This window comes from Nothobranchius furzeri, chromosome 16 (assembly GCF_043380555.1).
Source record: "Nothobranchius furzeri strain GRZ-AD chromosome 16, NfurGRZ-RIMD1, whole genome shotgun sequence".
Taxonomy (NCBI): Eukaryota; Metazoa; Chordata; class Actinopteri; order Cyprinodontiformes; family Nothobranchiidae; genus Nothobranchius; species Nothobranchius furzeri.
In genome coordinates this window covers 37,011,092-37,077,461 of record NC_091756.1, presented here as the reverse complement: position 1 = coordinate 37,077,461, position 66,370 = coordinate 37,011,092, and the positions used below count along the sequence as shown (strand labels likewise).

The 66,370-nt window shown below is 41.6% G+C and overlaps 2 protein-coding genes across 2 annotated transcripts; one reads left to right on the top strand and one right to left on the bottom strand.

Moving 5' to 3' along the window:
• Positions 1–6,077: 6,077 nt before the first annotated feature.
• fra10ac1 (FRA10A associated CGG repeat 1) lies at positions 6,078–35,725 on the bottom strand. The gene is made up of 14 exons (XM_015963149.3): positions 35,581–35,725; positions 34,866–34,948; positions 33,215–33,307; positions 32,402–32,447; positions 32,211–32,287; positions 31,923–32,006; positions 31,693–31,777; positions 29,449–29,494; positions 10,800–10,913; positions 9,627–9,669; positions 9,403–9,530; positions 9,193–9,243; positions 7,220–7,304; positions 6,078–6,236 (listed from the first exon to the last, which is right to left on the bottom strand). The coding sequence occupies exons 1-14, from the start codon at positions 35,596–35,598 to the stop codon at positions 6,194–6,196; spliced, it is 996 nt and encodes a 331-aa protein (XP_015818635.3). The 5' UTR covers positions 35,599–35,725; the 3' UTR covers positions 6,078–6,193.
• Positions 35,726–36,575: 850 nt separating this feature from the next.
• Positions 36,576–57,693, top strand: lgi1b (leucine-rich, glioma inactivated 1b). The gene is made up of 10 exons (XM_015963151.3): positions 36,576–37,280; positions 37,356–37,427; positions 37,911–37,982; positions 40,400–40,471; positions 46,536–46,607; positions 47,061–47,230; positions 47,318–47,482; positions 51,039–51,259; positions 52,216–52,462; positions 52,749–57,693. Exons 1-10 carry the CDS (start codon positions 37,096–37,098, stop codon positions 53,096–53,098), a joined length of 1,626 nt encoding a protein of 541 aa, XP_015818637.1. The 5' UTR covers positions 36,576–37,095; the 3' UTR covers positions 53,099–57,693.
• The last annotated feature ends 8,677 nt before the right edge of the window (positions 57,694–66,370 follow it).

Here is a 66,370-nt window from a genome sequence, read left to right as displayed (position 1 = left end):
TTGCACAATGCACTTAGCCGCTGTTTCTGTTTTAGCAGCGGCAGGGCGAAACAAAATGAAGGAATGCCAGCCTGAGGCAGAATAAAAAGTTTTTAAAAGTTGAAATATGTGAACTTCATATTTATAGCACTTGAATTAAAATTTGACCATTTAGAAAAGTGTGTTACAATTATGAATAGATTCTATCTTACCCATTGTAGATAACTCCAGGAATGGGATTTTACATCTTACATGACTGATGAGCTAACCACTAGTCTGACTCTGAACACAGCTAAGACCAAAGAGAATCCTGTCATAAAACAGCTCTAATCTATAAAATGTCACATTCCTTACAAATCTGCATTACTTGGTTCTTTTTTTAACCACAGAAAAGAAACACAGAATGAATGCACAGAAGATCCTTACAAATCTGTTTTTCATAGTTAAGATGTGCCATCTAGGCTTATTTTTCCACCATTTTCTTGTGGAAAAGTAATTTAAGAACCTTTTCACCCTCCTTAATTTTTGCATTGCACAATTATTGCAGCAAAAATGCAGGATTTAACTCAAGAATGCAGATTTTCCTGCTGCCGGTGATATTTGTGCTTGTACATAAAAATAGACTTTCATGTTAATAATCATGTGATGCAGCATTGGCGTGTAAAGGCTTATAAAATAATGTTACAGGAATTGTTGCTAGAGTTGGATGTTGGAGCTGTTTTGGGATGTGAGCACTCTGCTTTGGGCTTGGTTGTTTTTGACCTAGCCGTTAGCACATCAGTCTAGTAGGAGTTAGACTCCGTTTCTCCAAACAGAAGCGATTTAGAAAGCTTTATAAAATGGATGAGATAGAAATCACTCACCCACCTTGCACAGAAATATGCTCAGTGGGAACAAAGGCAAAAAATTCACTTAGTGTTGTGTTGGCAATGAAAAAACGAGTAGTGGTGCTTAACCAATTGCATAAGAGCATTGATCAATGGTGCGAAGGTTTATAAATGCTAATATATCAGTATACCTTTTTTGATGGAGTATTTTGTACTTGAACTGTCTCCATGAGCGGAGATCTTGAGGTTAGCTTTCAGAGGGGACGTTCTGAATCTGAACAGGTGAAGAAGATGTGAAACTTTACAACCGGCTTTGGTGAACACCTTCAAGCTGCTTTTATTGTGTAGCGTTAACCGCAGCAGTTAGCTCCAACTAACTCATGTTGACCTTCACTCATTCTTCTCATTAAACCACTTAAACATAGCTTGTCACATAGGAATACATTTTAAATGTACACTTGTTTGTAACCGAAGCATAATTCAAAGACTGTGAGAGCAACTTTTGACTCGTCTAAGAGGTGAGAGTCAAAACGGTTCAGTAGCTCTACCTCCACTCTAAGAAGCTTTAACAGGATTTGATTGACTGCCAGTGTTTAAGATCCACACAGCTTTAGACTTTAAATACCCTTCTTACAGAGGAGGTAAACGAGGCTAACTGGGTCTTATCATATGTATGTGCAGACAGCCAGAGTTGGTGAAGATGCGACTGTTGATTCATTGATCTTGTGAAGGAACAGCCAAAGTTCTCCGCTCCTCTCTCTGACCCACTTCAGTGTGAATCAATATGTTTCTTTGTCTCGAGCATTCCACTCATGCAACCCTTGAGCAGCATGGGCCGTACCTTCTGTCAGATGGGGTAAAAGCAACTTCCTGTTAAGCAACGCAGTCTTCACTAATCAATGGGACATCAACCAAAGGCTTTTAATCCAATCAGCAAGGCTTTGGGCATACGTGGAAGCTTCTTGTCTGCTGCCTGAGGTGAAGAGAGAAGCTGTTGTAATCGCTGGAGTCAAAACTGCACAGAAACTTTTAGCTCAAGTTCATTTTTAGCGATCCTTCCAGGAATTAACAGCAATGAAAAAAGTTCTGCAGCTTCTTCTTTGGATCCACAAAGTATTGGACTGTACGCTTGCTTCTCCTCATAAGGATTGTCACTGAGACACTAGAAATCTTGTCGTTTGATGTATGAAACAACTGTATGTCTAAGTCACAAGATGTAATACCTGTAAGCAAAAGTAGGAAGTCATGGAGGTGTAAAAATAAAGACTTTTTTTTCTCATTATGGAACAAGTCTCATATGCACACAGAGAAAGGGTGGTGCTTTTATCTGGAATGTTGCGCTCACGCACACGAGGAGTTGGACAGACACCGAGTATGAACTCAAAGTATCTTGGGGGCTTAGCTGCGACAGCGCTCCTTCTTAGTCATATATCGTGCAGGATCTGGGAGACTCCAAAGCTGGATGAGCCTCCGGGGAAAGAGGATCAGTGGACTGATTCTCATCCCTGCCCCATTCGGTCCTGTTCGGCGCCGCTCCCGGTCCTGATTTTTGGCATATTCTGCATGCAGTGAGCTGAAGGTTGTGGGATAACGTGTCCCTTTTTTATTAGGTTTAGGGAAAGCCAAACAGACCTAAAAGTGTTAGAGCTGCTTGGAAATTGAGGTGGGTTTCAGGCACTTTGCAAACAGATGGCTGTTACATCAGGTTGTAGTGTACATCAGGCTGCCAGAAGAGAAGAACACTGAGCTAGAGCTTATTATTAGGCCTGCGTCTCACTGGGATGATGCTGTTGGAAATTAAAATTAAAACACATGTAAAGGAGTTCCTAAATTGTTTCAAAATGTTTATAAACATTCAGTTTTCCTATGAGTCGTACTGCTTCATGGGATGACCGGGATCTGGAACGCTTCTCAAAGAAGTTTCTAAGAGTCAGAAAGTTCAACAAGTGTGACGAAAAAGAATGAAAGAAACTTTGGGAGGGCTTGGTGACTAAATTGCAAAAAAAAAAAAAAAAAAAAAAAAAAAAGAGAGGGAGAGAGAGAGAGAGAGGCATAATGTGGACACGTTGCTAAATAAAATAAATAAAATGTGCAGTACAGCCCCCATAGATCCTAGCTCGATCTTATTACAGGAAGAGAAAATGTGCATTTTTCTATATATTAAGAGAATATCCGTGGAAATAAGTATTTTATTATGACAGCCTCCACAAAACTCCATGGCTGTGCACATTTCCAGGAGAGGGGTAGAGATTCATCTGATTGGCTGTGTCTGATTTATTATCTTTGTAATATTGATACACTTTCAGATTAGTGGACAGCTCTGCTCTGAGGACACGTGAAGTCAAAACAAAACTAGATGTAACACATGAAGAATGCAGAAACTGAAGTCTCACCAGTGAGACTGGGAGTGTTGGCCACAGAACAAAAATGATCTACTGCTGATTCCTCATAGCAAACACCCTCAGATGTTTGTGTGTTTGTTGTGGTAGTAGAAAGTGACCCACTGAAGCTTAGCCAGGTGGTTTTAAATTTATGGCTGCTCAGTGTACATCCACCAGGAAGCTTAGAGTCCCAGATCTGGCTGGGCACAAAACTTTAAATCGTTTTGTGTGATGTGAGATGAAGACATATCTCCCTAGAAATGTGTTGGGGCTTGTGCACACATGTGAAGGCAAGGCTTTTCTATAAGAAAGCAGATGTTGACAATTAAGGTGATTGATTGCCTGTCCAGGGACTGAAATGTCCCAGGTCTTTACTCCAAAACAACACAATTTTACTGCCACAGCCACCTGTTGGCTTGTGTTGCAGTAAATCATGCAGAGAAAGTGGGAGTGAAAGCAAAGCAGGAAGAGGGGACATAAGATCGTGTCTTTATTTAAGGCAGGCTCTATAATCTCTAACCAGTCTTACATGCTGGTTTCCATTTTTACATGTCAGCAAACGCAGCGCTTCAATCTGCCTCCAGACTCAGGGAAGTCTCAAGCTATGGCTTGTTTTTCAAACACAAATTAAGTGAGAATTTAAATATTTTCTTCGTTATACCACTTATTTCTACTTTAATCAGTATAAGCTTTAGAAAGATGACCAGAGATTATAGTTAATAAATGAAATGAGGTCCTAGTTTGAAAAGTTATAAACTACTGAATTTTGAATTAACGGCATAAAACTTGCAAAGAAAAAAAAATTAAATGTAATGATTTGTTTTTTTAAACTAATGTCTATTCATAAAATAAATACCTAAAATGTACAGAAAACACTAATATTTATTAATTTAAAAAAACTAATATTTGTCAGCATAACTCCAAAATCAACAAGCCACATGCCAAAGACATTTAAAATATTATTCAAAATGTCTTGAATACCTTGTTTTTGTGGTTTAACCATGCTGAGGACATCAAATATTTGAATCTTCAGAATACTCAACTGTAGTCATCTGTTGGATGAGTCTGTGGCTCTGGATCTTTGGAACAAGATTTAAAACAAGTTTTGCCTGAACTTTCTCCAGAATAGTTATCCCAACAGGTCTGAAGCCATGATGATGGAGAACTGAGAAACCAGGTATTAAATGTTTGCATGATTAGTCCGTTATTTAAAACAAGGAAGCAAGAGAGATCTCTACACTTCCAATAACCTCTGGTTTATCTGATTGGTCAGCTCTAAAGGCCTGGATTTTGTGCCACCATTTAACTGCAGTTCTTTTTATATGTTTTGTTGTGATATTTTTAAATGGGTCTAAAGTGTAAAATAGAGTTATTTAAATGTGTTTTACTTGTTTTCCTGGATGGATGATCTGCAGAAAACAGTTCTGATAAGCAACAGAACAGCTTCCAATCACTGTTAGGTCAGAAACTGTCACACTGGTAATAAAAACCAGTTCAAGATGTTCGATTTTTTACAAGTTACAACATTTAGGGTAGCAGAGATAACAGGTCCATAAGCTAACCCCAGTCCCTCTCCAGACTTTCCAGCTCCTTCTAGGACTCAAAAGTTTTTGCCGGCTTGAGTTCTGGTTCTGACCCAGTCTCCTCCAAGTGGAATGTGCCCAAAACTTTCCAGAGGAGTGCTTCTAACTGAATGCCCCACCCAGCTCTGCTGATGGTACGCCCCAGCTTATATCTAAGGTTGAAGTGGCCACCCTACTGAGGAAGCTCATTTCAGCCAGTTTGATTGAGAATCTAGTTTTTGAAGTCAAAATCCAAATGTCATGACCATGGGTAAGGGTTGAAGCGTCAACAAACCAGAAAATCAAGAGTCAGTAACAGAGTGGAGCAATGCCCTCATTAGTGCAGACTACGCCCTGATCCATCCACTCTGCCGTCACTCATGAACACCACATACTTGAACTCAAGTCCAAAATTGAATTAAAAACAAAACACACAAAGATACACATCATAAAATACATAAAACTAAGACTCTGATGCTGTGTTAAAAGCCAAAGCATAAAAATGGGTTCTGAAGAGAGATTTAAAACAAGGCAGAGAAGATGACAGCCTCCTGGTCCATTGTCTTCACCAGGGCAAAAGCCACAGTTTCGTCTCAATCTGGACATGAAAGCGGCTTGTACTGTAACCCACTAGCTCCCTTCTAACCAGCAGCATTGCAGATGGGAAAGGGAGCAACAGCCTTCCAAGCCCTTGGTCCCGCAAAGTCACGAGCAAGTAGAAAGACAGTTACAAGTTTCCAAAAAGGTCAGTGGTTTATGTTCTGTCCGGTTTACGTCGGCTATTGGAGTTTCACAGGAAATGACGTAGGTTATCTACATGTGATTTATATTTCGAAAGTGTCTGGAAGTTTTTCACTGCTTTGACGTGTTTTGGAAGCGTAGCGCGTAAAAAATAGACTTGAAACGTAATGAAAGCATTCTTTTTGCTTCATATCCAAAACGTTACGCTTTGCTGCCAGTGGAAAAGAACACATCCTGTATAACGGCAGCAAAGTACATTTTGTGATGCTTTCACATCCGGTGGAGAGGAGGCTTGAGAGTCAAGACAAATACAACAAATCCCCTTGAGCATTGGATATGACTTTTTGATGATGCTGGGACCAAATTAAAAGTTAAAGAACCCCAGAAGTGACCATCCTCTCCACTGACGCACTAAAATATTACAAAGACATTTTATTCTGAATCAAAGCTGGGATGTAAGCCGGCGTTCCCTCATCCCTAGAGCAATACTTGCCTAGAATAACTTTCAATTATTCTTAACCGTGACAGCAGAGAGACTCACACACAGACAATGCCAGATATGTAAACAGAAGACTGACAGGCAGAGGCAGGGTAAACATTATGTTTATTTCATGCACACAAGACCCAAATAGAACATAGTTAATGTCTGCGGGATCCAAAGGGAAGTGTAGTCACAGCAGGGCCGTCGATGATACCAGCAGATTCAAAGAAACATGTCTTCAAAGTACTCATCAAACTCTTCCTCCCTAAACAGATAAAACACCCAAAACACAGAACTGTCAGATTGTGTCACGCTCAGTGCAGACGTAATCTACTGACTGTTTTAGAGGGCGTGATTAACTCTGACATGAATCGATGTTAACAACCAACACTGATACAAACCATACATGCCAAGTAGCAGGATGGAGACATTTGATCATCTAAAAACGGACTATCCTAAAGGTTAAAGGTCAGCGCCCTTGCTCTCCCGGCGGTGTGACAGGTATAAATACTGTGATGGACAGAAGACGGAAGCTGCCGGGCTCTGAGGGTGTGGTGATTGGACACCAGCTGGTCCTCGTTATGGATAACGAGGCCAGGGAGGACAAAATGGGTGAAAGGTCTACTGAGAGGTGTGCGTGGTCGACCTGTCATTGTGGCATCGGACTTTGGGGGGTGGCGTCGTTCGCAGTCGGTTAGGGCTGCCAGCGACGAAGACAGTTAAGTAGGCGTACAGCGTTCCAGTGTTAGGAGGGAAGGCTGGTTGTCTTCTTTAGGTAGCGAGGGCTGGGCATAGTGGATGCCGAGACCACGCTGATATCTGCCGCCACGGACTTTGGCAGTTGGACTTATGCTGTGGACTTACCTGCCGTCCTCGCAAGCTGCACCCCAGGGCGTTGGACGGCGTTGGAAGCTCAGACCCCGGGGAGGGGGTCATCATCTGATACAGCTAAGTACCGCTGCTTGTTTTGCTCTTGCTGGACAGCTGGGTTTATGAGAGAAGACTCTGGCCATAGTGTTCTATTATTGTGTCTTATTGTTTGTGTAATAAAGTGTAACGTTTTATAAGTCGTTGCCTACTGGTGGTGTTTTCGGGTTCTGACTGGAGGGCAAGATATTCTGCCCGTGCGCCCACAGCAACTTACATTACAATATGACCGTACGGTGCAGAACACAAACTACTGTCTGTGACGGTTTTACAGGAACTTAATGGGCGAGTTCTAAAATGAACATTAGCTGTTAAGCTCACCTTGACTTTTCCTCCACAGCGGGGGCGGGGCCTCGCCAGTGATCAGCTTCTGATTGGCCGTCTGGCTCGTTCCCAGCATCGCTGTCTGTTTGGGAAGTGTCAGAATCTCAGTCAACTTGTGACAATTTCTCACCATTTTTAGAGCTACTTTTAGAAGTGGGGTGAATTCATTTGCTCTGATTTTTAGAGAGATTTGGAAAAATTAAAATCAGCTACTATTTATGCTCAAATCACAACCTTTCTCTGACCACCATGCAGTGATTTTCTAACTTTTTCTGACTGAATAACACATTTTGTTGTGCTTTGTAGTGCATAAATGCATCTTTTCTAGAAAAAGTGAGTTTTTCAGCACTAGTGAGTGTAGGAAGTGGTGCATTTATTATAATAAGTCAGATTTTATTGAAATAACAAAAAAAACCATGCACAACCAGACTTAAAAGTAAAAAACAAATCATACAGTTAAACGTTTAACTAGTTTTGGAAAGTGTTTGAATTTGCAGAGGCATAAATCCAGTAAGCCTACAGCAATGTCACAATATTTATTTTCTGTAGACCTTTAATAAATTTCCCCCATGATCCGTTATTAATGAACAAGATTTGGACTGTCTTCCCTACCAGGTGGCCAACCCGTGTGTGGAAATGATGCCCTGTGCCCTCTGAAATCCTCTTTCACCATCTGAGCCTCGTAATTCTTCTCATTATAATCCCATGTGAGAAAAAAATCATCTTCCATAACGAGCAAGAAGCTGTTTAAGTTAAAGTTGGCTTTAGCCAAAATATATCACTTACTGTTGAAACGATTGACTTATTTTGCGAACTGAAAATGAAAAAGGCTTTGAGGTTGGCATTGCTAAGCTAATGTCCTAGCTGCAGTTGTGCATAATCTAATATAGAACTGGTTTAGGTACTGAAGCTGATAATTGCTCACCAAGCCTTATTAAGCATTAATAAATAAAGAATCCCTTTATTAACGTTTCCTATATTATTAAATATTACGTTTCCTTAAGGTTAAGCCAAAGGGCTGAGTTTGTGTGCATGCTTAGTAATGGTTTGTTTAATATTAACATAAATATAAAATAATTGTTATTAATAATCCACTAAGTAGCGTCAATAAAAGGACCCTTATTGTAAAGTGTTACAGAAAAGTTCTCATTAAAACGAGATTTAAAACGTTTTTGTTTTTATGAGACTGCTCTTATATTTTTCCCCTCACTGACGGTAATAAAACACCTCCAATACAAAAAGGTTCTTAGCAATAGATGCAATAACTATTTTATTTATTCTACCTCATTATTTTGGTAGAAATATTAAAACCTTCAGCAGCAAGTGCTTAGGGTTAGCATGACTACGAGTGACAGCTTGCACAATCGGTGGCTACCAAATATTTTTTATATTGGTTGTTCATATCCTTCTTATAGAACCCCACTTCAAAATATCTGAACTATCCCTTTAATACGTTCATTTCCTTCCTCTGCTAGAATACCTGTGCACAAATTACACACGTTTGTGAGTGAAACTAGAAACAGAAGAGTAACTCTTGTTGCATACTGAGCTTAATGACATAGCATTTGCACAGAGGACACTTTGCTTGTGTGAGAACACCTTTAGCCACCCACCCGCTCATCCGTCAAGATCTCAGAATAAACAAAAACAGGCACACGGGGCAAAAGCACACTTCGTGCCATGCTGTTCGTGGTGAAAATAAAAGTGGAGCAGAGATAAAACGCCAACAGCGAGAAAACAGACCTGCTGTCAGTCTATTAGCATTAACAGCAGGGTTAATGTGTGTGCTTCCACTGAGATCTGTCCGTGCATTATCACTTGAAAAGTTTGGAGTGACATGGCCCCAAAGGTCAAGGAGGAGAGCAGCAGCTGCCCAAAGCGTGTGTGTGTGTGTGTGTGTGTGTGTGTGTGTGTGTGTGTGTGTGTGTGTGTGTGTGTGTGTGTGTGGATTGGGAAGTTGTGTACATTACCTTTGTCCGAGTTTTGTGACTCGGAGCTGCTGGGAGAGGTGGAGCGATCGGCTGGGAACAATCAGATAAAACCGACATCTTAATGGAATTGTGTCATTTCAGGGAATAACAAGTAAACAGAACAGTTTCCAGGAGGCTGCCCTCTGATCTGGTTACAGCTGTTAAGAGTAGTACTTATTTGATTTGAAAAGGTGAGAGGAGGAGCTGTACCTCTCCTCTTCTTGTGTTTGTGTTTCTTAGTACTAGACGATGATCTCTTCCTCCTCTTCCTCTTCTTCTTTGGCTCCCTGTTCTCCTCCATTATCCCTCTTTTTGTTTTTACCTTCACTTCCTTTCTCCTGAAAGGAGGCACAAATAGAACCATCTTAAAAATTAATCTGAGACTAAAATAACCAAGATTTTTCAGTCTAAAAACGAATGTAAAGTTGGATTACTTGTGATGGTAGTTGAGCATGAAAGAGCATTCAGGGCAAAGTCCTGGAACAGACAAAAAACAAAAAGATCATCATCACGACCAGCTCCTCTGGAACAAACATCTGTAAAAATGCTTTGCTAATGTTGTTGCCGTTGCAAAATAAGTGGTAGAGTCATGTTGTTTTCCAATCCGAGGAAAGATATCCAAAATCAAGAAATAAGATTCCAAATCCTGTCATGTTGTGCCACTCTCTGCTGCGCCAGACTTGTCCATGATGTTCCCAGTGTTTGTGTGTGTGTGTGTGTGCGGGGGGGGGGGGGGGGGGGGGGGGTTGCCTCGAGTACGACTCGCAAGGCATTCATTCCCACCAGAGACCATTGCAAGTGTACTGATTGAACAGGTTTCCTACACCTTTGAAAGTGACGGTTGATAAAACCTCATAATGACTCATTAGTTTTGTTATTTCTGTTGTACACTTCACCACCCCTGGTACATTTCTACATTTATATTATTAGTACTTCATGTTTTACTGCAACTAGTGTGACTTGTCTGCTTTTTCTGACTAGCAGGTAGCAGAACTTACTAATGTAAACTTGGAGCATTTCCAATCTTTAATTTTCTATCATCTATCTTTCAAAAGCATCGAGTAATTAACACAGCCATGCAATGTTTATTTTGAGACCACATGTGTCTACTCAAGTGCCTTCTGTCGACTTGCACCCAACCATTCTCATGCTGCAGTACCAGGTACACCGCTCCAACCCTCAGCAGCTACTCTTATCAGTGTGTTGGCGTGTGTGTGACTTGGAAATGGCAGCAGACAGCATTTCTGTCTTGGCATTGAAACCACCTTGTTATGTTTCGCATCAACAACATGGTGGATGTTCTGCTCTCATGGATGACCTTCAGTAACCAGGTTTGCCTGGGCTTCATATTTTAGTCACAACATTCAGTTTAGACTTTGAAAAGTTTGAGGGAATCTTTTGAAGAACATAGATGCTGTGTTTAGGTGTGACCCGTGTCTTTGGCTTGTTATAATAATCCATTCCTCCCTCTTTTAAACGGATTTAACCCCGACTCAAACTGCAGTCATCTTACCATTATTCTCAGCAGTGTACGCACCGGTTATAATGAGCTGGTTAGGTGCTTTCCCACAGAGACCATTATGTTAAAATGTGTTTCATTATCTTACGGAGTTTCACCAAAGCATTTCTCTTCTCCCCGTGTTCCACGTAGGCAAAATTCACCTCCCAGCTCTTCAGGCCTTCCTCCTTCTCACAGCGTTTGTTCCCACAGTGGAATTGACCTGAAAGAGTCAACGATGTCCACACATTTATAGCCCGTCAAAATAAAACAGTCACATATTCAGGCTTGTTTTTTTCTTTCTGTATTGTAGAAATAAAAATTGACCATGCTACAAATGGAGAGCAGGTGAAACACACAGCAGAGGAAACTGAACACAGAGAAAAAAAGTTTTATTTCAGGACTGAAGTTTAGACAAAATCTCCCCAAACCCTCCAACCCTGCAGCTTTTCCTTCACCCATCTCTCCCTTCCTTCCTCTTTATCAACTTTGCTCCTCTCTCATCTTCCTTTCTTCACCTCGCTCCATGCCCTGAGGCCGCCCTCCAGCCGCTGCGCAGCCCGCCTATTATCCCTAGAGGAGCTTAAGGTTGCACTGATCTGGTCTCCGGGGTTCCTCCAGATTGTAGTGGAGGGAGCAAATGCGTCAGAGGGCTTCGTTCTTGGCTCAGAGACAAGAGTTGCTCTTCTGTGAGAGGAAAAAGCGGTGCCTGTCTCACCTGCTGGTGATCAAGACGCATTCCAAATCAGGTGAGGTGGCCGCTGAGCTTTAAGGTTGACTTGCTCTTCACGTGCTGGATTAGAGTCTTATGACGTCTGCTAAAAAGGAGACTTCTGGCTAAAGTCTCAGGTTGTGACAACACAGGATTTATCAACAAGGGTGTGACACTATGTGTGTTTACAAGACCTATTCAATATGAATTTGTAAAAAATGGGGCAGTTTTAACATCTTAATGTCTCTGGTGGATTTTCTGAAGGTTTTGGATTTGCATTGGTAAAACTGCTTGTGTAAGGGGAGTCCAATCGTGTCAAGAAATCAGTCATGTCGTTTTACATGATGATTGGTGCAATAATGTGTTCCCAAATTTAGAAAGAGCATCTTGACTAAGGTTTCTGTCCATGAATCCAAACTGGGATGTCTTTATAATCAGTTACAATCCTCGAGAAAACCATTCATTTTGTTTTACAAATCAATCAATGAAACAGCTTCGGCTTTACACGCCGGTAAACAGATTGGAGGAGAAAGAAATCCAAAATTGACCAAGCAGCACATGAATGTAATTCTCCTTTAACTCATCAGATCTTGTGCAAAGACATGCTGGCTATTGCCATCAGAGATGTGAACATTAGACTGTGGCCGATATGTTCTTAAGCTTATGTTTTAGGAAAAAAACACCAAGGAAAACTCAACATTTCTTAGTAAAGACTATCCAATAGTTTTTGAGATGTTCATCATCATCATTATCATCATCATCATCATCATCACAACCTTTATTTGTATAGCGCCATCCATGGATGGATGAATGGATGGTTACAAATGGAGCCTAAAATCATTGGGTTAACAGAATGAAACCAACACAATTAATTTCTATTCAGTTTATTTATATAGCGCCAAACAAGAGTCATCTCATGGCACGTCACAAAGCCAATCAGTAAAAGGTTTCCTACATAAGGAACCCAGCAGATTGCGTCACTGACACAAGTCAGTGACTTCACAGCAATCCTCATACTAAGCAAGCATGCAGCAACAGTGGAGAGGAAAACTCCCTTTTAAGAGGAAGAAACCTCCAGAGGATTCTAGCTCAGTATAGAGCTCCGGGAGTTGACTTCACTTCTCCCGGCATGCAACAGTTCAAATCGAAACGGCGCCATATTGGCAGGCAGAAGCCGGCAGCTGGACTATTTGTTATTGTCAGAAAACTCAATTAAACGAGAAATATGGTAGATTCCTGCTGTGCCCCAGGATGCAGAACAAACGCGGACGACATAAGGAATGAGCCATCTACAGGATTCCCCAAGATCCGGAGCGCCGCAAATGTTGGATCACTGTAATAAAACACGCTAGTGACCGGGCTAAAATGAAGCTGTGGGATCCCGAGAGTAAAGGTTTTCACTTATGCAGCGACCACTTCATATCAGGTACTTAAACGTTTCCTCAACTGTGTATGGTATTTATTTTAAATGCTTTTATTACAATTCTTAGTGGGCTTCCTAAACATATTTTGGCGTGGTCTTATTACTCATAGCAACAAGTAAACATCGCGTAAGACGGTGCCTCGTGAGTTCTGCGTGCTGCCGTTTGCGTGTTTTATGATAACAGCAATTAACCGACTAAGTTGTATTTAATTTTTAAGCAATGGTTGGTCAATTATCAGATCCCACATAAAAAGCACTTTGGATTGCTATTATCTGTCTCACCGAGACAGATCTCAGACAGATCCTGAGATGCTCCTGCCTGACATATTTATTTTATTCACGGAAAAAAATCAAACTAGTGATTTCTCTTGGCGTTCAGTTTATACATTCAAACAGCACAGCACTATTTAAACTACTTACATGTAAATCTGTTATTTGTCCATCCATCCATCCATTTTCATCCGCTTATCCGGAGTCGGGTTACGGGGGCAGCAGCGTCGAGAGGCCCAGACTTCCCTCTCCCCAGCCACTTGGGCCAGCTCCTCCCGGGAAATCCCAAGGGGTTTCCCGGCCAGGTCCGGTAAGAAGTCCGCTCCGACAGCTTCTGGCGTTTTTAAAAAGTATCCCAGGGGCACGGTAAGGGTCGGAGATGTTTAGTCTATTTAATTTCTGATTATATAAAACGATTTCTTCAGTTTTAAAGTGTGAAGTAAACTTCGACGAAGTAAAATCCAAGCCGATCCCGTTCATGTTCATGTTTACGATCCGTGTTTGTTTACCTTTTTTGACTGCCAATATGGTGTCTACTAACTGAGAGTCACGTGGGGTCCGGAGCTCTATAGGCAGCCATCCATCACAACTCACGGGGGATCGAGAAGACAGAGCAGACACACACACACACACACACGCACACGTGCACACGCACACACACACACACTCACATGCGCACACACGCACACACACACACACAAATAACACATATAACTCCTCCAGGTAATTCAGGAGGATCCTTATAGCACCAGCTATACCTTGTCTAGGAGTGGATTTGACCGACCTCAGTTTACAAGTGAAAATTAACCTTGTACGTTGTTATGGCTGGTGCCATTTATGTTTTTATTTCATTTCTTACTCCTCTGTTTTATCCCTCTTGTGTGAGAGGAGCAGTTTTGCAGCACCTGGCTTCTCCCACACCTGTCCGGCCCCACCCTGAAGTCCCAGCTGGTGGCAATGACAATCAGCAGTTGAACTCACTGCATAAAAGCCACCCAGCCCTCATCATCAGGGAGCAACAGGCTAGACATGTGGTCTCTGTCCTGTTGGCTCCTCGGCGAGCTTTTGTTTTAAACTCTTTTAGCCAATTTGTGTCTTTTATGTGCAGGGGTTTCCCTGATTTGTAGTTATATTGGCTAAGTAGAGTTTATTTTGTTTTACTATTTAGTTGCTGCCGATTAGTCCTGTTGTGTTTAGTAATTTTCCTTGGTGTGAATAAATTTGTTTAAGTTAACTTTTAAACACCCGAGCATGTGTCCTCCTTGTTACCCCAGGCCCCCTAGACAGCTTGGATCGTAACATACGTCTTTTCTAACATTTAGAGATATTATTCATAGAATGTAATGGGTATTTCAAATATAATTTGTCTATTTTTTATATCTCAAAGAACTAAACCTCACACAAAAAATGAATAATAATAATAATAGTAATAATGATAAACATATAGTAGGATGAAAAAAGTTAAACATTTTTAATAAAGTCTTGAAAAGTCATAAAAGAAAAACGTTTTCCAATAACTTAACACTTGGGGTGTTGTAGTGGGTTGCTTTTATAAGGTTAAATCAAACAAAATGTTACCATATTTCAAACAGATCTTCTTGCCCTTGAAAGCTACTCCGACTCCTTTCAGTGTTAAAGATGAGCAGCTCTGTGTCTCATATGAAAGAGTGTCCTGTGGATATATTCAGAAGTTAAAACTGAGCAAGTCAGACATCACATTCCCGACCCCCGTAAGCTACACACAACCTCCACCATGACACCGTAGGATTAAAAGAAATCTGTTTCTGAACAATGAAAATGTCTTTGACAAAATAAAGGCCAACAAAAAGCTATAAACATAATCAAGGTCAGGAGGTGTCTTATTTCTGACAGCTCTGACCCCCCAGGCCCAACACCGTTTCACATGAAAACTATTAAGTGACTGGTTCTACTGGGAAGCTTTTAAAATAAGGCTACAAAAGGCATTCCTTCACTGCATTTCAGGGTTTGAGCTCCCATCCACAAAACTAGTGTGGTTTGTTGACGTGCACTGGGTATTCCCTTACTGTAGGACAGGTAAGCCTCACATGGGTCCATGGGAAAAAAATAAAAGGCTGACAACAGCGTAAACTCATTAAGACGGGAAACTCCTTTGCTCTTACGTCAATGGCTAATAACGCCACAAGCCTGAGATCAAGGTGGAGATTTACCACAGGACAGATGGTTGAAAGATTTACGATCACTGGATAAAGTCAAAGGGTAGAAGCCTGAGTCATAGCACATTCACTTTTTAATCACGTTTAAATAACTTAAGGTTCACAGAGGAGATGTTCGTGCAAAATCTGATGACAAATCTTGATGCTGTTTTGCATCAGGTGACATACTTGAGTCTTTGTAGATGAGATATGAAGAGACTAGTCCAGTATAACACTAGAACTTTGTGGGACAGTTGTCCAACTATACCTCAAACCTTCACTAATGTGCAAGGACATTTATGGATTATGTTTACATAGTTGTGTTTTTTCATTCAATGCTAAAAGTTATCTCTTGATTCTATTTTTGTGATACTGGAGGTCACAGTAGAACAGTGTTGGGTTTCAGATCAGCCCACTGGACAACTTCTTTGGTTTTAAGCCCACATACAACCTTTTAATTTATATACTGTATTTTTGCTTTTGGGGTTTAATGATTGTTTAATAGATAAGGTAAATTATATGCAACATTGAGGAATTCGATTTTAAAACTGGTTAACAATTAAATAGAGTTGGACATCGAGCACCGATTGGAACCGGGACTAACTGTCAGGTTTCCCGGAATCAATTCCTAGTTTCGATTCCCAAGCTAAAACTGTGGCTGATGTCCATGAAAAAACCATCCATCCGCCCATCCATCAGCTTATTTGGAGTCTGGTCGCAGGGACAGTAGCCTAAGGCGAGAGGCCCAGACTTCCCTCTCCCCAGACATTTGGGCCAGCTCCTCCGGGGGAATCCCAAGGCGTTCCCTGGCCAGGTGAGAGACATAGTCCCTCCACCGTGTCCTGGGTCTACCTTTAGGTCTCCTACCAGTTGGACATGCCCAGAAAACCTCACCAGGGAGGCGTCCAGGAGGCATCCTGACTAGATGTCCGAGCCACCTCAACTGGCTCCTCTCAATGTGGAGGAGCAGCGGGTCTACTCCGAGCCCCTCCTAAATGGCCGTGCTTCTCACCCTATCTCTAAGGCGGAGCCCAGCCATTCTTTGGAGAAAACTAATTTCGGCTGCTTGTATCCGCGATCTCGTTCTTTCGGTCACTACCCAAAGCTCATGACCATAGGTGAGGGTAGGAACATAGATCGACTGGTAAATTGAGAGCTTCGCCTTCTGACTCAGCTCTCTCTTCACCATGACAGACCATCATCATTATATAAGAAATCTTACAACACACAAAGTTGTTAGATTTTTCTCTCTTTTTTGAACTGTTTATTCTTTTGGGAGTTTTAATGTTTTAAATTAGATTGTTACTGACAGCTGCTACATTTAAGTTTCAGTTTCCCTTCTGACTGACTCGCTGCTGCAGCAAGGAGGTGCAGACTCTCTGTCATCCTGGATGTGATCATCCTGAAAGTTTTAGGTGAAAACAGCTGGACCTTTCTGGTTATGTTCAAGACCTTTTGCCTCTCATCCTAGAGGCTTCTTCAGCTCCCATACTTGGGCTGTGAGGTGTGGTCAGAAAGAAACAAACACACTGATTGTGCTGCAAGTGTTTTTCTTTCTTTCTTGAAAACATGTTTCTATTCTAAATGAAGGTGATGTTATTGTTCATAAAATTAAAAGTCATGTTGAAGTTCAGATTATTTCAGCAAGTAAGACCTGTGGTTAGCTGAGTCATTTAAAACTTGTAATGTTTTTGGATCCTGCCAAATGAAACAATCGGAATTGGGAATCGACAGGAAACAGAATCGGCATGGGACTCATTCAAATTCATACGATGCCCAACCCCTACTATTAACCCACGCTGTTTTCATACAGAACAAGAATGCCTCCTTAATTACTAAAAGACTCTTTATTTTCTTTTTGTATACTCAGTTGTGTTATGAGCTGATTAGATTATACACAAAAGGCACAGATGAGTACAATTATGAGCTTAAAATGATTATTTGGAATTAGGCTGACAATAGGGAGTAAATTTATAAGGGAGATTAAAGGTGTTGTGTTGGGATTTCTTACTTAAAAACACAATGCTGGGGTGTTGTGATGATCTGTAAACCAAACTGAATTTGAAAAGAACAACTTATAGTAATAATTTGTACTACGTGTTACGTTAAATAAAAAGTTGTCCTACATTAATACATGTTTTAAAGCAGCTTTGTTAATGTACCTTGTTTAATTGGGATATCAGTCTCCTTTGTTTGCAGTGAGAGTGAGACACAGTTCTCCATGACCATTATACTGTAGGTGTGAGAAACACTGATGTGAAGCCATGTGTCACTCCGCTATTCGGAGAAAGAGAAGCCAGTAAACCTGGTGAGCAAAAGATTAAATGTTTCTAACTGGAGTAAGAGAGGTTTTACAGTAGGATGGATGTTATAGTCAAACTTTTAGTGAAAAAGGCACACGGGCAGATTTCCTAAAATGCTGAACTGTTTTCTGGTTGTCGTGGAAATCACAACGCTTCCCGATACGCTCATCAACCTATGCTGCAGTCGTGCGAGCGGCTAATGTGCAGAACGGCGAGGCTCTGTGCCTCGATACGCCCATGTACACATCTGAAATGGTGGAATCAAAAGTGGAAAACACACGGCTGGATTAGATTGAGTCTGTCTTTCATGCTGTGGAGAATGCTGACCTTACATTTAACACTACTCTAGTTTGCTGACCAAACTACATTACATCCCACTGAGATTAACTACATTACAGCTGTCACTTATCTGAGAAACACTCCACTCACACATAAACAGACAAGACATCACAGTACGTCTCTGGTAATGGACTTTGAAAGCTTTGGACCTGTGGGCCAGAAATCGATCACCTCCAACACTTAAAGAGACAATAACTATAATGTAGCTGATAAAAAAGGAGCCAAGTGGGTTTATTCCTGATTATGGAGTACAATCCATCAGGGGAACACAGGACTAACTAAATAAATCGTTCAAAACACAAAATTTATCTTTTTAAAATGGACTGTCGGTTTCAATTTCATATAACTAAAAGAAGCAGCATGGAAGCAACATGACCTGACAGCATCTGAAATTGGTCATTAGGATGGGTGATAATGTTCTTGCCAGTGTCTTTTTGTAGGCGTTTGTGAAGTTTAAGCAAAATGTCAAACACTGCACCAATTTTAATAAAACTCAAAGTCAACAAAAGATGTGCATTTACAACTGATTAACATTTTGGGTTTGCCTGATTCAAGATTGCCAACCCAACCGATAACCATTGTCAAGCACAAAAATGTCACTCCCACAACATACTGCAAACATGAGTTTCTGCAATATTCTTTATAGCTGCCAATAAATTAGTCATTGAGATGAGAAGCCTTGGAATAGAACTCTGGACAACCTGTAGCACTAGCAGTTTAAACAAAGTCCATTGTAGACTCAGCAGGTCTACCACTGGCTTAGTCAAGTTTAGGCCCGGCCAATCACAGTGTAGCAATTAATCCATATTAATTATGACCAATAAGATGTGATGATTCCATAAAAATATGAAATATCAATCTGATTGATCTTTGAATGTTTAATCAGAAGATTCTAGAGTTCTTTACTTCTTTAGGGACCATAAACACACTTTGTATTAATTCAGACAGAGTCAAGTATATAATTTATAAAATGAATTTAATTCTTCTTCCTAAGTTAATAATTTATACATGACAAGGTATGAATAATAAGAGGTGGTGTGGTGGATGTGAGGCATTGTGATGGAAGCTAGATGTTGTAGCAACCGTTCTTTTTATCTGAAAGAAATTGTGAAATCTGGGTGTAAAAGAATTTGTTGTTTGGTTCTAACTAGAGAGTTGTTTATTCATAAACAGCATCAGACGCAATCTGTCGTGCCAAGTCTACGCACCCTTGGTGTGGAGGTTCTCGTTCAATCCGGGGGGTCATGCTGGTCACTGCCGGTGGAGTGAACCTCTGATATCAGGAACCCGTAGATAGTTCCGATAGGACCCGTCCATGACTAGGGGGTGGGAATTGATAAGTTTATATCAATATCAATGGCATTGTCGATTCTGTCTATCAATCTAATTCCTTATCAAATCCCTTATCAATCCCAGAGTAGTTCAACAGGTGGCAAAAAACTTATTGCGCACGGCTCTTGCATTATAACTGTCAGTTTCTTTTTGATAAATAATCAATTGTGCCTGTATCTGTTGGAAATATTTTTCCAAATGTCCTCCTTTATGCTCCCTGTGAAGGCAGAGTCATTTTCTTGTTCGGTGTGGTGCTGCTGTAGCTTTTGTAGAGCGGTGTTGGGGTTATTTGTAAATGAATAATTTGTAAGCTTTTACTTACTTTTTGGATTCTTCAATAAATTTGTAAATATGGAAATATTTATCGATTTATTAATTAATTTGGATATCAAAGATAACTACGGGACACCGTGCCCTTTTTAACCGGGGAAAAATTGAATCCATAATTCTTATCAGTCTGTCTGAAGTTTGTAAATCCTTTTCAGAGCAGAGACTTTCAGCCGACACACACAAAGTCGCTTGACACAAAACTGAAATTTAACAACCTTTATTAAATCAACCTATTCTATCAAATGAATAATTAACCAATGAATAATAATAATGTGATGTAACAATCTGATATGGGTAATCGAAATGGAAAAGGGTCTGGAAACCCAAGATGACCATGTGTGTGTGTGTGTGTGTGTGTGGTGTGTGTGTGTGTGTGTGTGTGTGTGTGTGTGTGTGTGTGTGTGTGTGTGTGTGTGTGTGTGTGTGTGTGTGTGTGTGTGTGTGTGTGTGTGTGTGTGTGTAACTTGCTGTGATGTGATGCTGGAGGAATGTGAGCTGTAAGCTGTGACTTTTCTTCTCTCAGATGCAGACAAAAAGGAATTAGCTTTTACCTTTAAACTAAATTTCACAGTAACTTAAACACTTCAGAGGTTTAAACCCGCTTCACAGAAATCAAGAGACAACACATAAGATGAATCATAAATTAATATCCCACAGAGTCAGTCAGCCTGGCCACAGCTGACAACTATTTTAAGATATTAAACAATGACAAACAAAACGGCTTACTTCAAGATAGTCTGTATGACGTATTTGGTACGAAAGAGAGAAAACCGTCTGATAATTTGAAGCAATAGCGCGGTTTTATTGCTTGTTCTGAACTATAGAGAAAACGGGAGAAGATAGACAAGGGAGAGGAAGATAAAATAAAATCAAACTCTTGCGTTAGCAAACCAAAGGCGTCCCTTTGTTCTTCGCGCTGCAGGAGATGGTTTCTCCGTTGCTTTCCAGCCAGGTTCTGTCCTCACACGTCCGGAATTGTAGCAGCGAACGTTTTCTCACACATCAGCTGGAGTTGAGCACAAGGAGAGAAGATAGGGGGTTTGTGTTGCTTTTTAGCGGTTCTGTGCTCGACCCACTTCAGCAACCAGGCCTCCCGCGTGCTCACGTTGATTGGAGCGTGCAACGAGCGTGTCCTTCACCGCCAGTTAGCCGGACAAAGGAACAAAGAACGATGTCGTTTTGCTATAATTTATAGCTTTTCCGGCTGGCGGGAAAACTCGCACATGCGCAGAACTCGTGCTCTCGTCTCCGCTTTGGTGACGTCATCACACTGCTTCCGGGCGCAAAGTCTTATGGGAAATGAAGTTTGCTGGCGCTGATGCTAAATTATGCCTTATTTCTTTACGCTTCAGGGCGTTTTTGGCACAGTCTTTTGATAAAATGCTGCAGCAATTTCTCACGAGGGCAGACCCTCAACAGTCCCCCTTTTGGTTTCGGGGATCGTGCCAGAGCTCGATCGTTGGAAGCACAGATAGGTTCGTCTCTCATGACGTCGGTCGACTTGATTGTCGGAAGCACAGATGGATTTGTCCCTTAGGAACGTAGGTCTCCTTGGATGCCTTTGGTCTTTGTCTTTGGTCTTTGTCTTGGATCCTGGTCAGGCACAAAAACAAAAGAGGATAGGAAACGGGATAGTCCCCAAGCGCATAACGAGGAGAAGCCACCCACGCAGGTGGTACGCAATGATGTCTTCGTCCATGCAGGAGGTAGTAGTGTAGAAGGAGGGAGGTCGGTGGGCAGTTGACTCCACGAGGGGACAAAAGGGGCAAGGATCATCCGTCCACAGTCCATGGGGACAAGAGGACATCCGTGAGGGATAAAAGGGCATCTCACTGCTGGCCATACAGTTCAGTTCATGGAGCACGCGGTGATGTACGAGGTCCATAGTTCGCAAACGCCCATTGGCCTATGTGGTCCCAAGAGTGGGAAAAATCTCATTACAGGTCAGACCTTTGTCACTGGAGTCTGCTAGTGTGGAGGTGTATACATGAGGTAAATGACGCCAACATGATAGGTAGTGTTAGTTAATTAGTTTAACAGGAACGTCACCGCTGCTTCTCCATTAAAATTCACTAGTCCAGAGCTGGTCAAAACAAATCAATAACTTTAAGTTGTAGCGTATTTTGTGCCTAAGGCTTTTGTATATTCGTACTGCTTACCCCCCTCAATGAAATATCTACTTTGCAATTACAAGTTACCCTTTTGTCATGCTTTCTTGTAAAATATGAAAAAACTTCCAAACGTTTGTGCCGCTTAGATGCCATGTTTCCTGCTTCCATAAGCTACGCAACGTGTGCGGTGACGTCATTCGTGTCGACTGGAATTGATAAGGGGAATCGTTTGCAAAAGTGGTGAACGATTCCTAGGAATTGAAACAACGGGAACTGGTTCTCAACAAGAACCAGTTTTCAATTCCCAATCCTATCCATGACTGTAGAAAGATATTGGGTGGGCTTAGCCCCATATACACCATACACCATTACCTTCTCCTTCTTCAATAGTGTATGGCAGACTGCCCCACTGATTGCTTTCTGTAGCAATAAATATGTCACGTTTAAGGGTGGGAATAGAAAACCAGCTCTTGTTGAGAACCATTTCCCACTGTTTCAGTTCCTAGGAATTGTTTGCCATTTTTGCAAATGATTCCCTTATCTATTCCAGTCAGCGCGAACAATTTCACCACGCAAGTTGTGTAGCTTATGCATTTAATCAGCAGGAAACATGGCGCCTAAGCGGCACAAATGCTAGAAGATTTGGTTATACTTTGAGAAAGGGTGACAACAGGGCAACTTACAATACTTGCAAAGTAGCTATTTGCGACTCGGGTTGCGAATGACCACAGTCACCAATTCTTGTCCTGTGTTTATGTATGTATGTCTGATCTCAGAATTGTGTGTACTGAAACTCTAATTTCCCTCGGGGATTATTAAAGTACTTTTGACTTTGAATTGAACTGAATTGAACTGAATTTCATCAAGAGAGGAAACACTACAGATATGCAAAAGCATTTGTGTACAAACTTAAAGTGAAAGTTGTGTTAATTTCAATGCAGCAGTGGTGACGTTTGCACGCCCTCTGCTGGTAATACTGCAGGTAACTAATCAACTAACACTGCCTATCATGTTAGCGTCATTTGCCTTATAGACACACCTCCACACTAGCAGACTCCAGCGACTAAAGTCAGACCTGTGGTGGGATTGTGCCAATCTTGCAAAAGCTACAGCAAAACTTCACCGTACAAGAAGATGACTCTGCCTTCACAAGGAGCATATAAGAACATTAAGAAAGATTTTTTCAAATGATACCAGGTACAATTGATTATTTATCATTAATAAAGCTACAGTTATAATGCAGGAGACTGTGTGCAATTAATTTTGTGCCACCTATTGAATTACTTGGGAATTAATAAGGAATTTGATTGATAGACAGAAGCGGCAATGGCATTGATATTGATAAAAATGTATGAATTCCCATCCCTAGTCACACTGTGATTGAAACGCTGTCCAACTGCGTGTGGAAACAGTTAGAAAGACAGACGTAGATTTTGACACATAACCGGACTTCATCTATGGGTGGTGGCCAGACTGTATATTTACATACATGGGATGGCTTGCCAGGTTAGAACTGTGCCAAGGCGAGTTAAGCTGTGCTGACTAACGAGCCATTACTTGAAATTTCTGATGAGAATCAAATGTGCTGGATGCATACAACCATCTTCATCTGCTGACCGTAGGTAGTTAAGGAAACAGGCATGCGTGATAATACCAAAGGTTTAAAACAATTGCAATAATGGCACTGATTACATTGTCAATATGATAATGACACATTTTCTGGTAAATTGAGAATTATTGTTAATAAAGCAGTCATGACTGACCCTTTGAACAGACAGCTTCAGCGCTTAAACAGTAAGGTATAATTATCAATATGGTGTTGGCAAACTAATTAATAACAACCTTATTCATTCAAATCCTTTACAAAAGTATCTTATAGTAATGTGGTCAATGATTCCAGTTTAAAAAGATACAAAACAAAATTTAAAAGAAATCTTTTAAACAACGGCAAATAAACAAAATTACAGTATAATATAAAAGAATTATATGCCTTATACTGTAAGTCTGAAGTAATATCACACTCCAGCTAAAAGTGGAGGCAGAGGTCAGCTAAACCTGATTCCTTCTCTTTAAGAATGTAGAAGGGAGCATGTTTTTCTTTTCCTTTTTTTGAGAGGCAGGCTACGTTACATAAGCCTAGAACATGCTGCATTTTGTTTGACAGGAGGTCCACGTACAGGAACCTCAGCTTCAACTACCTTCAACCTCTGACCTCTTCTTGACAGCAACACTAACTCGCAATTTATACCAGAAGAGAGAAAAAAACAGAACAACATGACCTGGAATGAAGCGCCACATGCCTTCCACTGCAGCGGAACATCTGCTCCAGCATAACAGGGGAAAGAAGTGGGTTGCAACTAAAAACTGAACATTAGGTACACTTAAGCCCCCAACAGCCTGTTGTCTGTTGCAACACTCCTGTTGTGTGTGCTTGATGTCAACCGATAAAGGATGTAAAAAAGGAACTTGATGAGTTAGTATAAAAAAAGAAAGGGACGGGGGTGTAGAGAACAAATAAACATCTCAGATTCAGCTGGTTTTTCTTGTTGGAGACAACAGGAAGATCAAAAAAACACAGATGTTACAGCATGCTGCTCATCGACATGGTGATATTCGTGACATCCACGGTGACGATAGTGTGGCTTTTGCATGATGCTGACTCCACTAAAGTCAAAATGCAGACATGTTTGCACTCGTAGTTCAATATTAATCTAATGTGGAGCATCTGCAGGTTTTATTATGGATATAAAGGTTAAGTCTGGTGAGTTATGTGCTTACTGCTTATCAAGGTATATTAAAAGATGAATTTAACAAGTGTTATCCCTTTATTTCTAGTTTCAAATTGAATTTTTGTAGCTCTTTATCACTTTAGCTAATTAAATGTTTTTTAATAAATTTGTATCGTTAAAAAAGCACCACTTGTAGAATGATTTGCTACTAATGTGAGATAACCTTTAGTTCTGTTTAAAAATAAAAAATGAAGAAGGTCCTAGACTGAAGCAATGGTCTGGTACTTTTTGCATCTTTCCGATCCTTCTGAAATTATACGCAATGCCTTTTAGCACTTTAAATGACAGTTGTTGTTTGCACGACTACTGGAAATGCAACCAGGACTGCTTTTTATGTAGAAGCACAATTTATCTGTAGAGAAAATGAAAGTGTAGAGAAGCTAAAAGTCCAATCTCTATACATCATTACTTGCTAGGGGGTTTATATGCTTATAAAGGAAAGTAATGAAAGGGGACAATAATAACATTTTTTAACAATGCGTAAAATTATATATATGGAAAATATTAGTTGTTTAAAATTGTGAAAACCAGAGCTCAAATTACAAAGGAGCTAAGGGGAACCTGGCTCCCCTAAAAGGGTGACGGGCTCCACTAGAAGCCGTCAACTTACACACCCAAGGGGAGCCTGAAAAAAATCTAGTTTCTACCTATATTACATCATTTATATGGACTCTACTGTGCCGAGGATTCTTTTGAGGGCAGAGGACAGGGAGCACTAGCTGTTGATGCGCTCCAGGTAGCTGCGTCCTGTGCATTTTTGCAGCAGGTAGATCCCTTTGATCTGCTTAGTTAAAAAGTAACTCATGAGGTGAAAAGGAGGAAGCCAGGCAGCAGTTTTTCTAGAGGATTGAGGGGAGATGCAGGAAGATAAGAGACAGATAGGACAGGAAAATAGTCAACTAAAAAACAAGAAAACTAAAATAAAGTGCTTGAAAAGGGATAAATGTTATTTAATAATTTATAAGCATGTAATATTTATATATTTTATACAAGTCAGATCACCTTCAAAACTCAGTCCCACACCCAGGGCACGCCAAGGCAATACAGACCCCCACCCTCACTGGGCTCCACAGGAAGCCTCTGTGTAATTCGTTCCTTGGTGAAAATCTAAATTGGAAAAGTCTCCATAGTGGTACTTGGAAGTAAAAAAAATATTTAAAATGTTCCTATAAAATGGTCACTTCACAATATCAAATGGACAGGTTTTTCAGTGGCTATCAACCATAGAACCAGATTTGATTCTTGGAGCAATTGGTCAGTTTGTTTTTCACCCACAGCTTCATAATGAAGTGATTACCTGTAATGGTTCAGGTGAAAAACAGTAAACGTTGCACAATATAGTTTTACATTATGTTTTTTTAAAAGGCACATTTTATCTTTAAAAGGTAACAAGTTTAATCTAATCTGTTAAATAATCAGAAATATTTATTAAACAGGCTAAAGATGACAGACTTTATGTACTGAGCACTCCTTGGTTCCACATCACTCTGTGGCCATAAAAAGACAGGTCAGCGCTCTGGTGATGTAGAGGAGCAGCATGGCCTACATTGCACTTATAGTGGGGATGATAACAGGATGGTTTGCATAAAGATGTTTGTGGTTGAGCTTAAGTGCACTAGGCCTTATAAGGAAATGCAGCATAACTGGAGGTTAATGGGGGAAAGTTCAGTCCTTTCAAATGCATCTGTAAACAGAAATCCAGTCTGGCCATCTGACATGCATTACATGTGAGCCTGGACCAACAACAAATGGTTCTTGTTGAATTATTTGTACTCAGGTGAACCATGAGGAGTTGTCTGCAAGCTGTTTGCTATTTTAGCATTCCAAATGCTTATTTTTGCTCTCACTCAAGTCATCCTGAATCAATGCTAAGGTCTAATTCCACGTATTAATTTGGGTAAGTATAGAGTCCACATCTAAATAGGAAGGCTGTATATAATTTACAGACTGAGATTAGTATTGATTTCACTCGAGCAGGTTCAGTCTCTCTGTAATAACTCTGGTTTTTCCCCTCTGGGAATTATTGCTGCACACAAATCATAGAAGTGACACTTAAAAGTGAAGCACCTTGGACCCATCTAATCCTGCTTCCCATACAGTTCTGCAACAGGGGATGAACTGTCAGAGACTAGGATTACACAGTCTTAATCTGGAACAATATATTGGCTTAGTCAGCCTTCTCAGACACACTTTATGTTTGGGAGGCTGCAGTGGTGTAAACACAGGCAAATCAAAAATCCTCAAGCAAGGCTGATACCTTCTTTTACTCAGCTGTAAAGAAACAGTAATGGACAATCTGATGAGGGGATGGATGAACAGATCTGATGACGGTGGAATCACCTGAGGAAGGAAGCCACCAGGATACCAAGACAAAAAAAATAGACCAGAAAATCAAAAAGAAAGCTAATAAAATTGATTGTAAATATGCAACTAAACCTCAGAATCAAACTGAAACCTTACAGGTACAAGTAAGACTAGTTAGATGTAATTTTTCAACTGAGATTTGAGTCCTCATCTATGTCGCCATCTACTGGACTTGTTTGGGTATTCTGTTGAAATAAACCACTGTAACCTCTAAAATCCAAATAAAATATGTAAAACAAAACTTAACAGTTATTGGCTTAATGTTGCATGCAATAGCAAGAAAAGACACTACACACACACACACATACATACATACACACATATATATATATATATACAAATGTGTGTATATATATATATATATATATATATATATATATATATATATATATGTGTGTATATATATATTATATGTATATATATATACACACACACACATATATATACACATGTACATACATATATATACACACACATACATATATATATATACATATATATATATATATATATATATATATATATATATATATATAAACATATATACATATATATAAACATATATACATATATATAAACATATATATATATATATATATATATATATATATATATATATATATATATATATATATATATATATATATATATATATATGTATGTTTATGTTTATTCATTTAGCAGACGCTTTTATCCAAAGCGACTTACAATTTATAACCTATAGGGCATGTTGTGATATGTGGGGGAAACCGGAGTACCCGGAGGAAACCCACACATGCATGGGGAGAACACGCAACTCCACGCAGAAAGGCAGCAGCAGAGTTTCGAACCTACAACCTTCGTGCTGCGAGGCAACAGTGCTAACCACTGCACCACCATGCAGCCCAGTCTATGTGGTCAACAGCTGTGGCCACAGGCTCGTCGGTGCCTGTCGTGGTGGCAGCCTCCGAACCCAATGGTGGACACTGGAGGCTAGGTATGCTGAACCTGAAGAAATAGTCCTATTGGGTTTTTTTGACCTTTGGGACTCCAAAGGCAGCTGATAAATCCCGACAGTCCAAGTGGAATGCAGCTCAAGTGGTTGCGGAGGCAAAAACCTGAGTGTGGGAAGAGTTTGGTGAGACCATGGAACAAGGGCTTCAAGCTGATTGTGGTCCATGATTCAGCACTTCAGGAGGGGTAAATAGTGCGCTACCAACACTTTATAGTGGGAATGGTGTGCAAATTACTTCAACTCAGGCCATAGTGGATAAGTGAGCGGAGTACGGTGAAGACTTCCTCAATCCCACCGGCATGTCTTCCAGCAACTAAATGGAGTCTATGGACTTTAGGTTGGGTTCAACAATCTGATGCTGAGATCTCGGAGTTGGTCAAAAAGCTGCTCTTGGCAAGGACCCTCGGGTGAAAAAGATATATCCTGAATTTCATTAAGGTTCTGGACATTGTGGGGCTGTGTTGGTTGACATGGCTCTCTCTCGCATTGTGCGGGACAGTCCCGCATTTTCATTACTTTTCTCACGTCCCGCAAATTGAGACATGTCCCGCATTATTGACAGTCTCCCAATTCCAGTTTCAATCTTGCATAAACTGTGTTGAGAAAGCTGCTGTCAATCGAACTAGGAGGTGGGACTTTACCGCAGGTCTGAAGCGCTTGGAGCGCACACCCAATCCACCAAAGCAGAAGCGTCACTCAGCTCGGTGGACAGGTGAGCACGGAGGAGAAAATGGTGCCAAAATAAACTTCTGGGCTAAAAGTGTTCAGGGGGACTCTTACAGGGTGAGGAGTCTGATGTGATACGAATCAAAAAATCAGAGTCACATAAAACATGTTGGTCAGAAGCAGGTTTCCCAGTAATTAGACAGGTCCATTCCAACACAGACAAGGTGCTGCACTTGTTGTTTCAGATGCAAACAAGCTAAACTCTTTTAGAGCACATGGAAGAAACCCTGAGAGAATTAAATGGAAGCCTTCATTAATTATTCTCAGAACTTTGAGGACAAGAGGAACAATGTGCTTTTTTTTTCAGAGATTCAAGTCAGTGAAGTTTTTTTTCTCCCCTAAATATCTACTATAATAGATTTGTTGTCATTTTTGAATAAACACAATTTAGTTTCTACATTAAGAATAAAAAAATAGCAATGAAATGGATATTTTTCAATGGGATGCTTATTGTAGTGTAAACTTAATTAAAAACAAGCTTAAATAGATCTAAAAATATTACTTTTACTGTCATTCTGTTGTGGAAAATATTCAATGAAAACTCAGAAAATACACACACACACACACACACACACACACACACACACACACACACACACACACACACATATATATATATATATATATATATATATATATATATATATACACAGTACATATACAGTATATATATCAATCAGCATAACAGAGCATAACTTTGCAACTTTGCGTGGAAGCTCAGAGTATTTTTTGGAAAAGTCTAAAAAATCTCTAAAAGCTCATTTATAAACCTAAAATTGTCTGGGATATATTTAATAAAGATGACATAGAAATGAAAATATCACAGTTTTAGCACACATTCAAGAAAATAATTCAAACAAAGAATCTACAGAAAATAAGAGCAAGTTGTACCTTTCCCAGAGACAACTTCGTTCTCAGTCCGCCAACGAAATCCAAACTGATGGAGACAGATTAAAACAGAGTTAAATTTCAGTTGTTCTCCATTTGTATATAATTCTGAGAATTACTTTAGTTTTGATATTTGGTTTAAAATGTTTTCATTAAGTCATTTTTACTATTACTATCTCTGGTGCTCACTCAGTTCTTTTGGTTCCTTCATATTAGTTATTCCTGTCAATACCTATTGATGCTCCTTTGAATCTCCCTTTGTTCTGCAGTTATTCATTATTTGTGTGCGTTTTATTTTACTCGCTGCACATTGTTGCATTAAAGTGTATGAAATGGGCTTTATAGATGAAGGTTGGGACTATCAGGCACAGTCCAAAGTTGGTTCCGATCATGTCTCAAAGACAGGGGTTATGTTGTTTCTATTGGTAATCACAAATCAAAGCAGATCACCATGACATGTGGGATCCTCCAAGGCTCAATTCTTGGACCACTGCTTTTCAATCTCTACATGCTCCCCCTGGGTCAGGTCATAAACAATAACAATTTTACCCATCATGGTTATGCAGATGACACCCAGATCTACATTGCTCTATCACAGGGGTCGGCAACCCCGGGCACTCGTGCCACAGTTGGCACGCAAAGGGTTAACTAATGGCACAGAGCATTAATCTGAGAAGATGTGTTGAAAAATAAATGTTGTAACGGACCGAATTTTCTGTTAATTATTTTTGTTTTCTTGTTTGGTCACTAAATGCGTTAAAAAGTTGAAACGTGAAGCTCTCACCTGCTCTATCACCTAGTGACTGTGGTTCTCTAGACTCACTTTACCAGTGTTTAGAGCAAGTTAATGACTGGATGCAATCAAACTTCCTCCAGTTAAACAAAGACAAGACTAAAGTTATTGTCTTTGGAAATAAGAATAGAATGAAGGTTATTGCTCAACTTAGCTCCAGAGGAATAAAGACAAAGACCTAGGTTAGAATCTTGGTGTCATAATTGATTCAGACTTAAGCTTCACGGGTCACAATAAGGCTATAACTAGATCAGCGTTTTAACATCTATCAAATAGCACGACTCAGGGGTCTCATGTCCAGACAAGACCTAGAGAAACTCATTCATGTGTTCATTTACAGCAGGCTGGACTTTTGCAATGGTCTTTTCGTCTGGTATTTCCAAAAAAGCTGTGAAGAAACTGCAGCTTATTCACAAGGCTGCTGCTAGAGTCTTAACAAGAACCAAGAGAACCAAGCACGTCATTCCTCTTCTTAAATCTCTACACTGGTTACCAGTAAACTATAGAATCGACTTAAAAGTGCTTCTGCTAGTTTATAAATAACTCAGTGGCATGGGGCCAGAATACATGCCGGATCTCCTTCAGGTATATACGCCCAGCAGGGCTCTGAGATCCTTAGGAAGCGGTCAGCTGGTAGAACCTCGGGTCAGAACCAAACAGAGTGAAGCTGCTTTTAGCTAATATGCTGCACACAGATGGAATCGGCTTCCTCATGACCTCAAATGTGCCCCAACTCTAGAAACTTTTAAATCAAAATTGAAACCTTTTACATATTCATTAGCCTTTGAATGGCTGCTCATCTTTTAACTTTGTTCGTTTCTTTTAATTTTGAAATCAAAACTTTTTTTGTGTGTACTTTCCGTCATGTTAATTTTTAATCTTCTTGCTATTCTTGCTCATTGGAAAACATATTTAATTGCCTCTGTGTATGAAATGAGCCATAAAAATAAAGCTGCCTTGCCTTTAATTTACTGACTGACTGATGTCACAGTAAAGTTTTAAAGACTGTTTAGAATAACTGAAGGTTTTTTGATTATTCCACATCACTGAATAATCTTTTTACACAGTTTCCATTATCATTCTGCATTTCCCTGGCAGTGTAGAGATTTTTTAAATTTTTTATTATTGTTTATTTATTTGGCAGACGCTTTTATCCAAAGCGACATACTTTTTAACCTATAGGGCATGTTGTGATCTGTGGGGGAAACCGGAGTACCCGGAAGAAACCCATACATGCGTGGGAGAACATGCAACTCCATGCAGAAAGACCACAGCCGGGGTTCAAACCTGCAACCTTCTTGCTGCAAGGCAACAACGCAAACAACAGCACCACCATGCAGTTGTTTTAACTCTTGTCTGTGTTTTTATACACAAGCATCTGACCCATGTGCATGTTCTGCTGTATTATGGATCAACTATTCCTTATATGAGCTCTGCTTCATTCACCAGCTCACCTTGTTTTCCTTGTATCTGCTGAGGTCAGCTATGCAGTACTCTTTAAACAGCTTGTCGTAATACTTCTTGGCAAGTTCTTTTTCCCTTCAAGTGAGATTGAAAACAGCACAAAAACCAGTTAATTTAACTGAGCACAAGCTAAATGCAATTTTTCATAAGAGAACTGATCAATCTGAAATCAAATTGATATCAAAGTCTCCTTAATGAGCAGCTGATTTCATGTGATCACCATGTCATCTCCTCCTCGTCCTCGTCCCTCCAAAGGAAGCGGTGGTTTTCACGCAGCACGTCCAGATCCGTTTTGTCTTTCGCTCTGAAGCAAATATTAAAGAGCCAAATGAAAAAGATTCGGCGTACAGATAAATTAATAAATTAGTGATGGATTGGTTGTAATTAAGTGTTTAACAAAACCAAAACAATGCATCCAAATGTTGTCACACAGAAAACAAATTGTTATTAATTTGGCCCTCAGAGACGGCAGACGATGGATTTTCAAGCTGTGAGGCAGATCACTTACGCAGAGCGTCTGAAGTCGGCCATCTGTCCTCCGTAATACAAAATGTAGTCACCAACAAACTTCTTATGTCGCTCAAACTGGAGTTTATTGTCAAGAAACTATTAAAAAAATAAGATTTTTGATTGTGTTACTATCAATAATAAAAAGATGGGTAATATACAAGTGAAGGCAAAGTTTTAAAGAAAGGATACGGCATTCATTGATATTAGGTGGGCTCTTCTGTTTCTAGCTTCTTCTCTGAAAAACAATAAGGAAGGGAGGACAGCATCCCTTTTAAAAAATGCAACAGTGTATTCAGGCGAATGCATAGCTGTTGAAGTGTAGCTGTGAGAGGGTCAGGGTTTCATCATTTCTAAAGTTTCATTCATTCTGTGGACACAAACAACAAGCAAAAACAACATCTAACTGAATCATTTCAGATTTCTCCTGTCAGTAAACTTTTTATTATCAAATCAAATTTATTTATTAAGCGCTTTTCATACAAATGCAGCTCAAAGCGCTTTACAGCGTTCAAAACAAACAGGCAGCAGTCGGTTTCCCACCCCTCCCACACAGATTCACATAAGAGATCCCCCTTTGTATCTCCCTCCTCCCACCCTCAATCCCATCCCAAGCAGATGCAAACTCACGCACGCGCGCGCACACACACACATAAAAGAGAATGGGCTGCTGGCTGAGTACAGGTGTTGTGGGCACAAAGAAGACGGAAACGCCATCAAAGGAGCCAACTGCACCAAGAGCAGCTTTATCGGCAGCAGTGGCCTGGGCAAGAGGAGGCACGAGAAGCACCCCGGCCGCCACAGCCAACCGCTGCCCCCGGGGCAGCCAGCCCCCACAGAGGAAACACTGGTTAAAACAGCAAAAAAATGCAAGTGACTGAAAACAAAATGCCACTTCCTTTTGCTAGTGAGCTCTTAAAATAAACGACAGAAGAGAGGGAGAAGCGCTGCCAGAGTTGCACATGAAACGGCATGATGCAACGTTTCACTGCAGCAGAACGGTACCTGTCCACTTCATCATAGTGGAAGCTGCGGTGAGCTGCCTTGGAGTGCGGATCTCTCTGGAAAGGCTTCTGTTGGATTTCCTCCTCACGTTTTCTGCCACAAATAAAATGTTATTGACAAAGTCATCAGAAGGTGCAAGTTACTGGATGTATGGGAAGATGGTTAATAATAGCACTTGTGTTTGTTCAAAAACTGTTTACTCTTGATGAATATTTAAATGGAGCACGTGATGTGCTACATAATTTAAAAAGAGACTCAAGAACTTTTTGGTTTTTGGTTATTTATTATTTATTTATTGTAGTTTTGCTGCCGTTTCCCCATTCTTATTATGTTTAGCATGGAAAATTTTGTTTATGTTACTTTTTTTTAAATTCTCATTATCGATGGTATCGAAGGAGGACCCACTCGAAAACAAGATGGTTCACCTCAAGTGGCTTTCATGCTCCGAATATATAAGTAAATAAACAAAACTTACAGCAGAGAGATTTGGTCAACAATAATAAATATTGCGGTTTCGTGGTTTAGACAAAATAAAATTTGGATATCCCTTCATATGAGTAACACAATGATATGTTTGCATTACAGTGTATTTATAGTTAAACAAGGAACTCAATGATTGATATTTGGTTTCTCTAACCCAGTGGTTTCCAGAGTTGGAGTCAGAATATTTGTCAGCCGATATTTACCTTTTTTTATACATCATCATCTGATATTTGTCCTTAGAAAAGTCGATTTAAAGTCAGGCCCATTCTCGGCCAGCCCAGTGCTGTTGCAGAATAACATTTGAACGTATTTTTACGTTCACTAATAACATCTGCATAATAAATACTCTAAAACTGCTGTATTTAGGTGTCTGGCTTTAACACTGAGCAGTGCACAAAGTTTAGTTAAATTCAGAGTTCAAAAACTGATTCAAATTTTGTGCATCAACCGATGTTATTAGTGACATTTTAGCATGAAAATGAGGTGGAAAATGTCTAGATATTGGCCATGAAAATCAGCCTGTACAAATCGACGATCAGCTGATCATGTCTCCTACATATCAGCATCAGTATCAGCAATAGAAAAACAAATATCAGCTGAACTCTAGGCAGGACCCCAGTGTGGGTCAGCAAGAACTGCAAGATTTCACTAAATATGAAATAATATTGACAAACAGTTGCTGAAGCAGTAATTGTAGCATAATTGTCACTAAACCTCAACTAAATGGTCATAAATAGATACAAGTGAAAATGAGCTGAAGTGGTTTTCTTTATGCTCTGAATTATTCAGCTTTTTAGCCTGTTTTAGGCATCAGATCAGTTATCTGGGGTCACGTGTCTTGACAGTTGTTATTTTGTGGGTTTGAAGCTGAAAACTTGGAATCACCGACTTAACTGAACGATAAGATTTACACTTTTGGCAGGAAGCAACATGGACCTCTCTCCAAGAGTGTGACACAATCACACTGATCTCTCTTTGTTGTCTTGATAGGTGCAAACTCAGATCACTCACACAATTCTGTCTTGACAGAAAGCATGCTCTCATAACTGGTAGACAGTCTACTCCAAGCTTCGCTGGGACAGCGTGACAGAAACCAGAACATTTTTAAAACTTTAATTTTCAACTTCTTCATGGGCTCTAAGAGTCCGTTTTGAGTCTTTTCTGTTACCTTTTAAGAGCTCTATCAGAGGACTCTCCCTGTCCCTCATCTTCATCGCTGAAGTCAGAGTCGTAACCACCGCCTCCATGAACCTAAACAAACACAAAGAGCCCTTTGACGCTTTTATCGACATAATTGCCATTACAACAGAACAGTATAAAGCTACTTTAATAATTAAGCATTTAAAAGCAATCTGTTCAGCATTCATCCTAAATCTTGCCATCTATATTAAACTAGTCACCAAGGACGTTATTTCAAATTTATTCAGTTGGTAAACTGGCTGAAAATCTCGAGATTTTTGTTAAAAGTTTGGATAATCTGCTGATGCAAGCAATCCTCTGTCAGACGTGAAGCCTTGAGAGGCAGTGGGCTAGCTAAACATGACCATACAACTTTTTAAATGTCTGTTAAAACATTTGGCATCTGCTAAATGTTCTCACTTGCATTAATTTCTGCAAGCGTCTCAAGACTGACGACAGTTTAGACTTCTTATTGCAATCGTTTTTAACTAGGTCGTTAGAAAATAAAAATGATAATTTAGTTTAGGTTGTTTCTAAAACGTAGAAGACTACAGAAGACTAGCACTTCGAAAAGAAATAAAGCACACGCCTTCTTCAAGCTAACGGTGAGCTAATATTTCTAACCAACGACAGCAAACACGCAAACCTCCCAAACTCCGACTGGTTAAAATGCTTTTGCTCATAAAAATAAATAAACGATTTACCTTTACAAGATCCTCCATGAAGTTGTTCGCTCTCGGTTTGGTGCTTAGATATAAAGTGTTTACTAAACGTAAAACATGTCGATTAATGATGACGCATCACGCTGGACGCGGCATGATGACATTTCTGACATTCTTTGTTGTTTTTTGGGAGATGAAAGAAAAATATAAGATTTTAACAATAAAGTCTTTTAGGATTTATTTTTGTACGTCCGAACCTTTTCACCTTATGCTTGATGTGATTTTACGTAGTGAGATGAAAATATTTGTCGGTCTAAAATATCATTATTTCTTTGACTACGATTTTTCTACAAGGCGTGGTGTTTTATTTCCTAGAAAGCAACTTGTAATCTTTAGTTTTTTAAACATGTCCGATTGAAATAAAAACATGTCCGATTGAAATAAATGCATGTTAGTCACGTGGGTCCTGGAGGAGTGAGGGGGTGTATGACGATGCTTAAAGTGCTCAAATCCCCAGCCTGGTTAAGATATATATATATATAAAAAAAACATTTTCATAGTCATTTTAATTCATAAAGGACAACAAAAACAATTTTTGGATTATTTGACTCTTGGCCTATTTTTTTTCGTCCATAAAAATATTAATTTATTCTCAGTCCTCACAAAGGACCAAAGAGATTTATTTAATTTAACAGGCTGAGTAAAACAATATGCTTTTATTTTGGAGCTCAATTACAGAGCCTAATTGGCTCCGAAAGGTTCATATCATTCATCTCCACCGGGGAACAAAGACCGTTTGTAGGCTTAGATGAAAAATAAAGAGAGCTTTGTGTGATTTGAATATCTGAGCATTTAATTCTTTCCCAGGGCTGCATGGGTGAGGGTTCATCACCACGGGGAACAGAAATCCACTATTTCATTTCTTTCAACTGAATTCCAACAAACGACAGTATGGGGAAAGGAAATGGCTTTGAATATCAGAACAGTTCAAAAACAACAATCCACCGCTGTTTGTCATGTGTTTTTCTCGTTATTGCCATGCAGGAGGGGAATGAGGCGGGCAGCATTTGAATGAGTGGGGCAGGTGCATTTGCTCCGAGCCTCATGAATAGACGCTTCCTATTAGCCTGCGCGGATCTGAGGGGCGCATAAATAAAAGCTGGCGGTGCTGATTAAAAAAAGCGCACCTTAGGGCTTCTCCCCCTCCTCCACGTCCATCTCATTCTTCCCTTCTTTTTGTCTGATGGGCTTGTCTTACATCAGTCAGCCTAAAAGACTTTGGAGGTTGTAAACAAATAAGAAACAGATGGTTTCTTCTTTCTTTCTGAGGATATGAGATCATGTTTTTGACATTTTTTCATCTCCATCTGTCCCACATTTGTAATCCGTAAATCCGCTGGACTGATTGCCTTTTAGACGAAAAACAGGATCCTGCATCAAAGATTCAGAAACAGCATCACCGACGGCTGGGACCGTTTGGAGACTCCGCCTGGAAGTTTTCTATATTTTGCGTTTTTGTTTTCGTGCGGAAGATAGCGTTGCTCTGGGACAGAGGAGATGGGACACCCGGGTAGAGGATGGATGCTCCTGGTCTGGATCGTCGCCGTCAGCTTTCTGCTGGCTGATGGACGGAGACTGAGACAGCCCAGATGTCCCTCTGGATGCACCTGCACTAAGGACAATGCTCTGTGTGAGAACGTCCGATCCGTGCCTCACGCGTTCCCATCTGACGTTGTTTCACTGTAAGTTTACTTTTTTCAAGCACAATTCCCCCAAAAGCGTTTTTAATTCTTAATTTAAGTCTCCTATGAATTCAGATCTTTTGTGAAGTCTGGATTTAACGAAATCGCTGGAGGAAGCTTTATTCACACACCCAACCTGCAGCTACTGTGAGTAATCTGTTTTCTATTGGTTTTTGAATCTAAACAAAAAGACCAAGTCTCTCCAGAGAATTGGAGATTTAAAAGGGGGGTTCTCCATAATGGTGCCATGATTATGCAATTGAGCACATAGCAGCAGGGGCTCAAAGGAACACTTTTAAGAGAGAAAAACAATTATCTTCCTTTTTTCCTTAAATAATTGCATCATAAATGAAAATCATGCATTAAATTACACAGCTAAAAATTGATGTTAAACTTTTAAACATGAAAATTATCTACATAAATAATTGCAAACATTACAAAACCTTGCAACAGAGCTGCTGTAGGTTACGAAAACATTTGCTTGCAACACTGACATTTTCAACAATTCATATTCCTGCCATTTCACAAAAACGATCGTGTCTAGATCTAGACTGCAAACAGACTAGACCCTGTACAATTAATTATCCAACAGAAATCATCGAGTTCCTTCTATTTATTTTACATTTGCAGATTGTTCACAGCAAATTCATTGGACCTCATTGATGAAGAAGCTTTTCTGGGTTTATCGCATCTTGAATACCTGTAAGTAACAAACATCTTTATCATAAACAGTGTCATAATATAATCAGCGATGGACGTATTTGGCTTTTAATTGTGATTTTTATCAACAGAAAAAAATGTTTGGTTATCAATATGGGTTGCAGGAACAGCAGACTAGAAGCAGGTAGACCAAATGAGCTTCATGTTTCCACTTCATTGTCCTTTTGGCTCAGCTGTATGTAACTGAAGCCATGGACAACCCAAAATGATTGGGGAATGAGTTGTGGAAAACAAAAACTGACTCATTGTGACTTCCAGATACCACCAAGTCAATGACCATGGTCTTGTAGGTGATAGTAGCCAAGGAGTGTCCAGCCAGTGTGGTAACTGATTGGTTTCACCATTGGGTATGTTGCCTTGTATCAGAGAACAATCCATCAAGTTCTGTTCTGAAGCTGAGTTGGCCAGTGCCTGGGTATGGAATGGGTTGTGATGAATGGTAGAGGTTCATAAGAAATAGGGAAGATTACCCTTTGTAGAGACTGCTTGCCGATATCCCCACATCTACTGACTGAGTGGGCATGAAGCAACATAATGACCGGTTCTTCCACAGTACAAACATTCTCTTGTGGCCATACATCTTTGCCTCTCCTCTGATGTCAGTCGGGTTTGAACGGCCTTCGTTGGTTCTGTATCACAACCCTTCTGCATTGTGGGGGTTAAAGTTTCCCCAGGAGAGTGTGAAGAGTTAACAGGAGTTCCACAAACAGTCAAGACATTTTTCATTACCTCATTTCTCTTTTGCTGTCTTTCTCTGACATAGTTATAAATACGTGTAGCCCGTGATATCAACTCATCCAGCGTCTTGGGGTCTTCGCGAAGTGCCAACTTATCTTTTAATGGTTCACTCAGTGCATTATAAAATGCTCCCATAAAGGCCTCATCATTCCAGCCAGAGACTGCAGCCAAGGTATAAAAATCTTTGGCAAATTCAGCTACAGATATTGTGCCTTGTTTGAGACACGAGAGCTTCTTTCCAATCTCTTCCAAAGGATAGTCAAAGATTCACTTGAATTCAACCAGAAAGTCAGAGTGATTACATGTCAGCAGAGAACTCTCAGTAAAATGAGCATCAGCCCACCTGTGTGCTTTGTCCTTGAGTAGGCCAACAATGAATGAGACCTTGGATGAGTCATCCGGAAATGAACGAGGGGACACAGGTGTAAGAAACCTCTGCAGTGGCCCACTTCACCTGTGAAGTAATCCAGGGTTGGAGAAGCAACGTTTTGGAAGACGGAATCTGGTGCATAGGGAGGACACTGGAGTTGCTTGTTCAGTTCAGCTAATTGCAGAGAAATTTTGCTCAGCATTTTTCAACAGTGGGCCTGTTCTTCCACGAGGGTATGAAGGCAAGACTCTTGCTGACCAATTAATATGCCTTGTTCAGTAATGGCAGTCCACAGTTTGTCTACTGGGTCTTGGCCTGATTGTTCAGTCATGTTGGGGCTTTAGTCAAACCTAAATGCAGACAAACTTAGGGCACAGTCGGTAAAGAAAAATGTTTGTTCAATCGTTTGGAGAAAGCTAGTGGTAGTAGGAATGGTCCAATGTGTTGTCTAGGGAAGAAAAGAAATACTGGTTAACAAATTCCACTGACAAGATCTGATGCTGAATGAAGATAGACTTACGTGGTAGGGGGATTTGATGCTAGGATGATGATGGGTGAGTGCAAGGGCACCCAGGCAAGGGCTTAAATATTCAGAATGTGGCTGGGATGAGGAGTTAGAGGGCGGACACTCTGGCAAGTCTTAGATAAGCAGCATGAAGGGAGAGTTTAGCAGCTGTGGTGATGAAACATAGGCTCTGGGCAGGTTTCTGAGAAAACTGGACTTCAGTCTTTAAACTTGGCTAAAACACTGATGAGATGGAAAATGACTAGGACCATAGGAAAATTATACAATGATTAAATCTAAAAATACTCAAGAATTAAATTATTTGAAGTTCAAGCTTTGTTACCACCACAAAGTGACAATCAGGCATCAGAGCAGTCATCTGGCAGAATCTTCACACTGCATCTTCCATGGAAAGATGGGAAGCAGTTGTGAGTCAAGCAGCCTTGTCCTTGCAGGTGGTGGCAGTCAGGTGAGGGAGAAAGGAGCAGACCACATTTCAGATCCACATTTATAGCACAGCTTATGAATTATATTGCTGAAATCTTTTGTGTACAATTTATTTAAGCTAACTCCCACGGCCCACACAGATATGATGATTTCATTATTGAACTTTGAATAAAAATTTCACCTAAACGTTTTTGCATTATCTCGACAGTAGGAGGTGAAAATGCAAATGTGAATTTGACATGATGATGTCACAATAGAGCAGAATATCTTTGTTTAGCATTGCTTTAAATATAATTGTATTTAAATAACATGTAAATAAAATCTCATTGTCATTTGCAGATTTATTGAAAACAACAGAATTGCATCAATATCGCCATTTGCTTTCCGGGGACTGAAGGCACTCATACATCTGTAAGTATCGTGTTTGTATTTTCTTTTATTTGCACTAAACTCTCCATTTCAGGTTCAATTCTTGGGTCCGAGCTGCTCTTTGTCACTTTCTTCTTTTCAGTTCTCATCTGTCTATTCCTGCCTCTATTACCAGTTTCTGCACATTTTCACTAGCTATAATTTCTCAAAAGCAGTATTTAGACTTTTTACAATATTATAATAAAGAATACTGTAATGCATCCTTATCTACTTTCTGCAACTGTATCAATTTGTCAGAATTGCTACAGCAGGAAAAATTGCTGCTGCCAGCGGTCAAAGAACAAGGTGACTGTCTACAAATGTCAGTGATATCAGGTTGCAGAACAGAGATAGGTGTTTTGTTTTCTTTTTGTATCTGTAGTTTGGCAAAAATCAAATATTTATTTGGTCAAATAATCAATTTAAAATGTGCCTTTATGTGTGCTTCAACAAACTGATGGCAACTCAGATGCATGACCGGTAGGTCCCAGCTAAGTATAGCTGTCCTGTAACCTTAAGCCAAGTGACCTCTAGTCTGTTTCTGACCTTCTGCCAGGATGTTTCTGTCTCATTGCAGTGCAGTCAAGTGTTGTTTTCTGGTATAAATGGTTGTATAGGGGACTTTTCTTATTTAGAAAGCAATTCACTTAAAATGAAGAGATGTAGTCAAAATGATGAGTTGTCTCCATGCAGTTTTTTAATATTAAATCTCAAAGAGGAGCACAGAAAAGTACATAACATTGATCTGGGTCATACATGAACTGATATTATTTTATCATGGTGCATTCAAGAGCACAATTAGTTTTCTGTTTTTGCTTCCTGTTGGAAATTTTAGTCCCCCATTCTATCATGTGTTATCTTTTTTTCGCAAAGCATGAAATAACTAAGTCTCTAAATCTGCTTTCTAGCTTTTCCTCCCTTTCACTGTTAAAACCATTCAACCCTCTGCACTGTCACCCGGAGGTTTCTGAAGAGCTGAATTAAAGCCCAGTAGGCACGTCCAAGCACAGCCATATTGGTCACACATCTCATCACTCCTGGAAAATACACAAATGGAACTGAGAGCAGGGCATTTAGGGTGGGGGCAGATGATTGACCCCAAGCAAACTATGAGATTGTCATGTTTGGAGGAAGGTACCTAACCCAAGACATGCAGAATGCAACACAGATCAAGAACGGGGGTAAAAACTGATTTATTTATAAAGAAGGAACTGAGGATGCACAGATAAGTCTGTGGTAGGTACTGCTATGACAGCTCAGCGTCTGGAAGAGGGAGAACACAGGTGAGCTTTGATTCTGATTCAGAGGTCCATTTAGTCAGAGGTGTTCAGCAGAACTTACTGTGGGACGTGAGTTTGCTGGCTGGAGGAGGGAGCAGGTTGAGAGCCGGGGGAGCACAGGAGAGGGAGCACAGGTGGAGGAAAGCGGGGCGTCCTGGTGGATGGGGCACCGGGTTAAGATGAGAGGTGGGTTATGGAGGTTGGTGATATAGTCCGCATGCTGAGTATCCAAATCCTGGAGTCAGAGGTAGGTATCCAAAGGCAAGCGACCAGAGAACAAGCGGGAATCCTGAAGAAGGGAAGTAATCCACAATAAGCTCCAGGCAGTAGCAAAAGTAAAAAAATTCCAAAAATACCTAGAGCAAAAATACTAAAGCACAAGAATCCTAAAGATACAAGAGGTTAACTCAAGTGGCTGGGTACTACCAAGCTGAGGCAATCTTCTGGCGTTGAATTGTGTCCTCCATCCACCTTAAATAGGAAAACACCCCGCTGATTGCTGAACAGGAACAGCTGGGGCACTCCCTCTCCTGGCAAGAGACTCAAAGATGGTTAGGTGAATGAGAGTACTCACCCCGGCTCATGACAGAGATAATGCAGCTAGGAGCTAACGGAGTCAACCCAGAGCTAACCAAAGCTTACGGAGATTGGTGGGCACTTTTAGTTAGAAAACCAAAGTTAGATGACCCTGCTACCCTCTGCCTTTTAGGCTGTAACACTTTAAACGTGAGGCAGAGGCTGAGGCTTTGCTTGGGGCAAGCTGGTAGCGCTAGCACCGACGGCTCATCTGCTATCTGTCATTCAAATTGACACTCCCCTTATTATTCATAATTTCAAGCTTTAAAGCTGCCATATCAAATTTGGAAAACAAATTGGCTTAACTTTTTTTTCATGTCTGTAAACAGCGTTCTAACATAGTATAGGTATAAGAAAAAGATAATAAAGTGGTTCTCTCGCATTTTTCTAAAAACCTCCCCCAATAACACGTTTCAGACTGAAAGCAACCATTGAACCATTGCCAAACTTCCGCACTATCTCGTTCCCTCTGCCAGTGCGCGTTTCTGGTTCCAACAGGAGCGATTCAGGGAAGATACCAGAGGGGAGGGCTGAGTGTTCCATGACCGTGCTTGTGTTCAAAACATAGCTTGTTCGGTAGATTTGTTATAACAACTTTAATTACGTCTAAACAGGTGAGTTACAAAAAAGTTCACCTCACTCAGAGTTATCATGAAGGTAAACTTGATCAATTTAACCTAAAATGCTTTTTGAACCAGGTTTTTTTTTTACTGGCCACATGTTTATTTCTGCTGTGATGTTGGCATTATTAACATGGGAGCCAATGGGAACCTGCTTGTACGATAGGCCCGCAGTTGAGGTCACTGTAAATCAGGGACATCGCTGTGTCACGTTACTGGACACAGGTGCGGACATTACGCTCATGAGCGGGGATTTTTACAACAGCATGTACGACAAAAGGGGGGAGGGCCTCTTCCCCCCCCCCCACACACACACACACACACACTCATTACAGGCCCGATGATTTTCACTGATTTCGGTGGCGATCCAGGAACCGCGTCTTCGAAGACTGAGGTGAACATCTCGATAGAGGCATGTCCTTCAAACACCCCGTGTACATCGATGAGAACATGCCCTTTCCCATGCTCATAGGGTTGGACTGTCTCCGGCGCCTGGACGCTAAAATCAGCTACAAGTCCGGGGAACTGTTTGCGCGTGTGAAAAAGCCTAAGCCGTACAAACCGCCGCCTGACAAGGACTTCCACTACTCTGTGGCAAGCCTTTCGGGTGAAGCCGCGACTGCGGGCTCACCACCACACTCGAAGCCGCCAGGAAAGCCACCTGAAGTTCTGTCCCAGATTGAGAATGTCATAGACCAAGCTGATGCTCTCACCGACGCGGTCGAGCAAGACAAACTATGACAACTTTTGCTGAAGTACTCGGATTTTCTTTCACTTGACTCCTTGGACTGTGGTCTGACCACTATCCATGAAGTCCGGATTCCTACAAGGCCAGATGCACCGCCGACCTTTGTGCAGCAATACAAGATTCCCCTGGCGTCCCAAGGACCAGTCCAGGAAATCATTGACAGCCTCTTGGCTAAAGGGATCATTCGACCCTGCAATAGCACCTACTCAGCTCCGTTGTGGCCGGTACTGAAGCCTAATGGTAAGTGGCGACTAACCATTGACCTCCGGCAACTCAACAAACAGGTTCCCTTGTCTAGGTGGCCTATGGCACGCCTGGAGCAGGAGCTTCCACGAGTGAAAGATGCTAAGTACTTTTCCACACTTGACATTGCGTCCGGATTTTGGACGATTCCCGTCCACGAATCGGACCAACACAAACTTGCCTTCTCCTTTGCCAACCGGCAGTACACCTTCACCCGGTGTCCTTTTGGTTATTCCAACTCACCTGCTGAGTTCAACATCTTCTTGAACAAAGCCTGCCCCGATGCTCGAGAGCGAGGGACCCTCATCTATGTCGACGACATTCTTGTTCGTCAGCGTACATTAGATGACCACCTGTCCGAACTGGACCATGTCATGGGTCAGCTCGCGGCGGCAGGTGCAAAGATCTCTCTCGCCAAAGGACAGTGGTGCAGGTCGCAAGTTCAGTATGTTGGCCTCCTGGTGGGACCACAGGGAGTGCAGCCTCAACTTGGCAGAATTCAGGGCATTGCCACCATCACCCCTCCGACAAACGTCTCCGAACTTCGGAGCTTCTTGGGGGTCTGCAACTACTCGCGTCAGTTCGTGGAACATTACGCGGACATAGCACCACCTCTGACTAATCTGTTGAAGAAGGATGTGGCATTCGAGTGGGCAGAGCAGCACCAGCAGGCCATGAATGACCTGAAGGCCACGATGTGCTCGGCTCCGTGCTTGGCGCTCCCCGACTGTGACAAGGTGTTCCACCTTGAGGTTGATTTCTCAGCTCACTGTCTGAGTGCTGGTCTCTACCAAATTCACGACTGCGACAGGCGTGTGGTAGCCTATGCTAGTAAGCTCTTGTCTGGGCCTGAGTTGAAGTACTCAGACGGTGAAAAAGCTTTGCTTTCCACCATGTGGGCAGTTAAGTACTTTGCGAACTACATTGGCGGCCAGAAAATCATCATTGAGACACAGCACCAGCCGGTGACCTTCCTTAACAGTCAGCGCATCAGAGATGGTGTGGTGACCAATTCGCGGATTGCGTCATGGCTGCTGGCTCTTCAAAGCTTCGACATCGAGGTGAGCTACGCCCAGAACCGACGTAGCCCTCTTGGCATGGGTTTGGCTGCGCGCCAACACTGCTCGGACGACGCCATCGCGTCAGTCCCGCCAGCCAGCCCCCCTAACACTCTTCTAAACCACAACCACCACTACTACGACCAGTCAGTCTGTGCGGATTTGCCGAACGTGTACGTAGATGGCAGTGCTTTTCGGCAAGGTCCTGCGCCTGGAGCGGGCGTGGGTGTCGTCTGGGTGGACGGTGACCGGAGGGAGTCCCAATGTTACTCTCTGGGTGAGAGGACCTCACAGTTTGCTGAAGTAGCGGGGATCGTGATTGTGCTACGCGGCGCTAGGGACCGTGGCTTCCGTAAACTAGTGATTTGCACTGATTCGGACTACACGCGTCTAAGTTTCCTATGTCATCTCCCATCTTGTAAGAGCAACGGGTTCCAGACCGCTAACCGGAAGCCCGTCAAACATGAGGCACTCTTCAGAGCATGTGACATTCTGGTGACTGCACTTGACATGCACGTTTACTGGCGTAAGGTCAAAGGCCACTCTCGTGCACCCGGTCCTGAAAAGGAGTTGAACGATCTCGCAGACTCTTTGGCCAAGCGGGGCGCGACCGAGGGTCCCCTGTGGGTTTTCGACCACGGGTGGCTTGAGGGACGGGTGTGGTCTTTCCCTGATCAACGCCAGGGACTGAATTCAGTCCCTAGTGGATGAGGGGGGAACTGCATTTTTATAGCTTCCACATTGGCTCCCCTTTAAGGCAGAGTTTACCCCATAGATAAAACACGCCTAGATCCTTAAGATCAGTGAATTCTTTAACAAAAATGTCCTTCTCCACGTAGCCCTAACCCTAAAACATTAATGCTTTTGTCTGATTATCACGTTTGTCTCAATATGTTCTGGGAGAGACTTTGGACATAATAATAGTTTTTATCACATTTTTGTATATTTGTTATTTAAAAGATGTTATGATGTAGTATGTGCCATTTGAGGTTATTTGAAACTCATTTGAACACAATAAGCATTCCTGTGTTTTTTGTGATAAAGCCATAGACATGATAAAGAGCATAACTTTGTACAGTGACTATATTTTACAGGCTTTTACAAATAGATGCTTTACATGTGAACATTTAAAGTGTATCCCTTTAAGCAGATGCAGTAAACGGCAGAGACAGGAATTGGAATCCTGTCCGTTCTGCTCTGAACTTGTCTGTTTGAAGAGTGCGTTCTTGCACAAACTCAAATGGACTTTCTTCCCTTAACAGCTGAGTTTTGAATAAATAATGCAGCTTTCATCTCTTTCTGTGTTGCTGTTTTACAGTTCATTTCAGTTCTTAAAGAACCGAAAGAAATGTTATAGTTTTATGGTATTTTAAACATCAGTTTTAATGTAATCAATAAACAAAAACTTTACTCAACAATAAACCTTGTAAAAAGTTTCAAATGCAATTTCTTCAGCTGTACACTGTAATTTTGTTGTGTAAAGATCACGAACGCTGCTTCTAATCAACTATCGTGTACTTTTTCTTTAATTTTTCTTATTAGGAGTCTGGCTTACAACAACCTGGAGACGCTGCCTAAAGATGTGTTCAAGGGCATGGATGCTTTGACTAAAATGTGAGTTCCTTTAAATTGAAGTACAACATTCCATCCTTTTTGTTTTTTGCTTGGTGTATTCTATCATATGAAAAGGCTTTCTTTCAACCAAAATTATTTTTAAAATAAACTGAATTTAAAGAGGATGGGAGGAAAAATCAGATTAAGATGCCAGAATGTCTGGGAAAATGGTAAACAAGAGCTGAAAGCTGCCTCTGATCTCACTGTCACAGCCAACTAGGATGATGTGAGAGTCTGTGGGTGCAGGACTCTTGTTCAAGGTCAATATCTACTCAGACTGAGAGTGTGTGATGAGTAGATCGTACTCAGGAGGCAGAACACTAGCTGTTGGCTCCAAACCCAAAGCAGGGAAAAGACAACATCAAGGAGAACCTGAACAGTGACTAAACAACACTGTCTTCCTGTTTTCTTATGGCGAGCTATTTTTTTTTAAGATTTCTTTTTCATTTACAGAGATCTGAGAGGAAACAATCTGATCTGTGACTGTAAGCTCAAGTGGTTTGTCGAATGGATTCATCACACCAACGCTACTCTGGATGAGATCTACTGCAGTGGCCCATCCATTCACCAAGGGAAGAAGATCAACGATCTGCAGCCGCACTCTTTTGACTGCATCACAACAAGTAACATCAGTAGCATTGACCAAGAATATATGTTTAACAGGGTTTTTCTGCTGTATGTGCATAATTTTGTTGTGTCATCATTTTTAGAGTTTGCTTCCTATCAGCTGTTGAAGTTTGAGTCGATTTCAGTGGAGTCCTTCAACTTCGGAAACGAGCAATTTGTGGTGTTTGCTCAGCCTTTCACTGGCACCTGCACCTTCTTAGAATGGGATCATGTGGAGATGACCTTCAGAACTTATGACATCATTGAAAGTGAGTTGGAGAGTCAGTGCAATTTTAAGACGCATGAGCTCATTTTGATAATGAAAATGGTTTTATTTGAAATTGTTGCCAGCCTCACATACCAAAGGGCAGGAAAAAGTCAGAGGAGGCGTAATTCTCCATCTGTGCATCAGCATGTCTCCTTGTTAAAATGGCTGTTGCTTGTCTGACTTCTCAGCTTTACAAATGCATCACCAATTGAAAAAAAAAGTCTGGCTGTCACGGAACAGAAAGCTGTCAATTTTAGAAAGCTGCATTTAAATTCAATTTAATTTATTTGTATTTGCCTCTGGAAGAGGACCCAAAACTGGAGGCAAATTTAATTTAATGATGTAATAGTGAAATCAACCAAACTAGCAAACAATCACTAAGTCAGGGAGTGGCAGGGACAGCAATAAGCAGCACTAAAGGGAACATATTAGTGTAGCGGTGAGGATTAGCTACATTTATTAAATGACCAATAGGATGTGATATTCATATGAATTACCAATCTGATTGGTCTTTGAATATTTGATTTAATATTATTTTAGGTTCTTTGACTATTCAGGGAACACACATTTAATATTAATTCAGAGTCAAGTGTAGTTTATAAAACTGATTTTAATTCTATTTTCCTAAACTAATGATTAAACATGACAAGATAATGATTAAATGATGGAATGTAAGCTAAATAATTATAGAAAAAGCTGGTTAAGTATCCGAGAGATCTTGTGATGTCTGGGTTGTAAAATCAGTTTGACTGTATGGTTTAATAAGCTAGAGATTATTCAGAAAACCATCCGACACCATCGTGCAGAGTCTACGTTACCCCTTGTGTGGCGTTAGCTCTTGAGCGGTCTGGGGAGGAGGCAGCCCGAGTGGTGAGTTCACCGTACGTCGCTGCTACAGGAATCTCAAAGAGTCGTAGCTCCCTTTGAATTCAGATCAACGGCCAGGAGATACTACCAGGGTCTGCAATTTAGACGTTCCACGTCTGAGGTGTTGTAGTGTCTGATCACTTGCGAGCATTGCAGAGCGACTGTGATCTTGGTCAAAAGAGAGGATGGTTCCAAATGCTTGCCCACCCAATCGACCTAATCGGGAGGCTGGCGAAGAACTGAGGGATCAGGAAGTGATCCCTTTATTTACTAAATGCTGTTGACAAATGGACAAATCAGAATTTCACAAGTATAAAGGGACATTAACAAAGACGCCAGAGAATCACTCCCTCACTCAGATACTCAGAGATTAACTCATAGTGTGAAGTGAAAATGTTATAACACTTATGTGGAGCAAAATTGTTAAACATTAATAATAATATTGTGATATCATTGTGTTCATACTGATAGATTAAATTACTAGAATCAACAATTACCAGAGGTGTGACCAAGTCACTGCTTTGCAAGTCACAAGTCTCTCCAGTCAAGTCTCGAGTCAAGCCCAAGTCAAAGACAAGTCCAGTCCAAAGTCAATGATGTGGAAGTCCAAGTCAAGTCCAGGTCATTAACTTTGAATTTTCAAGTCATCTGTCCAACTTCAATTGAATGACAATGATAATAAATATATTCCATAATTAAAGTTTAATTTAGTGCTGAAACAAGCAGAAAGTGCAACAGAAACTGATTATAAACAAAGTGCTGCTGCATTTAGCAGAACAAGATCACACCCAGAACAAAGAATGATTTATGATTTTTGTCCATATTCTGCCACTTTTGTGCTAAAATATCAAATATGCTCAAGTCATCATCAAGTCAACAGATGCAAGTCGATTCAAGTCACAAGTCATTGGCATTCAAGTCCGAGTCAAGTCGTAAGTCTTTATAGATTTTATCAAGTCAAGTCAGAAGTCATAAAAATAATGACTCGAGTCTGAGTCATGTGACTCGAGTCCACACCTATGACAACTACTGACCTGGTGTAGTTTATGATCTGAAATGAATCATTACAGGAAAAATGTTCATTTTAACCCATCCATCCATACCTCCATCCATACCTCCATCCATACCTCCATCCATCCATCCATCCATCCATCCATTTTCATCCGCTTATCCAGAGTTGGGTCGCGGTGGCAGCCCAGGGAGAGCTTCATTAATGTTAAGTATAGGACATATTAATCAAACACTTTGGATTTAAACATACTGTTCATTCACCAGACTATGATTATATGAAGTTTTAAAAAGTCATTTTTGACAAGAAAGATGAGCTTTATTCAGAGAATAGAAGAAGAGAAGTCCTGCATTTTGCAGCCTTGAAGCTCATGATGCATGCAGGATGTGTTAAGAATATTGGCCCAAGTTCATTTCTTCATATCGGTACCACTGTGTCAGATTGACCTGTATGAAGCAGTTTGACCCTGCAAGTCAAAAGTTAACTTCTGGTAATTTTTGATGAAATACTCAGTCTTTTGGTATGCTACATTAGGCAAAAATGCCCTTTTGCGTCTTTTTGTGCTGCCATGTTGGTTGCGTTATGGTTATGGTTACTGCCTCTATAAATTCTCCAGATATGGAAAAAACTGTTTATTGTCTATTTTGTTTGGTTTTAATAAATGTTTACCTAAAACAAGTACTTCTAAAAAGTCCCCATTTGTGATATCACAAATGGAGAATTTAGAATAGAACCACCTCTCATGTACAAGAGAGAGCTGCTACCGGATATCCGAGCTTCTAAACCTATAGCAGCCTGAGCTGGGCATGGGTGGGTGTTGCCAGCTCCAGCTTGGTTTTTTTCAAGTGACAGAGACCAGAAATGGCTCATTCTGGAAGGTCTGGAGAATGTCAAGAATAAAACTGACGAAAAGTTCAAATATGAGAAGGATTTTATGTAAAGAAGTTCATAAACATGATTTAATACAGGCATAGACAGTATAATAGGTGCTTGAAAATAAATCGAAAATTCATCGTTATTGAAATTTCTGACTCTTATCAAGATCATTTTTCCCATGTCAACAAATGTGATAACAAAAAAATGAAAAGATGGTTGGCAACATTCTTGTCCCTTCACGAAGCTGTACCACCTTGTGTCACGTAAAAATGTGACTCAACATAATAATTGTGACAGTCCCATCTAGTGGACAACTTTTGTTTCTGCGCATACCTGTAGTTATCGTCTGTTTATCTTTATTGAGGTGAAATCCTCAATATATCGTGATATTGATTTTAGGCCATATTGCCCAGCCCTACTGTATGAATTTTATAATATAAGAAAAAACATGTCCTGTGTCCTCTTTTTTTAAAGGCTAAATTGGATATAGGTGGTGTAAATGGGGCCTTTTTCCTGACCTAAACAAAAAAGCTTTTTACTACAGTTAATCATGAGAAGAATTGATTTTAATCGTCTATTAGCCCCCAAAACCTCTGCCATATTTGGACAAAACCTTAATTAATTTGATTTTGCTCACCATTAAGCACTTTAGTTTGATATTAAGGTTTTTCATTAAATTAAATGCATTTTTCCTTTAGGTAAATCAGCTCCTGCTTTATCTCTGTAAAGATGGACTTTGGGTGTTTCCATTTTGATGTATTAATACAAATAATTTTATTTATTTGTTTTGTGTTTTACTTATGAGGCATCTCCACTGTGGTCTGCAAACCGATTGTGATTGACAACCAGCTCTTCATCATTGTGGCCCAGCTGTTTGGAGGTTCACACATTTATAAACGTGACACCTCTTCCAACAAGTTTATCAAAATCCAGGACATTGACATCCTGAGGATTCGCAAACCCAATGACATAGAGGCGTTTGAGATTGATGGGGAGACTTTCTTCATTATCGCTGACAGCTCCAAGGTTAGGAAAGTTTTTTTCCTCTTTTGGTTTATTTTCTACAAAACTATATGTGAAAGTCTTGTCTTCTTCTGCCTATCGGGGTCTGGGTTGCGAGGGCAGCATTCCAGCTAGGGAGTTCCAGACTGTCCTCTTCCCAGCCACCTCCACCCACTCCTCCGGTAGGACACCAAGGAGATGTTCTTTCTCCAACGTGTCTTGGGTCGACCAGGGGGCCTCCTGCCGGCAGGACATGCCTGAAACACCTCCCTGGGGAGGCATTCAGGAGGCATCCTAACAAGACGCCCAAACCACCTCAACTGGCTCCTCTCCTCCTTGAACCGCCACCTTATCGTGGTGGAGGAGTTTGAGTGCCATAAGGATTCTAGGAGTTATGTTGGTAGGGTCACCCATGGTAAATTGGTCCTAGGTGAGGGGTGAGACAAAGTGTGGTCCAGAAAACTATTCATGGAAGTGAAATCAAAGAGCTAGAGTACCCGGCCCGGACAGTTACCGGGGTCCTACCCTAGAGCCAGGACTAGGGTTGGGGCCAGTGCCTGGTGGTCAGGCTTTTACCCATGGGGCCCGGCCGGGCCCAGCCTGAACCGTATACATGGGATCATCCACCTGTGGACCCACCACCTGCTGGAGGAACATGAGGGTCTGGTGCAATGTGGATAGAGTAGCAGACCAAGGCGGGAGCTTTGGCGGTCTGATCCCCGGACACAAAAACTGGCTATTGTATGTGAAAGTGTGAGAATAAATAATGACATTTTTGGCAAATCAAACAGGTGTTTGTCTTAGAAAAATGCTCCCATCTCTGTCTTTTTGTCCCTTGTGTTCTGGTTTGAAACACTTCTGTCTGCTCCTGCTGATTCGTCATCTTGTTTGCATATGCCCCCACATATGCTTGCTGCACACACTTTTAAAATAGCAGCTTGCTGCAAAATTTACATTTGAGATTTTTGCTCCATTTGTAGGCTGGCTCTACAACTGTGTACAAATGGAACGGCATCGGTTTCTACTCCCACCAGTCCCTCCACCTGTGGTACAGAGACACTGACGTGGAGTACCTGGAGATTGCCAACAAACCCCACCTGATTTTGTCCAGCAGCTCCCAGAGGCCTGTTGTTTACCAGTGGAATAGGATCCAGAAAAAGTTTGATCGCAGAACTGATATCCCAGATATGGAGGACGTCTTCTCAGTCAAACACTTTCGGGTAAAAGGTAAGAACTGCAGTTTCAGTTGGAGAAAAGTGTTGTCCACAGATGTATGGGGCTATGATTGTAAAGTAACACCTTAGAAAAATTACATTTATTTTTAACACATTTAGCTTCACATAAAAATGTTCAAAAGTAAACGTTTAAATTCACATTTAACATAGAAAGTCTAACCTAAATATATTAAGGTAGCCTATTTTTTTAAATTTAGTCTCACTATAAAAAGTTTAACCTAATATACACAAATGCCATCAGAGCTAAGCAGTTCCTGGAATCGTTGTCGTTTTTAAAGGTGATCTCTTCATATGCTTGACAAGATTCATCGGGGACTCCAGGGTGATGCGTTGGGATGGTGCCATGTTCAAAGAGGTCCAGACATTTCCCTCCCGTGGCTCCATGGTGTTCCAGCCTGTCTTCGTCAGCAAATGGCAGTATGCCATCTTAGGCAGTGATTATTCACTGACACAGGTCTACCAATGGGACACTAACAGAGGACAGTTTGTCCCATCTCAAGAGCTCAGCATTCAGGCACCTCGGGGGTTTTCTGTGGTCTCCGTTGACAACAGAGTGTTTTTGTTTGCATCCAGCTTCAAGGGGAAAACTCAAATATACGAGCACATCATGATCGATTTGAGTGATTAAACGTATCATTGTTTGTGATACTCTGAACTCATCAGTCCCATTTAAATTTATCAAACAATTTTAGCACAGCTGAAAAGTCTTTGTATTATTGTTTCTACTGTTATTTATCACCCACCAAAAGAAAACATGTAGGCTATGATGTTTTTACCCGTGCTTGTTCTTTTTCATCTCTGTTTCTGTTTTTCAGCTGTTTCATCTCTGCAGATCTGCAGTGTGTGAATGTGTGAATGACTGTTGTATTGTAAAGTGCCTGGGAGGGGTTTTGGACTCCATACAGGCAATTTACAATCTGTTTGAATTCTTTTTGCAGAACTCTATTTTGGAAAATAACAGATTAGAAAATTTGTAGTATTGTTTGATTAATAGAATTAAAATGATACGTTTCTTAGAATAGACAGGTAAATATGTTGGTAATTTTGAGCCTTTTTTTTCTACACAAGTCACTTCAGGGAAAGTAACCATAAATGCTTATAGGAGATACACACTTGACAAACAAGCAAATAAAAAGAAATATAGTCATTTAGAAAGTGTTGAATTTCAACACGATGTCAGAACAGCTACTCCGCTTCTTTTTAAAGTCTGACAGAACGTCAAACGGCCAAGTTACCATCCATTGTTGGACTGTTTTGGTGAGTAAGAGTTGTATAACACAGTGGTTGAAAATCTTCCAGTCTGTAAATGAGTTGTCATGACTAAAGATGGCAATATGACAATTGCTTCTAACTCAACACACAATTTGTCAAATTACTGATTTAACTCACATTCCTCATGGATGGATTGGGGGTTCAAGCTTTTCCTTAAATTTGTTGTGTTTCTGTTTTATATTGTCTCATTTCCATGTTGATTTTACCAGTCTTCCTCAGGTCTCGGTAGTCTCTGGCACTGTGATATGACAGATCTTTGTAAAAAAAAAAACACTTGAAGACAATCTAAATTTCTATTCCTTGCTTTAGCATTGCTATCCATTTAGCAACATTAGGGCTAGTTTGTCTATAATACTATAGCCAAACAATTGGGACTTTCAACCAAAGCAAAGAATCCTATCCATTCCTTCAGTTCATCCATCCATTCATCCATTTTCATCCGCTTATCTGGAGTTGGGTCACGGGGCAGTAGCCTAAGGCGAGAGGCCCAGACTTCCCTCTCCCCAGCCACTTGGGCCAGCTCCTCGGGGGGAATCCCAAGGCGTTCCCTGGCCAGGTGAGAGACATAGTCCCTCCACCGTGCCCTGGGTCTACCTTTAAATCTCCTCCCGGTTGGATGTGCGTAGAAAACCTCACCAGGGAGGCGTCCAGGAGGCATCCTGACCAGATGCCCGAGCCACCTCAACTGGCTCCTCTCAATGTGGAGGAGCAGGTCTACTCCAAGCCCTTCCCGAATGACCGAGCTTCTCACCCTATCACTAAGGGAGAGCCCAGCCACTCTTCGGAGAAAACTCATTTCGGCCGCTTGTATCCGCGATCTTGTTCTTTCGGTCACTACCCAAAGCTCATGACCATAGGTGAGGGTAGGAACGTAGATCGACCGGAAAACCGAGAGCTTCACCTTCTGACTCAGCTCTCTCTTCACCACGACAGACCGGTACAACGCCCGCATCACTGCAAATGTAGCACCAATCCACCTATCAATCTCACGCTCCAGTTTTCCCTCACTCGTGAACAAGACCCAGAGATACTCAAACTCCTCCACTTGGGGCAGGACCTCATCCCTGACCCGGAGAAGGCATTCTACCCTTTTCCGAATCAAGACCATGGTCTCAGATTTAGAGGAGCTGATTCTCATCCCAACTGCTTCACACTCGGCTGCGAACTGCTCCAGCAAAAGCTGAAAATCATGTTCCGATGAAGCCCACAGGACCTCAGCATCTGCAAAAAGCAGAGACCTGATCCTATGGCCACCAAAACGGATGTCCTCCACACTTTGGCTGCATCTAGAAATCCTGTCCATAAAGGTTATGAACAGAATTGGTGACAAAGGGCAGCCTTGGCGGAGTCCAACTCTCACTGGAAATGAGCCCGACTTACTGCCGGCAATGCGGACCAAGCTCTGACACCGGTCATACAGGGACCTAACAGCCCCATACAGACCTGGTGCCCCATACTCCCGGAGTACCCCCGAGGGACACGGTCAAATGCCTTCTCCAAATCCACAAAACATATATAGACTGGTTGGGCAAATTCCCATGCACCCTCCAGGATCCCTCTAAGGGTATAGAGCTGGTCCAGTGTTCCACGGCCAGGACGAAAGCCAGGACAAAAACCACATTGCTCCTCCTGAATCTGAGGTTCAACAATCCGACGGACCCTCCTCTCCAGAACCCCTGAATAGACCTTACCAGGAAGGCTCAGGAGTGTGATCCCCCTGTAGTTGGAACACACCCTGTGGTCCCCCTTTTTAAATAAGGGGACCACCACCCCGATCTGCCAGTCCAGTGGGACTGCCCCCGATGTCCACGCGATATTGCAGAGTCGCATCAGCCAACAAAGCCCCACAACATCCAGAGCCTTAAGGAACTCAGGGCGGATCTCATCCACCCGTGGAGCCTTGCCTCAGTGACCTCAGCACCAGACATTTGAGGGGCCAACCCAGAGTCCCCAGACTCTGCTTCCTCACTGGAAGACGTGTCAGTGGGACTGAGGAGGCCTTCAAAGTATTCTGCCCACCGATCCACAACGTCCTGAGTAGAGATCAGCTGCACACCGTCCCCACTATAGATAGTGTAGGTAGCGCACGGCTTTGCCCCCCTGAGACGCCGGATGGTGGACCAGAATCTCCTCGAAGCCATATGGAAGTCTTGCTCCATGGTCTCACCAAACTCCACCCATGCCCGGGTTTTGCCTTGGCAACCACCAGAGCTGCGTTCCGCTTGGACTGCCGGTACTTGTCAGCTGCCTCTGGAGTCCCACAGGCCAAAAAGCCCTGATATGACTCTTTCTTCAGCTTGAAGGCATCCCTAACCGCCGGTGTCCACCAGCAGATTCGGGGGTTGCCACCACGACAGGCAGCGACGATCCTGCGACCACAGCTCTGGTCGGCCGCCTCAACAATGGAGACACGGAACAGGGTCCATTCAGACTCAAAGTCCCTCGCCTCCCCCGGAACATTTTGGAAGTTCTGTCGGAGGTGGGAATTGAAGCTCCTTCTGACAGGAGACTCTGCCAGACATTCCCAGCAGACCCTCGCAATACGTTTGAGCCTGCCTGGTCTGACTGGCATCCTCCCCCACCATCTGAGCCAACTCACCACCAGGTAGTGGTCAATTGGCAGTTCCGCCCCTCTCTTCACCCAAGTGTCCAAGACATGCGGCCGCAGGTCAGATGAAACAACAACAAAGTCGATCATCGAGCTGCGGCCTAAGGTATCCTGGTGCCAAAAGCACATATGGACACCTTTATGTCTGAACATGGTGTTCATTATGGACAATCCATGGCTGGCACAGAAGTCCAAAAACAAAACACCACTCAAATTCAGATCGGGGGGCCATTCCTCCCAACCATACCTCTCCAGGTCTCACTGTCATTGCCCACGTGAGCGTTAAAGTCCCCAAGCAGAACGAGGGAGTCACCGGAAGGAGCGCTTTCCAGCACCCCCTCCATGGTCTCCAAAAAGGGTGGGTAGTCTGAACTGTAGTTTTGTGCATAAGCACAGACCACAGTCAGAACCCATCCCCCCACATGTAGGCGGAGGGAGGCTACCCTCTCATTCACTGGGGTAAACCCCAATGTACAGACACCAAGATGGGGGGCAACTAGTATGCCCACCCCTGCTCGGCGCCTCTCAGTGGGAGCAACTCCAGAGTGGTAGAAAATCCAACCCCTGTCAAGGAAACTGGTTCCAGAGCCAGAGCCATGTGTTGAGGTGAGTCCGACTATATCTAGTCGGAACCTCTCAACCTCACACACCAACTCAGGCTCCTTCCCCACCAGAGTGGTGACATTCCATGTGCCAAGAGCCAGCTTCTGTAGCTGAGGATCAGATCGCCAAGGTCCCCGCCCTCGACTATCACCCGTCACACACTGCACCTGACCCCTTTAGCCCCTCCTACGAGTGGTGAGCCCATGGGAAGATTCCTTCCTTCAGTCTTTAGTCTTATTTCACCTAAAAAGTAGCTCACTAAAAACAAACAAATAAAACTTCAACTGAATACTGTGAGAAAAATGATGGTGTCCGTGAGACACACATGGTGTTGGTTTCTGGTAAATGACATACTAGAAGCATCCCACTGTCACTCTTACCCCTTTTCTCCTCCAACTACAATGCCATTGTTGTCTTTACTCCACAGCTAAAAGGCTTGTATTTTCACACAAAAATCACAAACATTGGTTACAAACCATTGCCAAATAAAGCATTTACATGTTTACAATATGTGTGTAATTTATATGTATAACAGGTGCAGACTGTAGAGTTTAGCAGATGAAGTAGTAAAACAAGACTAGTTCATTAAATGCAATGTAACACTTTGTTTTTGAAGAAAAAAAAACTAACAGATCTCCTTGTATCCGTTTAATAGGTAGTTAAAGATATATTAAATGTATTTCTTTGTCATCTTGTTTATTGTACTAAATGAACAGTAGTAATAAAATAATAAATAACCATTTTTGTTTGATTCCTGTTATGTACTGAATGAAACTGTTTTTGGGATGTTGGCTTTTACATTTTTATTAAGATTTGGATTTTTTTTTCAAAAGCACAAAAACAAATTAGGACAATTTATAAATTATAAACAAGAGAAACAAAACGTATATTAAAAAAATCCTATTTAGCAATAATCTTTTTAAAAAAATCCAATTTAAAATAGAAACATTTGTCAATGTTATCAGAATGAGTTGACCATAAAAACAGCAGGGTGATTGTGTAGGCTTATCTCCATTTTCTTTTTTATACTTATATATATATATATATATATATATATATATATATATATATATATATATATAAACTGGGAGTCCAAGTGTATGTATTATATGCAAAAGTAGCGACCATTGTGTGAGTTGCTACACAAAACCAAAGTTAGCAAATAAACAGCTAGCTGTCAGGAGACGCAGACGGAGAAGTATAAATAAGGCTTCAGTCGTGCTGCCAGGTTTTGTTTACACAGCCTTCTCAGGAATGCAGATGTCCCAGAGCATGTGGGCGGGGCTAAAGAGATGCGCATGTTAAGGCTGATTCATGCTTCTCCGTCAGCTCTGCAAGCGAGAGACACGCCCGGATTGACGGAAGCGTTTTGCTCTCATACTTCTTCGTCTCCTGGGGAGTGTTGCAAAGCAATTGCCCGGCAGGACAACAGAGGGCGTAGCGCTATTCTGTGGTATCCTGTCATGTATCCAGTCCAAGTTAGTGTGTTTATATTGTGATTTTTGTATATAAGAGACTTTTTAACACTGACAAATTTGTCTCTCATTCTCCTCCACCTCTTCATTATCGCCACCTCTAAACCCACGTTTCCTGTCATTTCTGTCCACAAATAAAATGCTTGCTGTGTATCTTTTCACTCCTCCAGTCTCGGGGGAATTAAACATTGATATTTTAAGAGTTTTTTCGCGAGGTATTCTTCAAGCTTCTCCGTGTCTACCGCTAGTTATTCTCAGCTGTCTTTATGTTTTTGAGGGCGCAATGGCAGCGGTGTAGACGACAGCGGTGCCCTGACCAATCACAAGCTTGCGTTCTCCATCTCGACGGACGGATGTTTAAAAAAGTAGGCTCGACTCCGTACGTACTTGCATGCCAGCCGGGGCCCTACGCAAGGACGGATAATGGCATTGCGTGTCTCCGCACTCACGCAGACGGAGAGGCATGAATCAGCCTTTAGTAAACAAAAGCGGGCATGAGCAATGTGGCTTGTGGAGACTGACATGAAGCACAAAGCTTCCTACTCTCCTCACTGAGCAGCGGTGCTGCTGTGGGCTCCTCTCCCTAACCTGGCCTGCCAGACTCCTCCTCTGTTTAACTCTGCACAGAGAAAGAGTCTTGGAACTCTCCTATTCAAATAACTCTACCCCGTGAGAATTCTAACCGAGCCAATCAGCGCTGAGTAGCGTACGTCACACACCATAACGCTGAATTTGTCGAACATGGCGACTGATGCGGAGATTACTGCGGCTCTTTCCCCTGTTCTAAACGACTTGAATGTCTTTAAAACCACAACAAGTAGAAGCGCTAAAAGCCTTTCTTCTAATGAAATATGTTTGCACCTTTGTCAGACGCTTTTTATTACTACAGCTAAAAAACTACAGCGTTGCGTGGTGCAGTCGGCATTTCCGTCTTTTTTCTGATTGGTTATTTTTGAGCTGTCTAGTTCCGCCCCTCATCTGCCTCTCTGCCTGTGAGTTACCAGGCTCTTTCTCTGTGCAGAATTAATCAGAGGACGAGTCTGGCAGGCCAGGCTATCCTCTCCCATCAAAGAGAGCTCACAGTCAGTCCTTGTACTCCTGCAGCTGGTCCGAGCTGCAGTCAGAGAAGATGTTTACCCCACTGCATCCAGACTGTGCATGCAGGAAACAGCTACTGTCTGATTGCCAATCTGAGGCTCCCACTAGAAGTTCCCCGTGAAGTTCAGCCAGCCAATTAGTCCATGTGGGTGTGTATGGCTGGCTCAGCAAGAGACGGACTGCAGGGACGCAAGGCCAAAAACAAATGGTCGGCTTCACACAAACAATGCACAGACTACGCCAATGTAGCACACATTACCCTACTAGGACTAGCCTGAGCTGTTCCAAGTGTTAATGCGGCTTATGTACAACTGGAGTGTGAGGTTCTGGGTACTGTGTTTGGAGCGAGAACAATCTAAAGATATCTGTACAGAGGGAAGTGTATTCTCCTGACAGACATTTTACAACTATTCTGGTGTAAGGGTTCAAAAACACAAGATATTGCAAGTATAAACTAGCTGTTAGCTCATAGGGAGCCTAAGTCTGCTTCCTTTCCGGTTGGCTCATGGGTCCCCAAAAGAATGAAAAAAATGAATGCAAGCCAGCGGGGCTAAAAGAGCTATTTTCTAATGCACTTTGCCTTACACACCTGGATCACATGTTATAATTCAATTTTAATGAAAAGTAATGATGTGTATTTCGACCACGCTACCTTCTATTTTCACACACTCTCCCCAGCAAGTCAACCTCCTGCAAATGAAAGTGGCAATAATTTTGGACATTAACAGAGGGGAGCATACCTGGTCCTTGAAGGCCACTGTGGCTGCATGTTTTCTACATGTCCCTGCTCTCAGAGTAGCAAAGCCTTTGTTTACCTTCTGCCAACAAGTTTCTGTTCCTTGGAGAAGAGGCAAAGACTGAGACAAGACAGACAGAGAGAGGATATCAGGTGATGGGGTGTTGGTCTGGGGGTTGCCCACAGAAAGGTTTCAGTAAGTAGATGTCATTAACCACATTCTGGTGCTTGTAACAGGTTATTTAATTATATTTGAATGATTGTTTTTTTAATTAATAACTTAAAATTGAGCAAATTATCAATCAAATAAGGTAATAAATAAGACGAAATAACATGCTTGGCCTGGTTTGTTATTTTGTTTGAACCCAATGGTCTCATTTCAGAAATGTGACGGAACACAAACCAGGCTCTGCTGCTGCAAACACTAAAACCATAAAGAATCCTAAACTTCCAATTGAAATGTTGGATGTTTATTCTATATTTGCTGATAATAATAATAGTTATAATTTAAAAAATCAACAATAATGACACCAGCAGGAGCCAGTGGGCTGAATTAGGATTTTAATGATAACTACCTCCCCTTAACTAACCAGCTAACCAACCCTTCTTTAACATCCAGAAAGGGTCAATTTTAACCTACATATTGACCTACACAGTGACCAGCCATCTACAGAAATAAATCCATGTTCTAGGGGGATTTTAAACTCTATCTTCTAAACACCCAGAAGTTTCTGCAGTGCTTGTTGACAATCCATGTGTAATGTCCAGAAATGGTCAATTTTCACCTGCAGATTGACCTCCATGCTCCTGGTCATCTGCAGACCTAATTACATCCTTCAAGGTGGATTTTACACTCTATTTGCCTACAAGTCCAGAATGATACTGCAACCTTGTTGACATTTCAGGAGGAACACTTTGGCAGCCTGTGTTCCCAAACAAAGCCTTCTTTGATAACACCGCAGGAGTGTCCACTCTCTGAATAAAGTGAACGTTTTCAGCTCATATGAGTCAATCATGAAATGAAATTAACAAATGTTATATGGATAATAGCAATGTTTTAATTAATCTGTGCTTGAATTACTGAAGTTTGGAATGAATGTTATTATTATTTGAAATGAAACATTTTGATATTATGATCAGTAATGCTGGTTTAACAAGTGAATCACTATTTTCTGACAGCTCACACACTCAGACACGTGACAATGACAAGGTTAAGCTAATATCACGACACATTGCATTCTGTTCCACGAACCAGAACTCCTGTATCTGACGCAAGGCGTGGTTTCCGAGGTTCATTGGTAAAACTCTTCTTACACGGCAGATTCTGATTTGTTAGTAAATCATAATATGAGAATATTAAAACAGAGCTCACTTCTCGGTGAGCCAGTTCTAGAGAAAGATATGGAATGGCCATTCAGAGCGAAACCTCTTAAACCCAGAGCATTTTTGGCAAGCTGCCAAAACCCTGCTAAAAGCTGCCTACCGCTGACACAGCAAACTGTTCCTGCAGAACAAAGCTGATACTTTTCCGACTCCCTAAAGCCTGATTCATGCTTCTCCGTCAGCTCCGCAAGGGACAGACATGCACGGATTGATGGAAGCGTTTTGCTCTCATACTTCTCCGTTTGCTGAAGGGGCATTGCAAAGCAATTCTCCGCCAGGACAACAGAGGGCGTAGCGTAGGTTGCAGTACAGTGACGTACTATTTCCTTGGAAATCACTTCCGCTGTCTGAAAAATGGCAATCAACAAGAGACAGAGAAGTTTGATCGAGTTGGAACAGGGTGATCAAGACAAAGAAATGCTTATCCTGCTGAAATACCAGCGAGAGCATAAAAGGAGACAGCAGCGTCGGTGGGATGTCCGTCCGCTAAACAGGTCTAGGCAGACAACAGGTAAATTTTCAGGACTTGTGCAACCTTTGAGGGACATGGACGCAGAAATGCATTTCAGGTATTTTCATATGTCGGTTGACAGATATGATGAGCTGGTTCGGCGATTGAAACCACTGATGCATCACCAGGGGACACACAGCATACCGATAAATGTTGCCCAGAGACTGTCCGTTACTCTGTGTGTTTTGACTTCTGGAAGCAGTCAACAGGCTGTAGCTTCCAGCTACAAAATGGCATCCAACACAGTGCTGATGATTGTTTCAGAGGTCTGCAGCGCGTTGTGGGAAGCACTGCAACCAGATTACCTGCCATGTCCTTCTAACCCAGGGGTCGGCAACCTGTTCCCATTAAATAGCCATTATTACCAGTTTCCGACAGTAAAGAAAACCCTGGGAGCCATAGCAGCCGCGGCATTGTGGGCGGGGCCTACCCTCAGACAGCAGAGAGCTGCTTTAACCAATCACAACAGGTGACAGCAGCCGGTACCGGTCGCTCATGTACGTCAAAGTTATCTTTCATAAAAAAGATAATCAATAAAACGATTTAAATAAAGTGGATCCAGAAGTTGTAGCCCGTCTCTGTCTACAATATTTTGATATTTTTCACCCTGTTGGTGGTTTTACTGAGCAGGTGCCACTTTTGTCATACGTTTCTTTTTAAAACATGTTTAGACTGTTCAGAATACAAATCCAGGCTCTGTCACGTTTGATTGTTGTAATTAAACTTTGTATGTGGGGAAGGTCAGAAAAGGATCTGAACAATTTGTTTTTCCCTCATTTACAGTGACGGAGATAACGGCGCAGTGCGCCTGGCTCTGGTGTTAATCAAGTCTAATTATATCTCTTTGCAACAATTTTCACAAGAAAACAGAACAGTTAAAAGCAGGGCATTTGTTGTGTTGACCGGAAAGTTCCCGTATTTGACCGTTTATTTTGATGGAGAAAGAATAGAAAGAATTACCCCGACGCATGCAGACGAACTGACATTTTATTCTACGCATATCGCAGATGTAGCTAAATCACTCAAGAAAAGATTCCCATCTGAACAGGACACTGCTCAGCGCAGCTGTCAGCCTGTACTACATAAAGTCCACAGCGAGCTGAAGATGTGGAGAGGGGCTTGGAGCGCGTCGCAGAACCAGAGTGCATGCGGGAAGATTCCTCCGACTGAAGCGAGCGTTTTCCAAACCCTGTCCCTCAGAGAGACTTGTCACTTAGAAAATGTTCCTTGATTATGAAACTTTGGCTGAATAGCGCTTGTTCCTGTCTCCAATGTGTCGTCACATCCAGGAGCCTGTCTGAGGAGAGTCTCAGAATCTCACATCCTCTTCAGCTCAGAAAGCGCATATGATTACGCACAAGCGTGATGTGTCAACCCGGTCTCACAGTAAGACCGGGTTGGTCCTGTTCAGGTTTACGCAGATAATCTTTACATTTAGAATTGGCATACAGATGTAAAATTATTGTAGTAAAATATAAAGCTTTTTATTTAAATATCCATTCATTATTTTACAAGCACAGAGAGCCGCATCAGATGGATGGAAGAGCCGCATGCGGCTCCAGAGCCGCGGGTTGCCGACCCCTGTACTAACCAGTGGGCAGCCATCGCAGCAGATTTTTGGCATCTTTGGAACTTCCCAAACTTTATGGGGAGCCTGGATGGCAAATATGTGACTATCAAAGCACCACCAAATGCTGGGAGTGACTACTTCAACTACAAAGGCACTCACTCCATTGTGCTGATGGCAACATGTGATGCCCAATATCGATTCACGATGGTGGACGTTGGTGCGTATGGACGGGAAAGTGATGGTGGTGTGTTTAAAGAATGTGTCTTTGGTTCCACACTGCTGAACAACAAGTTGAACCTGCCACCTCCAGCGTTTCTCACTGGAACCAGGACTGAAGCACCACACATGCTAGTTGCTGATGCTGCCTTCCCCCTGCACATCAAAATAATGCGACCTTTTCCAGGTATATGTTTCACATTTAAAATGACAAGTGTGTCATGTGTATTAAGTTGTGGTTATGTTCTGTTTAATAACACTCATTGCTGCCGTTTTTATTTTCAGGACATAATTTGGAGAAGGACAAGCTGATCTTCAATTAACGCCTTTCCAGAGCCCGGCGTGTCATTGAAAACAGCTTTTGGATCCTAGCAGCGTGGTGGCGAATTCTTGGGAGTGCCATCGAGTTCCGCCCAGATAAAGCAGTGAAGGTTGTAAAGGTGTGTGTGGTTCTCCACAACTACCTGGCATACTGTGATAATGCAAACACACCAGGGAGCCGATACATCCCACCCACTTTCACTGACAGCGACTCGGCAGGAGTGGTGCAACCTGGACATTGGCGGAGAATGGTGGACGGTGACTCCAATCTGCTACTGGTCAACACAAGGATGATGTGCAAGAGCCGCTCAAACAGGAATGCCGTTTGTGTGAGGAATGAACTGACGCAATTCTTTTTGTCACCAGCAGGAGCTATGTCCTGGCAGGAGTTAGACTGTGTCACGTAGCACACTCACAGACTAGATTTTGTCCATCCTAATCATAGCGCCCGGTGGTAGTGTTCTGTTTTTGTTTCTGTTTACCAGGTCTATTTTCTAGTGCCCTGTTCACAGATGTTTAAATGATTATACAGCTCATATTTTGTTATGCAAGTACTACTCCTAATAAGAATAAACTCAGTTGTAGTGGAATTAACTACAAATTGAAGCTGACTGAATACAACCTTTAAAAGTTCTCAACTAAAAACCTGAAATTATCTTGGGGCATGATTTTTTTTCTCCAAAGAATCTGTGTTTATCAGCTTTTTGGAACCTAGTCAATGAGTGCAAAACAATAGTGTGTGCAAACTGATGCCAAATAACTGAAAATGAAAAAATAAACTGTAAATGGAAGAAAACAGACTTCGCTTTAAATAGAAAAGAAATGAAATGCACATGAAACACTTCTACTAGGAATAAAAATTAAAACATGCAAACAAAAAAACTTTAAACACAAACACATTTCAATCCTCCAGAAGGTCGCACACACATGATACAAGGTTGCGCCTGGCCTATGTTCAGGGACCCTCCTCAGTAGGTCACTAGAGTCTGCCCAAATCTGTCACAATCATCATCCTTCTCCAGTCTCTCACTGAGCTCTTTCCTATGTCTGTCAATTCGGGCCATCTGTTCAGAAAAGCAGTCATTCAAATGCTGCTGGCACCGCCTCTTTTTGAGAGCAGGTTGTGGTGTGCTGGTGGACTCTAGCAACTCATAGGCTGTTTGATGATCCGTTGAAGTGGATTCTCGGTCAAGGGAGGCATGGAGAGATGGAGATGATTCTGCTGAAGATGATGATGAATGTGATGAAACAGGATCCAGTAAGGATTCATCCTGCTGCTGTTGAGAGGCAGGCAGTGAAGACCCCTGAAGTTGTGATGATGCAGATGGGGCCTCATCCTGTGAGGATCCACATAAGGCCTGGTCCTGAGGTGGTTCAGTTGAGGCCTGTTGTTCAACAACCACAGGCATATAGTTATCTCTTTATTACTTACATACACTGGTAAAAACAGAATGCAAATACTGTATACTTATTAATCTGTTTAGGTAATCACAATAGTATAGAAAGATGAATTTGGATGACTTTGATGAAAGCTTTTAACTAGAACTGCAGCTTGTTAGCACCATGCGTATCTGGAAGCACAGACAAACAGGAAGTACAAGCACAGCATGCTAGTTACCTTGAAATTTGAAGATGTGGGTCTATGCTTTATGTGCGGCTCCAACCACGAAAGCAAAACATAAAAAGCCGGAACCTTTTTGCCACCTGGATCGCCACTGCTGCCCCTCAAGGTGTTTTTCATTCGGACAAGTCTGTCCCACATGCTCCTCCACTTCTTCATGCATTGCTCCACACCCACCTCCAAAATGCAGGCAATTTCCTTCCAGGATTTGCAAATGACCTGGGCATCTTTATAGTTCTTCAAAGACGGATTATATAAATGTTCGTGTTTCCATGCTTTCTCCGCTAGACGTTCCTCGAACTGGTCCATATCTACTTCTTTACCACACACGACTCCGGCACTGTTGACAAATATAAAGGAAATGGCGTCATGACGGAAGTGATCTCAGGTTTCTGGACCAACCAATCACAAGCTTGCGTAATCCGTCTCGTTCGACGGATGTTTAAAAAAGTGGGCTCGACTCCGTACGTACTTGCGTGCCTGCCG

What these genes read in the sequence shown, in the direction of transcription:
- fra10ac1 (XM_015963149.3), bottom strand. An exon ending in ACCTAATATCAATGAATGCC is followed by an intron (nt 32,288 to 32,401) that starts GTATCCTTTCTT and finishes AATAAACTCCAG; the next exon opens with TTTGAGCGACATAAGAAGTT. An exon ending in CAAACACAAGAAGAGGAGAG is followed by an intron (nt 9,244 to 9,402) that starts GTACAGCTCCTC and finishes GATTGTTCCCAG; the next exon opens with CCGATCGCTCCACCTCTCCC.
- lgi1b (XM_015963151.3), top strand. Translation starts at nt 37,096, where the DNA reads ATGGGACACCCGGGTAGAGGATGGATGCTCCTGGTCTGGATCGTCGCC. An exon ending in ATGGATGCTTTGACTAAAAT is followed by an intron (nt 46,608 to 47,060) that starts GTGAGTTCCTTT and finishes TTTCATTTACAG; the next exon opens with AGATCTGAGAGGAAACAATC. An exon ending in TTTTGACTGCATCACAACAA is followed by an intron (nt 47,231 to 47,317) that starts GTAACATCAGTA and finishes CATCATTTTTAG; the next exon opens with AGTTTGCTTCCTATCAGCTG.